Below are 69,813 nucleotides of genomic sequence, written 5' to 3'. Positions count from 1 at the left end.
TGGATTGGAAAGTGGAAACTAGGTTTTGCAAAGCAGGTCCAAGCTGTTTGGGTTGTTAAATCGTAGACCAACATCACAGCGAATAACTTTCTACTTTCTGGAATGTCACTCGTCATTGGCTATGGTTTGCCCTTAACTTAGGAATGGCTATGTTACCTATTTTATTTTTTTAAAAAAAAAACCCTCATATGAACAAAAAAAAAAAAGTCTAAACACATGGGTTCAAAGATAACCCAACCCCAAGTGATTAATAATACTATGGTTTGTGTTTTTCTAAAAAAGAAAATTAGATGATTTTTTAAATAAAATATTGAGCATGTGAGTTAATTTTTTTTATGTTATGAAATTATGTTAATCTTATAAAAAATAATAAAATAATCAAATGTTAGTGTGAAACATATTATGAACACCAATTTAAAATAATTCAAATGTTAAAATAACAATTTAAAATAAATCAAATTTTAAAAGATAAATTGAAAAAAAAAATTATAAAAAATCTAACAATGATTTTTTTAAAAAAATAAAAAATTATATATATATATATATATATAATTGTTAATTTGGTTTTACACATATAATAATATATATTATGTTGTTTATTTTGTTATTACTATTTTTTTTAGAAAAACTAAAAATATATTTTAATTAGAAATGAAAAAAAATTCTTTTAGACCTCTTCGTCCTTCAACATTCTCAATTTTTTTTATATGCCATTTTTTTTTTATCTTGATGAAAATGCCACTTGAATTATCACAAGAAAAATTAAATTTTAAGAAAATAGAAAATAAAAAATTTAACAAACTTGAAAAACCTATAAAAAAAATAAAAAAAAATCAAAGTATAAAAAAAAAAGAAAAAGAAAAGAAAAGGGAATAAACGTGAAGAAAAACAATTAGCCAAATGTTAAAACTTAAAATTGAAACTGCGCATGGACTCCAAAAACTGCCACTTGACCACCCGACTACTAATATTTATTGATCATTTATGCTCAAACTTTTATTTTAATCAAAACCTTTTTTTTTAAAAAAAAAACAATACATCACCTACTAATCTGACCACCATTATGTTGACCGAAAAATCAAAAAAGAAAATTTTTGAACTCAAACCTTTTTACTTGAAAACCATAAAAAAAAAACACATGGAAAGTTGAATAAACCTCTTTGTGATCGAAAAGCATTCATAATCGATGTTCAAAAAAAAAACTTAACCTGATTTTTAAAAACATTTTGAAGCAAGATTTATTCTTTTAGGCATGATAATGACCGAATAATATCTCAATGAAACTCTCTTTCGTATTAAAATGAAGCATTTGATATCAAGATTAATCTTTTTCTATGGTTGAAATAAATTTTAATCAACAAATTTTTCTTTCTAACACCTTTTTTAAAGAGTCTCTCTCATCTGGGATAAGAAAAAAAAAACTTTTGGACCAAATGAACTTTTCTTCCAAATTCAGATTGGATATTATTTTTTTTTATTTTTTTTATTTTTGTCCTTATTCTTTGAGTTTTTCTCCTCCTTAAAAAAATTGACAAATTGATCATTAATTAGGGCATAACATAAGAATGCAATTGAAAAAAAAATTGAGGATAAAAAAACAAGGTGCTTCAGTGATTGTCCTAAAAGTTTCAATATAGTTTATAATGTTTTGAAATGTTAAAGCAGCACATTAAGGATGATTTCAAGCTTTGCATTATTCTCGCCCGTTATAAATTATAATTATATTATAATTATAAACTAACTAAGACTTTTTCCAGGTGTTTCGTTGTTTGTATAAATAGTGAAGTATATGGTTTTGTTTTTCATTTTTAAACTTTTTTTCTTGTTTTTTCACAGCCTAATTAAATGAAATTAAATTTAAAATTATAATAAACATACCAAATTAAAAATAGCGGATTGACAAGAAGAATACGAAGAAAAGGCATGATAAATCCTAAATTTGTGATAATTTGTATTTTAATACAGCTTATTTTGTAGATTATTTTGTTTATTTTTTTATTCGTAAGTTTGATAGAGGCAAGAGAAACTCGTTGCAAAATAAAAAAATAAAAAAAGTTGATGGTTGTCATAATTTTAACAATCGAATTGGCTATGCCTGTGTCAAAAGATTTCATTCAATAAAAAAAGTTTAATAATAGTGATTTTTTACCTTTATCTTACCTAAAAAGGTAAATTAGGCTCCAGAGAGATATTTTTTTTTCCAATTTGATTGTGTTTTTAACTAATTTATAGGTGATTTGAGTTGAGAGATTTATTTATTGAGATTTCTACAGTGTTTTATGTCAAAATAAGTTAAAAATGAGATTTTAACCCTTAAAACACCTCAACCTGGTTTTCCAGTTATTTTTAAATGATCAGAATATGAGTTGGGAGACGCCATGTTGTCTGCTTTAATTTTCTTTAAAAAAAACAAACTACATGTTGTTCGATCCTTATTTAATAAAAATACAAGCCTGGGCACGTGGGCCTTAATTTACAGGCCCACATGCCTAGACTTATCTAATTAGCTAAACATGCGACCCTAACCTACCAGGCCTAGCAACACCTAGCTTTTCTTTTTATTTTTTTTTATTGTTTTTGGCAAAAAAAATAATCAATACCCTCCTTTTTTTATATATACTTTTTAGTTTATATTAAAATTTTTTTATTTCAATTTAAAGTAATACTATCTCTATCTAATTTTTCAAATTGTTTTGTCCCTTTTTTAAAAATAATAGTAATTTTTTATTGATTTTATATTTTTATAATATCTCAAAGAGATTATTATTACTTATATTTTTTTCATCTATATTTGATATAAATAAATTGTATTGATATGGTGTATTTAAAAAAACATCATTTGTTCTTGATGAGAAAAGATAACCTCATTAGTAGGGGTGTTTAAAAAAACAACTCATTTGTATTATCTAACCTGACCCAACTCGTTAAAGTCAGATAATGTGGATTTTACGGATGATAGTGAATAAAAAAACCTAACAAATGGATATCACAGGTCAAGATTTTTAAAACCCGCTCAATCAGACCCAACCCGTATAACCTAATATAACTAACTCGAGTTCTTGGTGTAAATAATATTTTTCCTTCTCTCTCTCTCGCCTTCACACTTACAATCATCTCTCACTCTCTTAATCTCTTTCCCTTTTATCTATTCTCTATTTTCACAAAAATTATAGTTGTTTATTTTTTCTTAAGTTTGATTTGATGAAGTAACAATATATTTTATAATTCCAATATTTTTTATTTGGTAACCAAGAGACCATGAAAAAAAGATGAAAACTTTAAGAATTCTTGAACTTTTATTTTCTTAATCAAACCACAAACTCAAAAGAACTTTATAGTCTCTTCCTCATAGTCTGTCTTCGTATCATGTTGCACCCTATTTGTTTGATAAAATATTTGACTGTGATTTTTATTATTTTATTTTACTTGAAAATTATAATAGTTTTTATTTCGTCCCGAATATATACATTTTAAAGGTCTTATATAGTTCCACCAGTTGCAACTTGATATCTTTTTAGGATCATTGAAGAATAAGAAAATTAATATGCCTAACCAGTGAATATCTATAATATCCACAAAAAATTAACCCAACCCAATATATTCAACCCTCTGAGGTCCAAAATAAAATAGGTGGAGTTTATATTTTATCAAATATCATAAGTTAAATTGTATACAATCATGAGTCAAAACCTAGTCCATTATATACACAAATAACCCTACTCTTATTAAAATAATAAAAAAAGGAGACATAAATTCAAAAGAAAATAGGTGTTAAATAATTGCATATTCACCTTAATAGCATTAACAACTCCTTCACAAATTTGTATTTCTCAATAAAAATGCATTCATAATATTGATATAATTTCTTACTATATTAAAAATCAACTTGAGATTATACCCACATCGCAGCACATGTTTTAAAACTAGAAAATAACTTATGGGGTGGCTACTTTTTTATGAAAAATTGACTGCTTGGCCGGGGGTGGGAGGAAGCACACGGTTTGTAAGGAGTTTTTCATTATGAGGACTAAATTGTATGTTATCACCTTAAAACAAGGGTTAAAAACTTCCAAAGAAGGACCTATTTGTAAATAAAATTAAGATATAGAGATTAAAATGATCTACTGAAACCAAACAAAAAAAGCAATGAATCACTCTGCTCCATTATATCATCCGGTGTGTGATTCTAATCTCTCAATCATTTCATTTCAAACAATGTCAGTTTGCTTGCTACTAAGATCAATTTCTTGGAAGAGTACACGATGATCTAATTAAAAAATCTGTGTTTTTATTTGTCCTTTACTTTTTTGCTGGGAATGTCAACTTCCGGGTTTAATTTTTAATTATATATATTGAACAAACTTTATAGAGTGGGGGGCTAGATATCGTTTACAATGAAATTATCCTTTACCTTTCGGTTTAAAACAAAGAAAGCCATGGTGTTTGGAGCATATTAGTCTTTTCAATGACCTATTGGTCTTTAAAAAATTATTAAATAGTATATTCATCTTTTAAAAAAAATTAAACTATAAAATTACTAAGTTGCCTCCATGGTTAAAAAATATTAGGCATGTGATTAAGGATATGTTTGTCTTTTCACTTATTATAATACAATAAAAAAAGATGTATTTACCCTTAAAGGGACAAAAATAAGGCATGTGTCTAAGGGGTATTATTGTCCTTTCACATAGGTTTTTATGTGACTTTCAGAGGCATGAGGGGCGTTTTGGTATTTTTACATTGGATAATTACATTTTAATTGAAAAAGTTGTAGGTCCATGAGTGATGTCCACGCCCTTTGTGTGGTGCATGAGATGTCATCTAGTAGCCAAATCTGTACTTTCACCATGTCTTTGGAAACGCCATCATTTTCTTTTCCTGTTGGTGTGGTGCGGGCGGCGAATGATAGCTAGTTTGTCATTTCTCCCATTTATTTTTTCTATTTTCTAGAGAGAGTACACGTTTGTTTGTTTGTTTTCCTTATATTTCAATTTCAATTCCTAAGTTTTTTTTTCCGCCCTTGGTCTTTTATAAAAAAATTGTATGTTTTCAATTTAGTCCTTAAGTTACAATCTATCATGTATTATTTTTTACAATACAATCTTTATTCTTTTGATTTATGAATTTTTCTCTTGGTATTTTTGTTAAAGTTTTATTGGCTTTCAATTTCATCTTTCTATCAAAGTTTATGTTGTTTTATTTTATATAATTTAGCCCTCTTTCTTTTGATTTCTTTTTTCTTTTGTTAAAGTTTTTTTCTTTTCAATTTAACCGTCAAATTGAATTTTTTTTATGTCCTCTAATTTATTTTTTATTTTGATTTTCATCCTTATTCTTTTGATTACAATTTTTTTTTGTTTCGGATCCTTGTGTAAATAATTTTTTTATTTCGATTTCATCTTTCAATACTTAATTTGTTAAGGATTGGGCTTCACTATTTTTCTATTTATGGTGTTTCTGATCTAATGACATGGATAGCAGGTTTGAAAAGTTAATGCGGTTTAACATTCTTATATTTTTTTGCTCATTTTCTTTTATGATCTTATCATTCTATATTATTTTTAAAAATAAATATGACTTTATGATTATCTTCAATTTTTTTATTAGTTTATCTCAATTTTATGATTTAGATCCAAAATAATTATTTAAAAATAATATTTTGTTTCTTAATAGAGATTTTTAAAAAATTATTTTATTTGTATTTAATTCTTGAAAATTTTGTTTTTATAAAGTTGAACTTTATTTAAAAAAATTATATTTTTTTTTAAAATAATATTTCTAACCTGTTCAACCTTGCATATTTTTTTTATTTCATTTTATTTTTTTAATCAATTTTATATGTGTTTTTATTTTTTATATCTTTTATTGATTTTAATAAACAAATTCAATAGATACAACTAGGTAAACATCTCATTTTACAGAATTAAATATCTTGATCTACATCTATCTTTTAGTTTTTTCAGTTTTTCTTTTAATTATGATTATCTATTTTTAAAAAAATTACATAAATAATTATTAATTTATTTAATTAAATGTTTGCATAAACCTATTTATTTTTTGAATTTTTTATGTAAAAAAATATATCAAAATAGTTTATATATCTAGAATTTTTTTAAAAAAACAAAATTTACAAATCGAATTGAAATACAAGTCAAATAGCTAGTGTATATATATATACAAAGACTGGCAGCCACTTTGGACTGTAAAATTGAAGCATCGACACGTACGAGGAAACTATACTCCACCCAGTGTTTAAAAAAAACACTATATCCGCAAGCAAAAACTCGAAGTTAGCGTCCTAAATATTAGGGGAGCTCCATTCTTCCCTGAGGCCACCCCAATCCAGCGTTGCCCATGTTTCCGACTGCTTTTATCGGTTCAACCAAGCCCTTTGTGGTGTTGCCTAAAGCCTCTCCCTGCACAATTTATAAACAGGAAATGGTAGCTCAAGGAAACCATATAATGGCTCTAAGTTTAACCTTGGCCATCAGATATACGAGGCCAATTTCGTCTGTACAATTCATGATCAAATGAGATGATTTACTGAATTGGAAACTTCTCTATGAAAAGGATATTTACTACTTTTGAAAGGTCGATACAGTCTCATAAATGACTACCGACAATTTAAGTTTCAAGGGGTATTTTTTATTTTTTTTGCTTAGTGAATTAAATTCTTTGTTTCAAAGATAGCCTAAACAAATTGTGGCTAAGTTATCCAATGTTTGTGGGAGATGACATACCTCCTTCCAGCCCATGTTTTCCAGAATTTTCCTGGCATAACTACCAGCTCCAAATGACATGCTCAAGGCTTCAGCAGCAGCTTCCTCTGTAGAAGTAGAAACTGGAGATGAAGAGCCACCCACATCACCAAATAAGGAACTCTTTTGTCCAGGGCCCACACCAAAACCACCATGCAAGTTTCTTCTCTCAGCAGCTCTATCCCTGTATGCGTGGCTTGCTTGCTGAGAATGCAACAGAAGGCATATCACAAGTTAAAGAAGCAAGAAGCATGATAAAGCCACCAAATTGATTATATAAAGAAAAAAAAATGGTTTTACATGATTTAGACAAACTTTAAAGCAATATATTTACTGAAATGTGTCAACTTCCTCTTTTTTTTTTATTTGATAGGGCAGTGTCATTTTCTCACAAACTGATGCACCATCCAGCATGAAAAGCAAGAAAATTATACATTGGCAAGATTTCAACCGTTCTAGGTACAGGTTAACAGACCAAATGACCAAAATCTACCATATGAAGGCTGACAGGGTCGACCAAATGTTGAAGTTTTGGCACTAAAGCACAATACTTCCAGAAACATATTATAGACCAAAATTGCCAAATGCCAGCTGATTCATGGCAGACAAAATTTGGTGATATGTAGTTTAAAAATAATAAAATATTAGACCTGGCTAGGTCTCTATAACCATCTATGCCAGTAGGTTACAAGTATAACTAAGATTCTAGCATTCTAAGTCAACTAACAACGAGAAATATGGCCAATGTGAAAGGAAATTTGATCAATGACCTATGCCCAGGATATGGCCTAAACACGGCAATCAAAAAATACAATATCCTAACAATCATCTAGAAGCACAAGCATATGAAAGGCCTTTATTTGAAAAAACAAAAATGCATGGAACAACTAACATGTTAATCCATCACCAGTCAGGTGTTATGGTTATCTGTAAGCATCTAGTTGCTGTTAGCAGGTCTACAGGTGTCATGGTATTACCCAGAATCTTCTTTTGCTAAATGGCAATAGCTATTAGATGCAATTAAGTCTCTCAAGGACCGCTCTGGGTATTATTGCAGATATTCTTCGTAAATTGGGAATACACAAGACTATACTGGGATTAATCTCTACTTCTTGTAATGGAAAAGGGCCTTCAAAATATTTCCATGTTATTCACTATTATATTTATTTATTTATTTTAAGGTGATTCTCCTTAAATTGAACTGGCTTTATCCACCAGTTATTCTATGTTGTGTCATTTTTTAAAATTGGTTTCAAGTTATTTGATATTGATTTCAAGTTTCTCTGTTGCAGAAGTTACCATTTTGGATGCAGAGAGTTGATTGGATAACACAGTCGTGCACTTGCTATCAGCATCTCTATCAGCTGATCTTGATTCACCTTTTCCACTGGATTTTATTAGGGGGCTATCTTGCATGGTAATAGATAATTCAGGGAAGTCCCAGCCTTTTGTTGGGTTGGAAGAATCATAAGTTGACATGGAAGCCAAATATCTTGTGCTAGGACTATGCAACTTATAAACTTGTCCTGAAGAGAAATTTAAACAGCTTCATAAATTTGCAACCTTTCATAGTAAATGCACCACATCATACAGTGTTTCAATTTCTAGATATTAACATTACTTTCAACTTCCCCTGCAACCAAAATTAGAAAGTGAACTAACATCAAAGTGGCACAGAAAACACAAAAACTGTCATGTTATCTACTAAATGAGGCAAAATCCGAACCTGTTCTAACTCGTACCAGGTCAAGGTGTACTTCACATACTGGAGCAGTTCTAAAGCGACTACAGCTAGAAGGCATAGAAGGATGAGACTTTGCAGATCGCTTCACCAGCTGCCCAGCCAACCTAGCCTCCTGACCTTTTCCAACCTTTCGAGAACCCTTGACCATTTCCCAGTCCCATAAATCGACGGCATGAAAATCTGGCACTGGCTCTTCCCTGGAATGGACTACTTGACCGTACTGAGCTCGCCAGTTTTCTTCATCCCTTGAGGCATCTGTATAAGGGAAGTTCACCATAAGAAAATTGAACTCTGAGGATCAAAGTGGAAAACAGGGTTCGCACTTTCATGTATTGCTTTTGAGGGGGGAAACATGCCGTTCATGATGGTATCCTAATAGTACTTGTTAAATGTATCTATTAACCATTTCTGTAAACTGACCTGGAAGCAGTTTTGAATCCAAGCATAAAAAAGCAATTAAACAGAAACCAAAAGGAGAAAGATCGAAAAAAACAGAACACGAACAACTTTTATGTCTAAGCAGTCAATGACAGGCAATGATTCAGCTATGACACTTTTACCTGGGTCAGCTATGCCATGGTGGCCTTCTGTGATTGGATCAACTTCTTCTGGCTTGCAATTATCATTATTGACTGCAAATCATCCATGTAGGACCATTTAAATTATTGCCAAAGCACAGCAAACTGACGCGCAAAATCTTCCATGTTTTTTTTTTCAAAATACTTTGTGACAGTCAGATGAAGAAGCTGTCTCACCATCCATTTTCAAAGCTATCACAGGATCATCAGAGGCATCAATCGCTCGGTTAGAACCAGACAAATAAATGTTGATAAGTGTTTCTTCCAACCTGGATCATGTAAGTAACATTGTTAGAAGGTGCATAATAACTTGAAAATCAGGTGCATAGCATGAGGTCTTGTATTCCAGAACATACCACTCCGATGGTGCAGGCGGATTTTCAGGTTCTTGAATGCTGCTGCACTCAGTGTATCCTGTAGATAAGAGACCCGGTGAATTGAGAAAAATGAAAAATAATAACTCACTGCACACTGCACTGAAGAAATAGGAATGACAATTAAGTTAAATGGGAAGAAGGTTGAACCAGACTTATCAACCACATCATCGAAGTTTTGCAGAGAGATGTTCAATGTCTCATCAGATAAAACATAAAAATTATTTATACACATATAATGAGGAAAACATGACACGGGCCAAGCAAAGAAAGTTTAACTCCTATTTACAAATTAACACACACTCTCTCCCATTAATCATCTGTCCATCAAACAAAGTTAGCTGCAAGCCAATACATCTATGCAGGATGCAACAAGCATTTTATAATCCTGTCATCTAGCAATACTGGGTAAAAGCTAAGTAGCAATCTTGTCAATAACTCATTACTTCAGTAAAAACAGCACCATCCCGAGTGGCTCACCTAGATTGCTTTCATCGACAACAACTCCACGATGTTGGAAAGATTCAGAATCATTTGCTGGGGGAAATGAATAGAGATTTTCATAAACATTGCCTTCAACATGCGTAAACGACTCATCTTGAAGGGGATTATCAACAAAAGTTTCCCTTTCACATTCATTATTAACCTGAAAGCAAAATGTCATAGCCAAAACACGAGAAATAATAATCGAGAAAACAGAATCCTTGGCATTGAAAACAACCAACTGAACCAAGAAAAATTGCTACCTTGTCACTACATTCTAAAAGCACATAACTTCCATTCTCGAACTTGTAATAAAGCCCCTCTCTACTGCTGTAGAACCAGCCAGCACTTGGGTCATGGTAAAATCCACTACTGCATCAATTTAAGACAAAAGGAAACAAAAGGTTATCATATTTATACCGAAGAAAACGTTGTCAGCAACAAAAACCCAGAACCAAAAGTGGAAGAATTCCCAGATAAAATTATGCATTAATTAGATTACGTGACTGATCAATAATTGATAAAGCAACCTGGCATGGAAATAGAGTTGAGTGGTTTGATCCCAATCAAAAGCGAAATCGTCTCTTTGTGTCTCTTGAGAATCTGGTTCCGTGTCTCCCGCCATTTCTTCGTCGGGAGTTGAGTTGGGCACCGCACCTTCCGCTATTTCTTCGTCGGAGTGTCTCTACCTATCTTAGATTGAAGCCCATCGTAATATAAATTATCATCTGTACAACAAGTTGTCCATTCCGAATCTCAGCCCAGGCACGGTCGTGTTGGGTTTTTACAGTGGAGGATACTTTAAATTAAAAAATGCATATAATGTTTTTTTTATTATTTCTATATTTCAAAATAAATCTAAAAAATATTAATTTAATATTTTTTTAAGATAAAAAATATTTTTTAAATCATTTAAAAACAACATGTTGCGACGAGTGGGTCTTTTTTTTCTATTTATAATTTGTTTTCAAACTCAAGTCTTGATTATAATTATCAAACCCGGCTTGACAGTTGACACAACCAAAAGGCTGAGTTTTATAGGTCAATTCGGGTCAATTTAAAAAAATATTTAAAATTTTAATATTTCATACAAAAAAATTAAAAAAAATCCATGTGAATATAGGTTATATATGTTATAAATAATGAAGTTTAAGAGAATATTTAAAAATATTTTTTGTCCCACATTAAAAAGATACCATGTTATCATTTTAAGTTGAAGCATTTTTTAAAAAAAATTATCCCACATTGAAAAAACATAACTTTTTTCTTGTGAACATAGAGTATATATACTAAAGGGTTTCAAATCCCACATTTAAAAAATACCTTCTTTCTTATGAACATAGAGTTTATATATTAAAGAGTTTCAAATCTCATATTGAAAAGATATTATGTTATTCTTTTAAATTGAAGTATTTAAACCAAAAAGTTTTTTTATCCCACATTGAAAAAACATAACTTTTTTCTTGTAAACATAGAATATATATACGAAAAGGCTTTAAATCCCACATTGAAAAATAATTTTTTTCTTAGGAACATAGAGTATATATACATCTCACATCGCAAAAACATAACTTTTTTCTTGTGAACATAGAGTATATATACGAAAGAACTTCAAATCCCACATCGAAAAAATAATTTTTTTCTTAGGAATATAAAGTATATATATTAAAGGATTTCAAATCCCACATTGAAAGATATTATGTTATCCTTTTAAGTTGAAGTATTTAAACCAAAAGGTTTTTTATCTCACATTGAAGAAACATAATTTTTTTCTTGTAAATATAGAGTATATATACGAAAGGGTTTCAAATCTCATATTGAAAAAACATAACTTTTTTCTTGTTAACATAAAGTATATATACAAAAGGGTTTCAAATTTCACATTGAAAAAATAGTTTTTTTCTTGGAAACATAGAGTATATACTAAAAGATTTCAAATCTCACATTGAAAAAATAAAATATTTTTCTAATATTTATATAATAAACTTTAAAAAGTGTTAATGACTAACTAAAAAAATATGAAAAAACAAGGATATAGGAGAAAAATCACATTTGAAAAAAAAAACAAAAACAATGGGTCTCGTCCGAGTTCGCCCGGGTCATGGATCGACCTGTTGGGTTGACTGGGTCGACCCGTTGGGCTGATCCTGATTTAATAACTGTGGTCTTGAGTTGAAATTTGTCTTTAAAAAAATTATTTCTTTTGAGAATTGGAAAGATTTACTAGAAGAGTGCTTTAAAAAAATGTTGGATTGTTTTTTTTTAATTATAATTTAGTATAATGTTTGCTATGCGTCCAACAAGACTAATAGTAAACACCTTTTTTTTTTTGTCAAAACTGAAAAAAATAGGTATCAGGAAAGTATTTCATACCAATAAAAAAAATATAAAACAACATATCTTATTTTAATAAAAAAATATTTTATTTTCAACAATAAAAAATCCTAATCAAGAAACTTTATTTGGCTTGGGTTTGAAATTAAATCGAGCCTGATCTGACCCATTTAAAATTTGATTTGATATAAAACAAAATAAAAATTTATACTCAAATAACTTGTTTTTTATTTTAGAGTTTTTTTCTATCCAATTATACGACAATAAAAGTTGACATGCATAAGAAAGCCATAAAAAAATTGAAGAAAAAAAAGCTATTGTGAGTGGCTAAAAAAGGTGATAGCTAATATTATAAAAATAATGCTATATTTTTTCTTGACAATAATAAAAAAAATCAAATGGTATTTAATTAAACAACACCCAAAAAAATACAACAAGTGAATAGCTTTATTTTTTAAAAAGAAAAAAAAATCATGAACGGTTATCCAAAATAAGCGCTCGTTAATATAATAAAAAAAGGGATATGATCTCATAAAGATTTGCATAACATTTTTGCAAAAATATTTTTTTAAAAAATCCTTGATTGATCCCAAGAAGGTTCAAATGAATCCAAATCAACAAAAAAGTTATCATTGAGTCATGATACCAATAAAAGTTTTAATCCTACAGTCAAGAAATGTTAGAAAATCCTGTAGCCGGGTAAGTCATTTCTAAACCTTGAGGTAGGTTACCTCTTTAAATGACCAAATTTCAATATTTTTACACTGAATAGATCACCTATAAGAATAAGACCATCTTAAGTAGGTCATTCATAAAAATGAGACTACTTGGGTAGATCACCAATTACAACGAGATCATCTTGGATAGGTCACCCATTATAATGAGACTATCATATGATTTTCAAGAGTGCAAATCCCTTCATTGAACTTAAAGGTGTCAGATCCCTTTTCTAATTTAAGGGTGTCAAGTCTCTTTTCTCCTGACTACGTGATTTTCGAAGGTGTTAGATTCCTTTCATTTCAAAAAAAAATATTTGAGGTATAAGATATCTCTTTTAGAATTTAAGGTGTCAGATTTCTTTCATTTCAAAATGAAATCTTTGAGGGTGTTTGATCTTTTTTTTAGAATTTAAAAGTGTCATGTCTTTTTTTCTTCCAACTACATGATTTTTTTGGGTGTCGTATCCTTTCTTTAAACTTAAAGGTGTAAGATCCCTTATATTTTAAAATGAAATCTTTGAGAGTGTTAGATCCCTTTTATAGAATTTAAGGGTGTTAGATCCCTTTCCTTCCAACAATATGATTGCTTTTCTAGAATTTAAGAGTGTCAAATCCCCTTTCCTTCCAACTATGTGATTGTCGAGGATGTTAAATCCATCTATTGAACTTTAAGGTGTTAGATTTTTTTTGTTTCAAACATCAGTTTTCTCCCAAACAATCTTATTACACAAAGCTTTTTACAGGACTTTGTAACGTAAGCATTTTAAATAACGAGTATCTATCATGACCCAAAAACTAACCCCTCCCATTTTAATATATATTTTGAAAATTAGAAAGATAAAAAAAAATGCCTTTTCAATAATTTTAATTAATTTTATTTTTATTTTATTTTTATGTGTAAAAAAAATCTTTAAAATTATTTTAAAAAATGCAAAAATACAAAAAATTAAAAATAAAAATATAACTAGGGTTATGATTGGACTACTTGTTGTGATCTATTTTTGACCCTATATAAAAATCAAGAAAATAAAAAAATAAAAAATAAAATTCAAAATACAAGAGGATACACATGAAGAAAGCTTAGAAAATTATCCAAGTTGGTGGTAAAGGACCAAAATGACAAGGGGACCAAAAGTGCAAGAAAAAAATACAGGATCCTAGAAAATTCAAATTGCTTGGTCCCCAAGCAATTGAGGGGAAGGAGACAAAAAAAATTACCCATAAATAGATGGTTATACACACACAAAAGGATAGGAGTTTTAGGGAGCCAAAAACAAAAAAAAAACCAAAAATAATTTCCCTTACTTTTCTCTTTAGCACACATACTCCCCCCAAAAGATCTATACAACACAAAAAAACCTTATACCCATTATTCCAAAAGGAGTCGTCAGCCACACAACAAAAAAGGAACACCCATCTTCAACCTCTCATTTATTGGCCAACCTTCTCTAGCCACACGCTATCATTTTCTTCAACCGAGATCGACCTGCCACCTTGAATGACAGCCCTCCTGCACACAAACTAGAGCTCATAGTGACCATTTCCTTTCACCCAATGATGATTCCTCTCTCTCAAGCCCTCCTCCATAACCCATCTTCCAATCGATAGTCTTGTCTTTCTCTCTCTCTCTCAACCTCAAAATCACCAGTGGAGGCGAGTTTCCCCAAGCCAACTGAACCAGTAAAGACCCATTAACGCTTGTTTCATCCCTATGGTTACCAACTACTAACTTTATGATCAATTAAAACCAACGACCGATGACACCCTCATCTCATCTAGCACCTCACAAATCCATCGAAACTAAACCCGCTAGCAGTACAAGAAGAATAAACAAAAACCAACCCAACCATGGAAGAGGGAAGCAAACCTATAGAAAAGAAAAACCAACTGTTGTTGGTGTCATTTTTTTTTCTAAGTAACAAAGATACTTACTGCCAGCGTAAGAAGAAAAAGAAGAATACATTTTTTTCAAATCCACCAGTTTTCCTTTCTCACTGGTGATGGCGCGTGATTCCACACATCGGTAGTGATGATGGCGTGTGAAACCCACATGCCGCTAATGTTTCCCTATTTCTAGCATTAGTTTTGAGTTACAATAACCTCTCTAATCGATTCCCAATGCTCAGAAGGTCGATTTATAACCTCAAATTATTTTTTTGACAAATTGCTAAGCTTGTGAAATTTTGGGACCAAATTTTATTATTTTGTATAATATTAGGACTCTTGGACATTTAATTTGGTTTGATGCGTGTTGTGATTTGAGATAATTTGTGTTGGGTTGTTTGTTTCCTTTTAGGTTGTGATTGTTATTTAAACATTAAATGTTGATGCATGAATTTATGTTTGGATTTAGGTTGAGTCATTTGAATTATCATGAAACTCATATATAAGCTTGTGAGATCAATAAGATTTGTGTGAATGTTTGGCATTGTTTGGTTTTGAGTTTATTGATAATTTGTCCTAATTGATATCGTTGTTGAAAAAGCCTTGATAAAAACATTTTTATTTGTGTTTTGCCAAACATGTTCTTTGTCCTGTTCTTAATAAATTTTTAATTGTTGGAAGATCATTTTGTAATTAATTTTGAATTCCTCACTTTTTCTACCTTCATATATTTAATATTTGGAATTGCGATTTACATGTAATACGCTTATTCGGTATTAAATAAATCGGTTCCCTTCCATAAAAATAACCAAAAAAATAATCTTTCTTTTAGAAATACAATTTTTATTTTAAATTGCATATGGCTAAAAACCCTAAAAATTATTTGAGGATTATTTCAAAATCTAAAATATTTGGCATCTTTTTTTTTTTAAAAAAATATTTCATAGATTTTACAATAAGTTTGTAAAATTCAAAAGGATTTTGGCCAATATTTCAATAACCCTAAAAATTTTAATTACTGAAAACTAATAGTCAATATTCTGGTATATATATTGGACTTACAAGTAGGCTGATATTTAAATATCAGGAGTTGAATAGAAAAATCTCAAAAATATTTTGGATACTCACCAATTTTAATTAGGAGTATTTTTCATCATAATATACGAGTTGTGAAAAACGCTTTCGTCTTTCAATATGGACGAACCCTGTGAGGGAACCTGTATTGATTTTTCCTACAAGAATTTATTTGGGTATACGAGCCCATAATAAATTCAAGATACTAGATCTATTCATAAGCGTAAACCTTTATTTTAAGTCATAGACGGACCATCGATTAGGAACCCATCAATATATTTAAGCCACTTCTAAACCATAAAATACAGCTCATCTTAGGTGAGATGCGCTAGGGATGATAATACCTTCTATAACCACAATCAATCTCTTACCTTAGAATTTCATATAAGACTAGTCCATTTGGGTCACCTAGTGTCCTTGAACTAAACAACTAGGTGGTGAGTCCTCGATTCTTATGTCCCGCCACGCAGCAAACGTACGTGTGACACTAATAATTGAGTATCATGAGCAAAAACAAAGTTTGGGATTTTTTGGGCCACAATTGAAGGTTAAATTGAAGAGGAAATTGAGAAATGAGGTTTAATTTGATTTAATTTGACTAATATTAAAAACAATTCAAAGTTCAAGGACGATTTTGAAATAAAGAGCCGATTTAGAAATCAATAGAGAGCTTAATTAAAGAAGAAGATCAAAATTGAGAGTTAAATTGGTAAAAAAAAATACATAATTTTAGGAACCAATGGTGAATTTGCAACAAATTGTTAAATATGAAGAAATAAATTGATTCAATTAGGATTTGGGACACAATCAAGAACAAAAATGAGATTTAAGAATTTTAGAAAAACCAAAGACTAAATTGGAATTGGAATGATCAATTAATTCAATTTAGGGTTTAAATTGAAAGAAATTTCAAATTTAAACATCTTAATTGAATGAAATTGAAAAATTCAAAATCTAATAACTGTAACGAAAAGGAAAAAAACATTTCAAGGACCAATTATCTACTTATATAACTTTATTTTGGTCCTATTTGTTTCAATCCAGTCCAAATTGTCCCAATTAAGTTCAATTGAATTATATTAATTTAATTTACCCTATTTAATTCATGATTTCGGTCCAATTGTTTTCAATTAACTTAATCTAAATTTGCCTAATATTTTATTTTGATTTCAAGAATTGAGCAAATCATGTTATATTCTCATTAGTCTCAATCTCTTCTGATTCCAGATTTTAGAGACCTAAAATACAGCAAACCAAACCTAAATTTCTCCAATCAAACCCTAAAATCTTGTCTTAAAAAAACCAATCTTATCTTTCCATTTTAAAAAGACAAACCGGAACTATCCAAAAAGGGAGGAGCTAGATAAAAATTCCTAGCACAAACTCTCATCTCCCCAACACAAAAAAAAATGATTAACCTTATCCCACAACAAAACCTAATCTGCCTAGACTAACATACAATGGACCAACCTTTCAATCATCAAGATAGAACTAACATCAGATTCTTCACTCCTAGGAAAAACACAAACTACCTTAAAACACCTTTCACCAAACTACCTTAAAACACCTTCCACCAAACTACCTTTAATCTCCATCAAAACTACCATAAAACCTCTTTCACCAAATCAATTTTCCCTACTAAAAACCAAGCACAACATTGAGGCAGAACCAACAGAGGCACGTGGAGAGAACTATTACAACTAAGAACTAGAGCCTCTCATCAACCCATCATCCAAAAATAAATCAAATAAGATCTTCTACACTAACCTCCTTCTCACCATAACCAATAATTCAACCACCGACTGTTGTAACCCAATTTTGGATCCACCAAGATTTTCTCGAATGTTATTTTATTTCTATTATTATTTATAAAAATCCAAAAAAATTAAGAAAAAGGAAAATTCAAAAATATATTTTTCTCGAGTCAACCGCATCTTTCCATCAAAACGGAGTCCACCGGGTCAATACGGGTCAAACCATGTCGACCAGGGTAAAAAATGAGTTTCGGACCGTTTCGGGTCAAAACCGTCATTTTTGGTCAAAACCAAGTCCACCGGGTCAATACGGGTCAAACCATGTCGACCAGGGTAAAAAATGAGTTTCGGGCCGTTTCGGGTCAAAACCGTCATTTTTGACCAAAACCGAGTCCACCGGGTCAATACGGGTCAAACCATGTCGACCACGGTAAAAAAAAGAGTTTCGGGCCGTTTCGGGTCAAAACCGTCATTTTTGACCAAAACCGAGTTCACCAGGTCAATACGGGTCAAACTATGTCGACCGGGGTAAAAAATGAGTTTCAGGTCATTTTGGGTCAAAACTATTATTTTCGGTCATTAAAATTAATTTTTAGCGGTTGAAACGAGGTTTTTCTAATACTGATTTGAGTTTTTAATTTTATCTATATATATATATATATTATTATATATAATAAAACAAAATTAATAATTCAGAATTGTCATATTAGGCGGGGCAGTTATATTTATTGTAGGCGGAGCAGTTGGATGAATACAATTTTTATTTAAAGGAGATGCTTCTTGTCTCCTGTCATTGGCTATAAATAGCCAGTGATAGTTCGAGAGAAAAGGAAGGAGGAGAAAAAACAAAAAAAAAAAAGAGAAAGAACGAAAGAAAAAAAAAAGAAAGAAGCGAAACAACTGTGAAACTGTGTATTTTTTTTTAGTTTTTCTTCACGAGAGTAGGATATTGTTTAAAAAAAAACAATTTAAAAAATACCAAATATATCCCGACACATCTCAGCCGTTGAAATATTCCAAGATTTGATCCCGTTGCGCCACGTCATCCGGTGCACCGAGATTTCTGTGCATCGCGACACACCAGATCAAAGCTCCGCTCATCCAGACTGTCCGTTCAATCTGCTAATCTAGCCAATCACAACCATCCGATCATTTCATCTGAGATCCAACGGCGTACAGTGTTCAAAGGTACCGGTGTACCATACACGCGTTCACACCGTAGCGTAATCTCGGAGCCTCTCTCTCCTCTCGCCGGCGATGCTCTCTCTCTCTCATCCGATCTCCACTTTCCGGCCGTCTCCAGCCTTCGCACCACCACAGAAAGGTTTCTCCCCTGCTGTAAAGAAAAACCCCGGTGGTTTGCAGCGTTTTCTCCGCCTCATCTGGCCGGAAAAAGGCCGCGATTTTCGTCGGCCACCGAAGCTTCAAGTCGTCGATTCTCCTTCGTCAGCCATCAACGGCCATCGAGACCACCACCATCAGAATCCTCGACATCAGATCTACCAGGATCGACCATCTTTTGGTCAGAAATCTCGCCGGACAATTTCGCCGCCGCCAACAGTAGCCGCGCGTGAGTCACACGCGCCGCCAGTGGCATTTTCGTAATTTTTGGAGAATTTCGAGGGTATTTCAGTCTTTTACCTATACAGTGATACTCAGGTAAATTTTTTGAGATTTCTAACATTTTTTTATTTTGTATATAAATTTTCTTGCATGTAAAAAACAATAAAACAAAAAAAATATAAAAAACAACGTGGTTCCCACACCCATTTTATCATATTATTGTTCGTGGATCCAAAGCCCAATTCTCGAATATGGTTATATCCATTTCTCAATAATATCAAAATAAAATTTGTTTTTATAAACGAATATTATTTGTCGACACGTCTTTTTTTAAAAAAGGACCGATGTCAAAAATATAAACCCAAAATATAATGGATTATATCCATTATTTCTTTTGGTAACCCAGACGTAACTCTCCTTTTTAGGGTTGAAACGTCATATTTTAGACAAGTCTCCTAATTTTTAGGGACTGATGTCATTTTTAACGCGTCTCCTATTTTTAGGGACCGATGTTAATCATTTAAAAAAAAAACAAATTACCAAGAAACCCAAAATATAATGGATTATATCCATTATTTTTTTTGGTAACCCAGACGTAATTCTCCTTTTTAGGGACAAACGTCAATATTTTAGACGAGTCTCCTAATTTTTAGGGACTGATGTCATTTTTAATGTGTCTCCTATTTTTAGGGACCGACTTTAATCATTAAAAATAATTACCAATAAGCCCAAAATATAATAGCATTTGAATCAAGTAAAAAACACACAAGTAAGGGTAACCTTTCTATTGAAAGGATGTTTTAAGGGTGGTGTCTACCTTCCCTTAATCATAACTAACCCCGTACCCGAATCTCTAGGACCAGTGTCCAATTTAGGATTTCTAGTTCTCTCAAATTACTAGATGGCAACTCCAATAAAATCTTTGTTTTCCCCCCATTGAGAAAAAAACCATTTTTGTTAAATAAACAAAAAAAGCGGGAGCCGTCGCCCGACGTCGTGTATCGACAGAATGGCGACTCCACTGGGGACTTAGGGTTGAGCCAACTGCTTGTGTTTGCTTTTCATTTGCTCTTTCTTATTGCTATTTATTTTTGGGCATTTATTGTATTTGCATTATTTATTTTATGCAATATCTACTGTAATTCTTTTTAATTTTCCATATTGCCATATGCATGCATATTTATTTATTTGTGTCTTCACACACTTCACGGTGAACCCAAAAAAAAAAAAAGCTCTGGACCCGAGCTCGTCCTGTTTAAGATTAGAAAAAAAAGATTCAGGTGGCAAGTGTGACTTATGTCCACTGATGCTCATTTGGACTTTTGCTTGGATTGTAACTCACCCTATGCAACTAGTACTGTGGAGTCTTTCTCCCCTACTCATGTTGTATAAGGTTAAGAGGTCGATTACTTCACGAGTAATTCGGGCAATCTAAGAATCAAAAAATATCTTTAAGGATAGATTAAACTGAGCCAAACCTTATGAGCTAGATCCTATCAATTAGGATATACCCTTTAAGACACAAACAAATGTCAATGCATTTACATACATGTTCATATACATTTCATATTCTCATTAAATCTCCACCGATCCTTAGAGGAAGTGTGAGATGGAAAAAAGCAATACTATTGAGGAATTTTTGACCAGATCAGAATTGAGCCAACATGATGAAGGGGATTGTTTGCCATCAGAATTTGAGTCTCAGTTGCCAGAGCATGTTAAATTAGATGACAAACCACTTGGTACAGGACAACTGCTAGACTGCTGGGAAAAGTTATCCTCTCATGATCAAATCACTTTTCAGAAACAATATGGGGATCTATCATATTTACTGAAGATTAGGGTCCAACATGCTTGTTTTCAGGCCATGATAGGGTTTTGGGATCCAAAATATCGGTGCTTCACATTTGATACTGTGGATATGACTCCTACTATCGAGGAGTATAAGTCCCTGCTAAATTGTCCCAAGTCAGAAAAGGTGTACTTTTACACACCTATAGAGCATGCACTTTCTAACTTTGCTTGGATTACCCAGACAGACTGTCAACTAGCAAAATCACATGCAACTAAACGAGGAAATAGCCAAGGTTGGTTTTGGAATGAACTAGAAGCCATATTCAAGAGGAGATTACATGATGAAAGCAATGAAATTCGATTGAGAATTTTGGCCTTAGGTATATATGGTTTGGTTCTTTTCCCATCTGCCGAGGGGATGATCGATTTTGAGGCTGTTAATGTATTCAAAAATGTGGCAGCCCTTAAAATTAACCCTGCTACAACAATATTGGCAGAAACTTTCTCATCCTTGAATTATTGTAGAAAAGCTGGAAGGGGTCGTTTAAGATGTTGTTTGCAGTTGTTATTTGTCTGGACTGTGAGTCATATGATCGAGGGGAAGATTTCAGGTTTGGTTGGTACCCCATGGCATCTTTATTCTAAGCTGGAGAATTTTGCTGAAAAACATTTGCATGAAGTAGGAAGAACCACATGGGAATCAATGTTCCTGAGTCTAAGTAAATCTCAATTTCATTGGAGAAGTCGATACTCTTATTTCAAATCTTATCTGGCATACTGTGGTGAGTACCAATGGGTCCCGTTGATAGGAGCCCGCTGCTGTATTAGTTACTGTCCCAACATGGTCTTACGACAGTTTGGATTTGAGCAGTTTATTCCAAGGACTACCAAACTGGGAACATTTTATGAAGATTTCAAGACCTCGAAGAAATTATTGGAGTCAGTGAAGAAGGCATGGAAACATCCTGGTAGAGTTACTTCTGCTAAGAGAGTAGAAGGAAAAACAACTGAAGGATATCCAATATGGCAAAAGAAGAGAGGGAAAGGGTACAAAGTTCCTCATTTTGAAGGGCCACCCAGGTCTTTGATTCAGTCTGCTGAAGACATACACGAAGAAGTTCGCGCCCAACAAGAATCTTATAACCTAAGTTTGAATGCTAAAGTGGAAGAGTTATAGGCTAAAAAAAGAAAGTTAGAATCTAATCTCGTCGTTCGAGAGAAAACTTTGGCTATCATACAACAAGAAAAGGATGACTTGTCAGCTCAGCTACAACATCAACAACTTCAGTTCCAGTAATTACAAGAAAAATATGTACTTTTGTCAGAAGATAAGAGGAAGCAAGATGTCAACATGAAGAGATGGGTTAAAAGAGCATCAAAAGCTGAGGAAATGGTATTAAAATTGGAAGAGAAAAATGGATCACTTCAAGAGCAACATCAAAATCAAGATTTAGTCATTGCCAATTTAGATAAACATGTCGACCATTTGCTTTCTGTTGAGCAAACCTTATCATCGGAAAAAGAAAATGCAGAAAGAGAAGCAGATCGTTGGGCTTCTGAAGCTATGCTCTATCATGTACAAGCAGATGATGCCAAGAATTATGCTTTAGGATTACGAGGCCTAGCCCAACAAGTAGCAGATGGTGAGCCAATGACTAGAAATGAATTCCATCAGTTTTTTGGTTTGATCAGAGATGGAATTAATGAGATCTCAGCATATGACGGTCCAAGGCTTTGGAAAGATTGACTTGTTGCGATTTTAATTTTGTAAATTAATAAAAGACTAATTTGTCATCTTTTCATCATGAGAAATGTTTATTTTGATTCTGATTTATGGCATCAAATTTCTCCACTAAATCGGTTCAAGTCCCTGTAGGTTTGGAGTCCTCAGTGAGAACTTTCTTAAGAGAATCTGATCTGGTCTGTTCCTTATCATAAGTTAAAAGAAAATTTGAAACAAATAACAAGCATGCATAAGTCATATGACATTTTGCATTCCATTTGTGCATTTCATTTATTTTTCTCGCATTCACTCAGGTTGAAATATAGGTCCCCCAAAAGACCATAAAATTCATTACACTCGACTACGAAGGAAAATAATGGAGAACGAAAAAAGAGCACATCTAGAGGCTCATTACCAAAGGGAGTTGGAGAGCATGAAGAATGATATTACACGACTTACAAGTCTACTCGAGCAGGCCCTAGCATCCAAGTCCGTAGAGAATACCTCTGCTCAGCCAGCAATCGCAACTCTATCTGTATCTATGCCAGCAGCTCCTTTTGTATTCACGTCTCAAAATTTAGGGGCAAATCCCTCTTTATTTGAACAACAGTCCACTACCAATGTTCCACCAGCACAAGTGTCGGTTACTGTAAACTTGACAGCTGATGACTCACATATGATGAAATTCTCTAAACAAGTTGATTATGAGAAGTTGACCGCTCTAGAAGACAGATTGAGGGCAGTCGAAGGGGCAGACTTATATGATCCTGTTCATGCTGCAGAGATGTGTTTAGTTCCAAATGTAGTTGTACCCAAAGAATTTAGGGTATCAGAATTCATCAAGTATACTGGAACTGAATGCCCAGCCACACATCTTAAATCTTATTGCAATAAGATGGCAGAAGTAGTGAATGATGAGAAACTTCTCATCCATTTCTTTCAAGACAGTCTTTCTGGATCGGCACTAAGTTGGTATACAAGGCTAGATAATACCAAGATCAAAAAATGGAAAGATTTGGTAAAAGCTTTTGTGGAGCAGTATAAATTCAACATGGAGGTAGCCCCGGACAGGTCAAGCTTGTTAGTCATGGAGAAGGGCAACAAAGAGACTGTAAGAGAATACGCTTTGAGATGGCGTGAAAAAGCATCTCATGTGCAACCCTCTTTGTTAGAAAAAGAAATGGTCACTCTGTTTTCCAACACTTTTAAATCTCCTTACTTTGAACACCTAGTGGGTAGTTCAGCTCAACATTTCTATGATGCCGTAACTATCGCTGAGAGGATAGAACAAGCAATAAGAATGGGGAGAATGGTAGAGCCTACTGAGAAGAAAGGCTTTATTGGGAAAAAGAAGGATTCTGAGGTAAACAACGTGGAAGGAGTGTATAAGGGTAAGAAGAAAAATTACCATCATTACAACTTCCAAATACCTACCCAACAAGTTGCAAGTGTAAACTTCACTAAGCCTTTCCCTACCAACCAACAAAACCCACCAAATGACCAACAAAGTAACCAAATTGCTAATCCTCCAAGAAGGAACTTTCAAAGAACCCAAGAACGATTGCCACCATTACCACTTCCCTTGGGAGAAATGTATTCAAAGTTGTTGAGTATTGGGCAAGTGGCTCCTGTTCCCTTAACCCCACTGCAACCTCCATACCCAAATTGGTATAAGCCGGATCTGACATGTGAGTATCATGCTGGCATTGCTGGGCATAACATTGAAAGCTGTAATGCATTTAAAAACAAGCTTCTGCAATTGATAAAAGCTGGTTGGATAACTTTTGATGATGCACCGAATGTGAATTCTAACCCTTTACCCAATCATGCTGCAAGTAGTGGAGGGGTAAATGCTGTAGCAGTAGAGGGTAAGAAGGAAAGAGTTTTGAAGGTTTCCATGGAAAGACTGTACGGTATGATGGTACAGTCTGGATATTTACCTGAGGTTGAACCAGTGATGAATGGAAATAATTACTGTAAGTTTCATGGCGAGGTGGGACATCACATTGATGATTGTCAAGAATTTCACCAGGAAGTGAAAAGGATGCTGACTTTCGGCATGATAAGGATAGAGAGTGAAGAAGAAAGCAGTGAAATTGGGATGATAGGCCGTCAGGAGAAAAAAGTGGAGGTTTGTAGACTCCAACCAACTATGGGTGGTCCACCAAAACTAATCCTGACCAAACCTGTGTGCATAAATAGTGGAAGTTATAGCACAATGCCTTACAATTATGGATATTCTTTCAACATTAAGGCTCCTACACCTATCTTCCATACTGAAATCGGTGGTTTAACTCGAAGTGGTCGGTGTTTTACACCAGAAGAATTGGAGAGGCAGAGGAAAGCTAAAGGAAAAGAAATAGTTGATGCTTTTAAAGGTATGGAAGTGAACAAACCTATAAGTGAAGATGAGTCTAATGAATTTTCTGAAGTTGATGAAGCATAGTGAGTATAGTGTGGTAGATCAGTTGAAGAAAAATCCTACTAGAATCTCTTTAATGTCACTTATCTTGAGTTCTGAATTACACCGTAAAGCGTTGCAAAAGGTGTTGAATGAAGCATATGTGCCCCAAGATATTACTCAGGATACAATGGAACATTTGGTGGGAAGAATTCAAGCCTCTAATTACTTATACTTCACTGAAGATGAGCTAGACCCGGAAGGGACTGGGCATAACAAGCCTTTGTACATCACTGTGAAATGTAAGGACTGTCTGATCGGCAAAGTGCTTGTGGATAATGGTTCAGCTCTGAATGTGCTACCAAGGCATATGCTAGATGAGATGCCGATTGATGCTACTTATATGAGGCCAAGCACTATGACAGCTAGAGCATATGATGGTTCCCCTAGACAGATAATAGGGACCATTGACATTGAATTGTTTGTAGGGCCTCAGATGTTTTTGGTAACCCTACAAGTAATGGATATACATCCTTCATATAGCATGTTATTGGGGAGACCATGGATACACGCCTCTGGGGCTCTGACATCATCTCTACACCAATGTCTGAAGTACATTATCAATGGTACTTTAGTGAAAGTTAAGGCAGAAGAAACCTTGTCCATGATAAGAAATGTGTCACTCCCTTATATTGAAGCAAAAGATTGCAAAGATGGAAATCTCCATGCCTTCGAGATTGTGAACACTGAATGGGTACCAGAGAATACGGTGCTGAGAAGACCAATTATTTCTAATACTTCTAGAATGATAGCTAAGTGCTTTTTGAAACATGGGCTACCATTCCAGAATGCTTCACTTACTGGAAGTTTTAAGGGAGTCAACATGATGAAAGTTAAGGCTGCTGATCAGAGGTTTAGGCTTGGCTTTAAGCCTAAGAAAGATGATTACAAGAGAGCTGCTAGGATTAAGCGAGAAAGAAGGTTGGCCAGAATGGAAGGAAGAAAGCCAGAAGAAGAAGACATTGTAATCCCACCCATCCATGTTTCTTTCCCAAAGTCAGCATATGTAATGAAACCTGAAAACATGATAGAAGTCTTGGGACAGAAACTTGCTGTCATGGATATCAACAATGTAGAGGAAGGTGAAGGAAAAGGCTGGAATTATAATGATGAGCCGAAAACAACAGAAGAAGATGAGCTGTTACCTCAGTTAACTGTCCACTCTCTAGAAGAGGCTCCAACCAATACCTTTGTGCGAAAGCTTTTAGTTGATGAAGTATTCCAGAATTGGGAGATTGAAGAAGCCCCAGTTGTTTTCAAGAAGTAATGATTAAGCGTCTATTCGCTTTTATGTGCTTTGTGTGCTTTCCTTTGAAGTTTGCTTTGTGTTTTGTACCTAGTTGGAAATCTTGGCTCAAGATGTCAACATAAGGTCTTTTTATAATTATTGAGCCAACTTCTGAATATTATTGAGATCGTGCATTTTCCTCAACATTTGTTACCTTATTTTGCTTTGTTTGACTACAAGATATGCATTTACACTATAAACACCTTCCGCTTTCAGGAATCCTGAAAGTGAATCCTCCATAAATCCACAAACATTTTGCATTGAAAATGAATGGCCAAACTTTGATAAGGATGTGATTGCAATGGATGAAGAGGAATGGAATGAAGATGATATGAAAGAGTTTACCAAACAGGTAGAACAGTCTGAGCATGCCTGGAAACCTGCAAAAGAAGAATTAGAGGTGATAAATGTAGGCACAAAGCAAGATAAAAGAGAGCTAAAGATTGGAACTCTGATTACCACAGAAGAAAGATGCAGTTTAACAGCACTACTACAAGAGTATACGGATGTGTTTGCCTGGTCTTATGCAGATATGCCTGGTCTAGACATTGATATTGTAGTACACAGAGTGCCTCTGATAGAAGGATGTAAACCTGTTAAGCAGAAATTGAGAAGAACTCGCCCGGATATTCTACTCAAGGTCAAAGCAGAGATAGAGAAGCAGTGGGATGCTGGTTTTCTAGAAGTTATTAAATACCCTCAATGGGTATCTAACATAGTGGTAGTCCCAAAAAAGGATGACAAAATCAGAGTATGTGTAGACTTCAGGGATCTAAACAAAGCTAGTCCCAAGGATGATTTTCCTTTGCCTCACATAGACGTTCTGGTGGACAATGCTGCTAAGAGTTCAACTTATTCCTTCATGGACGGATTCTCCGGGTATAACCAGATTAAAATGGCTGAAGAAGATAAAGAGAAGACCACTTTTGTCACGGCATGGGGAACATTTTGCTACAAAGTGATGCCATTCGGGTTAAAGAATGCTGGAGCCACATATCAAAGAGCAATGGTGACACTTTTCCATGATATGATGCATAGAGATTGAAGTGTATGTGGATGATATGATTGCCAAGTCTAAGAATGGAGAAGATCATGTTCAGGTTCTAAGAAAATTATTTGATAGATTAAGGAAGTATCAGCTGAAGCTGAATCCTGCAAAATGCTCATTTGGGGTAAAGTCTGGAAAGTTGCTGGGATTTGTGATAAGGAATAGAGGTCGATCCTGATAAAGTGAAAGCAATTCAGGCTATGACAATTCCTAAAACTGAGAAAGAAGTAAGAGGTTTCTTAGGACGTTTGAACTACATTGCTCGATTCATATCTCAGTTAACAACAACATGTGAGCCAATCTTTCGATTACTTCGAAAAAAGAATCCTGGTACATGGGATAAAGACTGTCAAGAGGCTTTTGACAAAATAAAGCAATACTTACAGAATCCACCTTTGTTAGTGCCACCTGTGCCTGGAAGACCTTTGATCTTGTATTTGACAGTAACCGAGGTAGTAATGGGCTGTGTGTTAGGACAACATGATGAGTCTGGAAGAAAGGAGCAAGTTATCTATTATCTGAGTAAGAAGTTTACCGATTGTGAATCCAGATATACCATGACTGAGAAGCTATGTTGTGCCCTTGCGTGGAGTACGAAGCGTCTTCGACAATATATGTTGTATTATACCACCTGGTTGATCTCAAAAATGGATCCGCTTAAGTACATCTTTGAGAAACCTTACTTATCAAGCCAAATAGCAAGGTGGCAAGTAATGTTGGCAGAGTATGACATTGTATACAAGACAAGAACATCTGTAAAGGGAAGTGTAATTGCTGATCATTTAGCAGATAATGCTATCAAAGATTATGAGCCTTTGAAATTTGACTTCCCGGATGAGGATGTGTTAATAGTTGAAGAAGACAAAGAGAAGAATGATTGGTGGATCATGTATTTTGATGGGGCAGTGAATGTATCTGGCAATGGAGCAGGGGCTGTGATAATCTCACCTGATAAGAAGCAATATCCCATCTCAATCAAGCTACAATTTGAATGCACTAACAATACTGCTGAATATGAGGCTTGTATCCTTGGCTTAGAAGCTGCTTTAGAGATGAAGATAAAAAAGCTTGATGTCTATGGGGATTCAATGTTAATAATCTGTCAAGTGAAAGGCGAATGGCAGACCAAAGAAGAAAAATTGATACCCTATCAACAATATCTCTCAAAACTGACTGAGGGCTTTGATGAGATAGATTTTACCCATATGGGAAGAGACAAAAACCAGTTTGCTGATGCTTTGGCAACCTTAGCTTCTATGGCCAAAACTGATTACAGCATCAGGGTACAACCAATCTGCATTGAGATTAGAAATTTTCCAGCTCATTGTTGTTCAATTGAAGGAGAAGTAGATGGGAACCCATGGTTTTATGACATCAAGCGGTTTATCCAATATCAAGAGTATCCCTTGGGGGCATCTAAAGCAGATATGAAGACCTTGAGACGGTTAGCCATGGAATTTTACCTGGATGGAGAAATTCTATATAAAAGATCATTCAATGGGACTTTACTAAGATGTCTAGATGAAATCGAAGCTAAGGTAGCATTGCAAGAAATTCATGAAGGAATTTGTGCAACTCATACAAGTGGGCATATGATGGCCAGACAACTGCAACGATCTGGATACTTCTGGATGACCATGGAGAAAGATTGCATTGATTATGTCAGAAAATGCCATAAATGTCAGGTGTATAGTGATAAGATAAATGCACCTCCAGCTCCTCTATTCAATATGACATCACCGTGGCCATTTGCAATGTGGGGAATAGATGTGATTGGCCCAATCAACCCAAAGGCCAGCAATAGGCATCAATTTATCTTAGTAGCCATTGATTATTTCACAAAGTGGGTGGAGGCCAGCTCTTATGCTCATGTAACTCAAAAGGTGGTCAAGTGTTTCATTGAGAAAGATTTGATTTGTCGGTACGGTTCACCCGAGAAGATAGTGACCGACAACGCCCAAAATTTTAATGGGAAAATAATCACAGAATTGTGTGTGAAGTGGAAAATTAAACATTCAAACTCGTCTCCTTACAGACCGAAGATGAATGGTGCTGTCGAAGCTGCAAACAAGAATATCAAGAAGATTATCCAGAAGATGGTAGTCACTTATAAGGATTGGCATGAGATGCTTCCCTTTGCTCTACATGCGTATCGCACAGCAGTAAGGACATCTACTAGAGCTACACCTTACTCATTAGTATTTGGGATGGAGGCGGTGATGCCTTTGGAAGTAGAAATTCCATCATTGAGAGTACTAATGGAATCTGAACTAGAAGAAGCTGAATGGGCTAAAGTAAGATACGAGCAGCTAAACATGATAAGTGAGAAGAGGTTGGCTGCAATTTGTCATTACCAGTTATACCAAAGAAGGATGGCCAAAGCATATGACCGGAAAGTCCGACCAAGGGAATTCAAAGAAGGGGATCTTGTACTAAGAAAAATCTTACCATTACCAAGTGAGGATAGAAGCAAGTGGGCACCAAACTATGAAGGCCCGTATGTAGTGAAGAAAGCATTCTCTGGAGGGGCCCTGTTGTTAACTAGAATGGATGGAGATGATGTATCTAGGCCTGTGAACTCTGATTCTGTGAAAAAGTATTATGTATGATGCATTTCATCCAATCATAATCAATTAAATAAAGTTTGGTCAGGAAATTCTCTTTGCATATACCTCACCAAAAACCTATGCATGATCTCAATGGCTCAACAATTTGATCTTTCAAACTTTTTTACAAGAGAACCCATTCTTCTTAAATGAGATTTTAAAAGAACTGATTTTGTTTGTGATTTCCATGAAATAAATCAATGATTTGTTTAGGATGATGTTCAGAGCAATTCCCTTTAAAGAGATGACCAAACAAGTCTAAAACATACAATTAGAAGAACTATCATTCAAATTATGTCTTGGATTTACATTTTATCAGCATGAATAATGATTGGTAATATATTAGTTGTCATGGACTCGCAACACATGGTATCTTATAAATCCAAAGCATTACACTGGATGTGGACAACGTTTATTGGTTTTAACTGATTTTACTCGAAATGAGGAAAGGTCATATTTGATATTCCTTTCACTTTCTTTAAAATTATCCTTTGGAGTCCCAATTTGAGCTGAGTCTATTTAAAACTTTTTCTTTCATAAGAACCTGAATTAAGATCACACCTTACACTAGGGGGCAAAAAGAGAGAAATGATCATGGAAATCATCTTGAAAGCATGTGAGCTTATAAAGTCTGACAACAAAGACTTCAATAAAATTCAAAACAATTGAGAGAATTCCCAACAAATATGGGAATAACAAAAAAAAAACAAAAGTTCTTAATTTGGAATATTTAGTATCATTTTTGTTGTCAAGATAGCAAAAGAAAAGGCTAAGATAAGATAATAGTGATCTATAGTTTTTTTGTAAACCCTTAAACACTCTTTTGAGCTTATAAAATACTCTTTCTTTTATAGCTTTGAGCCATAAAATACATTGCGTGTCTTGAAAGTCCTTTCTAATCGAGTAAGCAACCTGGATCAATAAATTGTGTTCTCAAAATATAAGAGACTTTTCCATAAAGAGTTATGGCGTGGCAAATAATTACTCGTTATTATTCATGCTGTCAAAATAAAAGGCAAATTGTTTCTTTTCTCTCAAAATGCATTCAAGCAATCGCTTGAACACCTTGAAAACCCAAGCAGAAGGTCATCTCATCACTTACCTTCATCTGAGATTACTTTTACTAAGACCTTTACTAAGAGATTTGACATAAAGCCCCAAAATTGCCTGAACATTGTTATAAACAGACATTGGAGGTTTCAGTTTTCAAGAACAAAATAGATCTTTTGAAGAATCATTTTTGAAAAAGGTTTCCTTTGTAAGAAAAATGAACATGTGACACACTACAAGGCACTGTTGAGAAATCAGAGATTTTAATGACAACAAGAGCAAAGGAGGAAATGAAATAAGGCAGTTAATTCTCCCAGAGGGGCAGAGAAGCAGCTACCAGATCCCTAATGGCACACAGAGATTTGCTTCCCTAGTGGAAAATACACATGATAAATCTGTAGATCTTGCCGAGCATGAGGACTGAAACAGTATGATTTGCAGTATCTATGAAAGGAGATTGTTGACTCTCACAATATAATCAGTTAGACAACAAGATGACTTCTACATCTTCAGTAAGAGGAATGTATATGAAAATCCCAGGTGAAGCGGAATAATCCTCATATTGTGATCATATGAATTGGTTACAGAATCTTCAATAATGGGAATGTTGCCAATAGAACAATGTTGGGCCAAGGAGAAGTTAATGCTCTCAGTAAAGTAACCAATAGAGAAAGGTGCAGTGATTGTTGGGAAACTCAAATAAAGCTTATCTTAGAAAATGAGCGGCATGGGTCGGCTTTAGTAGATTTGAAGGATGTGTGAATCAAAAGAGCTCACTAAACAATCAAGATCAAGATCCTCAAACAAGATGAACAGGGGACCTATGTTTCAAAAAAAAAAAAACAAGTAAGATGCATTGCATAATTGTTTTGCAGATATTTCATAAAACAATATCCCCACTGGGATCCAACGAGACTCACATGAATTGAAGTTCTTTTAAATCACATCAAAGATGGCAATTCCACAAAAGCAAAATTCATAAATGAAGACAAGAAAGATGGATTTTTATTCATGGGAAAAGGGGTTTACAAGTACAAATGTTAAACAGTGCGAGGACGATCAGGGATATTTTCATCTTGATGGTTAATCATGCCTCGAAATTCCTCAAATTGTTTATGCATACGCTCCATCTCTTCCTCGAACTCAAGGTGTCGTGTGTTAACATAGTCCCGTCAAAAGTCAACACGTGTATTCAGCTCTTGGTTTCTCCTCTCCAAGTTGTTTCTGTGACGTCTCTCATCACGGAGTCTATTCCTTAAATTCTCAATCTGATGATGGAGATCAAGAACCTGAGTATTCAACTCAAGTCTTCTGGCATGAAGACGCTCTGCAACGTTCACCAAAGACGAAGTAGCTCTGATACTGAGAGCAAGTGACTGATTCACCGCTTCAATATCGGTCCTGGCAGCTAGCATTATTTCATCACGAGGAAGGATCATGTCTCTAGCCACGGCTACAACAATATCTTCATTGTCCATTACAATATCCTCTATTGTAACTGGACGACCATTCACTTCAAAGGTAGTACGCCAAACTGCAGGCTCTACTGCAGGAACAGGGTTTGGGTTAGCATTGGAAGAAGAGGAAGACATGAGTAAAGCTTCAAAAGTTAAGAACTTTGAGAGTATTGAAAATGCAAGAAGTTGATGATGTCTTTTGCCAAATACTGCGTGATTTATAAGGAATTTACTCCTACCATCGTTTTGAACGGCAGCTCAAATCTTAACTATACATACAGTACTTCCTTGGAAAGCTTTCCTCATTTTTGGGATCCACAAATTGAATCTCAACCATACATAGATGACTTTCTTGAGAAGCTTTCCTCATTTTTGGGATCCACAAATCGAATCCCAACCGTACATACAAGACTTTCTTGAGAAGCTTTCCTCATCATTGGGATCCAATTACAAATCAAATCCCAACCGTACATACAAGACTTTCTTGAGAAGATTTCATCATCTCTGAGATCGATTTACAAATCAGATTTCAACCATACAGGTATGACTTCTTTTAGAATTTTTCATCAACCCTGAAGCTCATTGCTGAAATCACTTTCATGTATTTCACAAAATTATATTGAAATCACTTTCAAGTATTTTCAATTAGACCACTTGCGAGTTTCCTCGCATTTTATCATCAGGGTAGTCATCTGGAAAATAGGACCAATGTTGAAATCACTTTCATGTATTTCACAAAAAAAAACAATTTTTGAAATCACTTTCATGTATTTCACAAGACTAAGGTTGAAATCACTTTCATGTATTTCACAAAAAAAAAAATTCAATTTTGAAATCACTTTCATGTATTTCACAAAACCATTGCTAAAATCACTTTCATGTATTTCACAACATTAATCTGAAATCACTTTCATGTATTTCACAACATTAATCTGAAATCACTTTCATGTATTTCACAAGATCAATATTGAAAACACTTTCATGTTTTTCACTTGGGTAGGTCGCCCATAAGAATTAGACCAACTGAAAATCTGTGCATTTTTCAACACTACCATCGTTTTTCTTTACAAAACTTACTATGCAAAGTCAAAAGAAAATGAATTTTCCAATGCCTTTGCACCGTAAGCATTGTAAAGAGGGGGCAACTGTTGTAACCCAATTTTGGATCCACCAAGATTTTCTCGAATGTTATTTTATTTCTATTATTATTTATAAAAATCCAAAAAAATTAAGAAAAAGGAAAATTCAAAAATATATTTTTCTCGAGTCAACCGCATCTTTCCATCAAAATCGAGTCCACCGGGTCAATACGGGTCAAACCATGTCGACCAGGGTAAAAAATGAGTTTCGAACCGTTTCGGGTCAAAACCGTCATTTTTGGTCAAAATCGAGTCCACCGGGTCAATACGGGTCAAACCATGTCGACCAGGGTAAAAAATGAGTTTCGGGCCGTTTCGGGTCAAAACCGTCATTTTTGACCAAAACCGAGTCCACCGGGTCAATACGGGTCAAACCATGTCGACCACGGTAAAAAAATGAGTTTCGGGCCGTTTCGGGTCAAAACCGTCATTTTTGACCAAAACCGAGTTCACCGGGTCAATACGGGTCAAACTATGTCGACCGGGGTAAAAAATGAGTTTCAGGTCATTTTGGGTCAAAACTATTATTTTCGGTCATTAAAATTAATTTTTAGCGGTTGAAACGAGGTTTTTCTAATACTGATTTGAGTTTTTAATTTTATCTATATAAATATATATATTATTATATATAATAAAACAAAATTAATAATTCAGAATTGTCATATTAGGCGGGGCAGTTATATTTATTATAGGCGGAGCAGTTGGATGAATACAATTTTTATTTAAAGGAGATGCTTCTTGTCTCCTGTCATTGGCTATAAATAGCCAGTGATAGTTCGAGAGAAAAGGGAGGAGGAGAAAAAACGAAAATAAAAAGAGAAAGAACGAAAGAAAAAAAAAAAAGAAAGAAGCGAAACAACTGTGAAACTGTGTATTTTTTTTAGTTTTTCTTCACGAGAGTAGGATATTGTTTAAAAAAAAACAATTTAAAAAATACCAAATATATCCCGACACATCTCAGCCGTTGAAATATTCCAAGATTTGATCCCGTTGCGCCACGTCATCCGGTGCACCGAGATTTCTGTGCACCGCGACACACCAGATCAAAGCTCCGCTCATCCAGACTTTCCGTTCAATCTGCTAATCTAGCCAATCACAGCCATCCGATCATTTCATCCGAGATCCAACGGCGTACAGTGTTCAGAGGTAACCCAGACGTAATTCTCCTTTTTAGGGACAAACATCAATATTTTAGACGAGTCTCCTAATTTTTAGGGACTGATGTCATTTTTAATGTGTCTCCTATTTTTAGGGACCGACTTTAATCATTAAAAATCATTACCAATAAGCCCAAAATATAATAGCATTTAAATCAAGTAAAAAACACACAAGTAAGGGTAACCTTTCTATTGAAAGGATGTTTTAAGGGTGGTGTCTACCTTCCCTTAATCATAACTAACCCCGTACCCGAATCTCTGGGACCAGTGTCTAATTTAGGATTTCTAGTTCCCTCAAATTACTAGATGGCGACTCCAATAAAATCTTTGTTTTCCCCCAATTGAGAAAAAAACCATTTTTGTTAAATAAACAAAAAAAACGGGAGCCGTCGCCCGACGTCGTGTATCGACACCGACCATAGTTAACTTTTATCCTAAACCAACAACCTCTCCCTCTCTCGTCAACTTTGCCAAAGATAACCACATCACTATCAAAATTAAACAGCCCACCAACATATCTACCTCCCTCCCCCAATCGACTCGAGCTAGACATAATTAACCCATCTTTTATTAACCCAAATCTTTTGATCAAAATGCCATCCTACTATCATCATAAGAACTACATCACCTTTCAACCATATGTTAGTCACCAATCACCAATCTATTCCTTATAGCCATCACAATAGATAAACAATAGAAAAGGAAAAATAGTCGTGGTAGAGAGAGAAATAAAAAGGACAAAAGATTTTTTTGTTGGATTTTGTGTTTCAAGTTGTTGGTGATTTCACTGTTGGTATCGAAGTGACGAGTAGAGACGCATGAACATACACACCAATAATGGTGGTGGTGTATGGCTTAAACATGCCGCCACTTTTCTTACACAATATCAATTCCAACAGTCTTCTTATTTGATTTTAGCACTTCTAATATATTCCCAATGTTTTTAAATGTCCGTTTTAAGTTTTTTTTTTATTGATTTTTAATGTGTTATGATTATAGTTGAATTTTGATAACTGTGTAAATGTGTGACTGTAAGGTGTGTGAGTGAATTTAATAAAGGAGATTAGTGTGGGTGTGTGTGTTGTATTTTTTTAGCATGTGTTAGATAAAATGATTAAACAAAAAAGATAACAAAAATTATACATTTATTTTGATTTACATCATAGCTAAGCTTTAAAAAAAAGGCATAAAAAATATTTCTCTTTTACATAACTTAGTATTTTTTTTAATATCATGTTTAGTAAAAAAAAACCATTTTGAATGAATTAGTATTGTAAGAAATTATATTATATTTGCATTTATTTTTGGGCTTGATAACAAGTTTATTAAATCCATTAAAAGCATGTCCCACATAAATTGTTATATTGGGCCTAGATATATATAAAAAATAAACAATGATAAGAATTCTCAACATACAAGATATTCTAAACAGAAAGTCAAAGTCTATTTTTGCCACTCTTGTAGATCCAAAGCCATTTCTTATCATCCATATGGATCCAACGCCCATCCTTTTCACAACCTTGATGAAATCTCTTTTTTAAGGATAAACATCATTTTTATACATATACTTTTTTAAAAAGGTTAGATTTCCATATTTTAAATCAAATATGGGTTATGCCAATTTTTAACGATTTTGATGAAATTTGTTTTAAGACTTAAAATCAACATCTTTGATAAGTCTTTTATTTTTAGGTACTGATGTCATTTTCTAATGTATCTAAAGACCGACGTTAAAATTTTCACAAAATTAGAAATGAAAAATGACGAAAAAACTAAAAACAATTAGGATAATTGATGGCAATTGAAAAAGACAAATTTAAGAGAAAACATATAATAAAAGTAACATTTTCGTAAAAAAAGATGTTTTAAGCATAACTAACCATTTACCCGAGTCTCAAGAACCAATGCTTATCTTTAGGATCCCTGGTTTTCTCTAATTACTAGGTGGTGACTTTATTTTTTCATGATACATTTAGTCCCCGTCGTGATATCCATTGAGGTATGACAAATGAGATAGACTATATAATGGGTAACGAGGGTGATCAAAGCTAACACTTACCATCTTTAAGACCTTAAGGTGGAAAGCCTCCACATGCATGGCATTCAGATCATCTAAATATGTATCATTAGTGGATTGGACATTTTCGGTACTTATATATACCTATGAATAAAAAATGTTAAAATTTTCTCTATAAATGGTCACCATTAAAATTGTTTTTATTTGTTGCTATCTAAGAATAATCTTCTTGAAATGATCTTCATACAATATTTACCATGTCATTTCCTATACATGATTCTCTAACCATGAGCAAAAGTATGTACCTAAGTATAATGTGATATTTATCCAAGTACGGAGACAACTTAGCCAACATAAAAGTTGTTCTCCATCCAGGCAAAGGCAACATCCAACCTAAGTTCAATGATGTCTTCAAACAATCATAAAAGGTCATATTGGCCAAACAAAATGAAAAACACATTTGGCATTTAAAAAAAAAATTGTAAGTATTATATAATCACAAAACCCCCAAACATAACTTTATTTGGGTATTGTAAATATCATGTTCCCTTTCGAATTTACATGCTATACACTTAAAAATTTCTAGGTATGAATTTTTTTCATCCTTTGACATTCATGTTTTTTAAGTGTGGGGACTTTGAGTCCCTCAATAGATGGCATATAGGCTTTGGATCCCGAATAGAAAGATATAAAATACAAACATTACAAGATTTAGAAAAAAATCATTCAATAAAATAAAATCCAAAAATAAGTTTAAATAAATTCATAAAATAAAACATATATTGGAAAAATATTCATCACACATGTAAAAAAAAAAAACTTATTGGTTCAAGGCTAAAGTTAGAAGATATGTATACTCTTTATTGTAGGAAGCCTCTTTAGTTGGCTTCCTCGCCACCTTTAAAGTTAGGGAATATGAAGGAGTCTTTTTTTTTTCCCTTTCGTGCTTCTTAGTTATAAGCCTTGTAATTCTCAAAGAGAACCATAGTAGCCCATCCATTTGAGTGTAACTGACTTGTATAAATATTATAATGAAAATATAAACTTTGTACAAATCAGGAACTTTACCTATATTTGAACATATAAAATGACATAATTATCTTCACCCCCCTGCTCGAGCCTTGTTAAGTTATCTACTAATCCTCTCTGCCTAGAAAGGAATCATAGCCATATATCCCCTCCATAACCAAACATTAATATCTATTACATGTTATATTATGGCTATGCTGGGGTAAATATTTTCTAACTGGTTATTGGATTGTCTAATAACCCTAGAGAGAGCCTTAGTTTATATAGGAGGTTCCCTAGCCTCAAATTCAACATTTTCTATGGCCTTACCACATTGGGTAGTCCTAACCTAGACCCATGAACTTCCCTAAAAAAGTATGTGATACATAAGTTTTTTTTAAAATTACAAGAAAAATAGCTAACCTAAAAATGAGTTTATTCACTATAATTAAAATCCCCTAAATGCTGGTTTTAGAACTTGAAATTACACCTAAAATCCATACCAAGTGAAAAGGGAATGAGACTAGTTTTCATGGTGATTTTCGGAATGGTTTTGTACGATTTGGTATATGTGTTTGTAACTTCTTAATAATGGTTTCTTTTACCTAAAATCGTTTAGTCTAAAAAAACATGAGAGAGCAAAATTATAGCAATTTTGATTTTCCAAAAGGTGACAAAGTAAAAGCAATAACATACCTTATATACACCTTTATACAATAAATGATCGTTTATTATCTTTAGTCATGTGTCTCACTTACTTGACATGTAATGCTAGCCTATTTATCACTTACAAATTTTTAAATTCAAAAGTTATAAACTCTTCGCCTCTTTATTACACATTCTTATGTTGGCTTTTAAGATTCTCTCGTATAATTTTATCATAATGATTCATAGGAAAATAAAGCAACATGGAAAATGTTTGTGCTTAGAATTGGTCCTAATATAAGTATTTGTGTTCGATAACAAAAAGACCCAAAGAAGTTGCTGGTACATATAGGATTTATGCCTATAGCATAGGCAAAAAATGCACGATACAAAACATAGCATAAGCCCAAAAGCATCGGACATGAGGTGTATGTCAAGTCAAGCCTAAAAAATGATGGGTTAGAACATATACATAGGGTCTCCAAGCCTGAACATGATGCATCTCCAAGTTAGGCTTGATCACACCATGTGGCCTAACAGAACATTGAACTCATGATGATGACATGAGTCCCACGGGTGTATATGACCCCTAATTGACTCTATTAGCCCAAAAAGCCCTGGTAACTATATAATAGGCTTAGGGTTCCCTCTTAGCCTTGAGACTACTCATATGAACATACATACCCTAACCTCAAGCACATCAATTTGTTTTTAGTATGTTAATATCATTCTATCACAACCATACTCATTTAAGTGATATTAATCATGTTGGACTTGTTTTAAACTTAGTTGATGACCTACGTGACAAGATATAAGAGATTAAGATATATATGAGATAGTGAAACTATTTGATTTTGCTCAGTGTTTTTGAGATAGATGTTTTATGAAGAAAAAAGAGGAAAAGGTCACAATCTTTTTGTGCTTTGCCAAGCTATTAAAACCAGCCCAATCCATGACACCAACTCAATCAAAGATTTGGGTCACAGTTGATTAAGATGGTTAGCTTGAGTTTATATTGTTTTAATAATTAATGATGTGCAATTTATTTATGGGTGCCACTATTGGCACACTATAAATGCCAATGACATCCTTACCAAGTTGCAAAATAACAATAATGCCATTCCTTTTATCTTAGGTCCGTTTGTTTTGTATAAAATATTTTACATGTCAAATATTTTTTTAATAGTGGTGGTGGAGGAAGAGGTTGTGATGAGATGATGACGGTGGTGATGAGGGGATCATAATAGTGTTGAAAGAGGAGGTGGTGGTGGAGGATGATATAATGATTGAAATAGTTTGATAATATTATAAGTGGATTGTTGTTCATAAAATATTTTATGAAATTTTATGAGTTGAGAATAGTTTATAACAAATAAATTAAATTTGAAGATTGACCATAAAATATTTTTTGTCTACCAATTTTGTATAAATATTTTATAAAAAATAACCATGAAATATTTTTTTAAAAATATCTTCCAAAACAAACACAAAAGAATTCAAAAAATAGTTTCCTATAAATTATCCTACTCAAAACAAACAAACAGACCTTGAAATGTAAATACTACTTCCTACAAAGATATAAAAGCACTTTAGCGTTGGATCACAAACCATTTGTTAATCTTAATGTTTTATTTATTTAATCCAATATCCACATTTTATAGCAAACATCTTAGCTTATATTTGATGAAATATACATTTTTTTAGAATGAAGTTTATATTATTTATTTAAATTTAAATACATAAAAATATTATACTATAAACAAATAATTTATTTTATTACAATTCAATGTTTACAAAATAATATTGTAGGTTATATATTACAAATAAAATATCAAGTTACAAGACTGTTTAGTATTCTATTATAGTAACTTCTAGTTTTTATTATATTATAAAAAATTATTTGATTGGTTAAATAATTTATGTTTTTTTGCATCAAACTCCATATATAATTATATTTTAAATTTTAATTTTGTAAAAGCTAGAATAATTTTTTTTTAATGTATATCTATTTTTTTTATTCTGTATATAAAAAATCAACTCACAGTAATTTTAATTAAATATCTATTTTTTAAAACTCTTTTTTTTTATTTAGCAGGAAGGAGATGACTTTAATTAAAATTAAGCCAAAAATAAAGAAATAAAATAAAACGATCAGAGTAGAGACGAACGACGGCGAACTCAGCTTCTACGAGGTTCCAATCTCGGTCAGGGCGTCGAAACCACTCGCGCACACGTGTCCTATCACATGGAGGCACCCACAATTTTTCTTTCTCCCGCCAGCCGCCAGGGCACAAAAATGAAACCTATAATTCCCTCCCTCAATAATATCTCTCCTTCTTCCTCCACCAGCCTTGCCTACAATTCATACAGTAGAGAAGCCTCTCTTCATCTCCATTTTATCCTCTTCTCCTTTTCTTTTGACTCGAGAGTCACTTCTCAGTCTTATAACATACTCTTCCCTTCTCTCTTCTTATATAATAAATTCTTCAATTTGTTTTTTAAAATTTCGATTCAATGCTGGAAACAGATTCTCATTCCAAAACGTTTCTCGGCGTCCGTTTCGTTCTCTTTGGTTTCGATCCCCTCAGCGAAACCGAGGTTCTTCCACTCCCTCCCTGTCTTAAATCATTGTTATTGATTGAAAGGAAGAAGATGTAATAGACTGATTTTTATTTTTTGAACTGCGGTGCAGGTTAAATCAAAGCTTGTCAATGGCGGCGGCGTTGATGCTGTTCAGTATAGTGAGAACTGCACTCACGTCATTGTCGATAAGATTGTTTACGTGAGTAATTAATTGTTATTCACATTTTAATGATCAATTAAAAAAATTGTAATTTAGCCATCTCTTTATTTTTAAATATGTATTTTTAGGATGATCCTGTATGTTTTGGTGCAAGAAATGATGGAAAGACGGTTGTGAGAGGATTATGGGTTAATCATAGTTTTGATATTGGGATGCCTGTTGATGCCACTTCTGTGAGTTTTATTTTTTATTTTTTAATTTCTATATTTTTATTTTTAATGCTGTTACTTTTTTCATTTGTTCTTTCACATAAAAAATTGCTCGATGTTTATGATTTAGTTTTTGTATAATAGATAATGTATCGACCGCTTAGAGATTTGAATGGAATTCCGCGTGCCAAGAATATAACAATGTGCTTGACTGGGTACCAACGCCAAGATCGAGATGACATTATGGTAAATGTTGCTCGTTTTGTTAGCTTTCATGAGCATCTGGGAATGAAATCTTTATGGGTTTTCTATTTTCTTTCACAGACCATGGTTGGCTTGATGGGGGCACATTTTTCTAAGCCATTGGTGGCTAACAGAGTTACTCATCTCATCTGCTACAAATTTGAAGGTGTGGTTTTGATTTTCACATACTGAACACCATTCTTAATGAATGCATATACGCAGTTCCTCTTTTCCTTGTATTAATATGATTTTGCTTGATATCAAAAGCATACTAGGCTTTCTGCAGTCGCTGCATAATATATAGCGTGTTTTAGTTGCTGTTAGTTGGGTAATATGTTTCAAAGGCACGATAGTTTTGGAATGAGGCTTAGTTGACTGGAATATGCAGTCATCCATGGATTGCTCAGCTATGCATGTTATCATCTTCCCATAGCATATGGAAGATATTAACTCTAGAAAGGTACATTAGATGGAAAAAACATTGAACCAAACAAGAAGAGATATTTTTGCTTATGAATATTTGGTTAAACCTATCTTTATAGGGTTTTTCTCTTTAATACATTATGGATATTGTGCTCCTTTGATGATTTTGAAATCCTACTCATACGTTAGGGTTATCATTGATTATTGTTCTGCTTTAAGTTCATATACTTCTTGTTTTTTTTTATGGTGAGACTTAATCTACAGAAGAAGTTTTTTGCAAAGAGAGTTACTTTCATTTTTCTTAAACAGTTGACAGTAGCCTTCTTCTTCTTCTTCTTCTAATGCTTTTATTTGCACGAACATCATAATTGCACTGTTACTTGCTGCTATTTTATCATTTGATCCTATGGAACTTTTCTTACTTCACTCTGGTACAATGCGAGTGCTCAGCTTGACTAGATGTTAATTAGAGATTTTCACTTTGTCTAGGTGAGAAGTATGAGCTTGCCAATAAAATGAAGAAGATAAAGCTTGTTAATCATCGATGGTTGGAAGATTGGTGAGTCATCTTCTTCTTTTTTTTTCCTGATTGGTAGACCACTGAGTTGGTACCTTTTGCTCTGTTACACATTGAAATACATGAGCATTCTCACATTTTGAATGTATCCTTCTGCTGCAGCTTAAGAAATTGGGAGCTTCTTCCAGAAGATAATTATAGCAAGAGGTGAGGCATTTTAACTTCTGGGTTTAGTAGCATTCAACATGATAAATTGGACACCACTTCTTGACAACAACCTGTGCATAACGAGAGAAGAAACTTAGTATTATTTTAGCCCACCTTATGAGTTTGAACTCCAGTAAGGAATGACCTGAATGATAAATTGAGATTGTTTTAGGTGTTTTTGTTTCTTTCATTTGGATATTTCTTCACTTCAGAATAATGAGTAGAAAGAGAGGGCATGATTCTTTGTTTCCTTTCATAGACCACTCGAGCTTTGTGTGCATCCTCCATCCCAAGATGTTGAGTTTGGAGTGGGTTATCACATACAAGTACATGTCCCTTGTTTACTATATTGTTACTGAATGGATGGTCATTCTTCGGCTGAGATCTGTGACTCATTATCTGTTTGCACAAAATAAGCATCTCAATGAGTTGCATTGGTAAACAAGTATATGTTATCTTTTCTTATCCAAATAAAAGACACACACACACATATTAGGCAGCTGAGGTTTTCTAACCTTTGATTGTTTGCTTAACTATTTTTTCATATACAGACACTTGGATCTAGTGAAGATGCTAAAATATGTGCTTAACTTTGACTATTTTTTCATACACGGACACTTGAATCTAGTGAAGATGCTAAAATATGTGCTTAACTTTGCTCTATTTGAACAGTGGCTATGAGTTGGAGATGCTGGAAGCTGAAGCAAAAGACTCTGAGGATGAAGCTGAGGGTACCAGTGTGAAGCAACCAAGTTGTGAAAATGTGAATAAGAGTCCTCAGAATTTAAAAGCTGGAACATCCAAGTCTTGTGAAATGCCCAAAACTGGGGAAGTGCTGAAAGTATCACATAATTTGAGTGAGCCTGAAGGTATATCAAGGGTGCCTGGCCATTTGGACGCTTGTGGCTTCAAGGGTGCCTCTTCCAATGATCCACCTGATCCAAAAGAGAGGACTCCTATTTCTACAAGGACAAGCAATGACTTGGAATTTATTTCTAGAATTGTTGAAAGGCCTTCTCATTCTGATGCTAAGTATAATTCTACAATAAGTTACACAAGGAGAACTCCACGAAGGTCCCCATCATCAATTTCCCCTGGAAACTCAGGCAACACTAGAGGCTCTCCTAAAGTTCTCTTAGGTGAATCCGTCAACAAGTCTTCTGCCAAAGTTCTGAATCCATCAGTTACAAACGCAGAACAAGGTTCTGAACCAACACATTTGGTGGATGGTCCATCTAGGATTAATAACCATTCTCCTCTTGGCAATACTGGTCACTCTGTGCATGATATGAGTAGTATGAATGCTGTGCTAAACTCACATGCCAATTCTTCAACAGCCAAGTCATCAAAATTTAGTAGAAACACGTTCACAGAAGATAACGCTTTCCTTGCAAATATGGTCTTGGAAACTGGTGAAAATGAGAGTGCAAATAAGAAGACACCACAACCATCCTCCAGGGACTTGAGAGAGAACAACTTGGTCCTCAGGTCTGACAGTGGAGGTTTTGTTGTTGAAAGATATGAACAGATGGTTGCAGAAGCAGGGGAGCCACAAAATCAGCAGCAAGATGGAGGCGGTCCATTTTCACTTAAGGAATTAGAGATAGATAAATCTGACATGCTTTCTGATTTGCATGTGCTTCGGGCAGGAAAAGATGACTTCATTACAAAGCCAGTTAGGAAGAAGATGATTGCCAAAAAGACTTTAGGTTCTAGATCAAAATTGAAAAGCAATGAGAGCCAGAAAGGTTCCATATACTTAAATGCAACTGCTGCTCAAAATGATCCTACAGTTACTATGACTGAGGTGAAAGAGAGAGAAGAGGATGCGAATTTCTCTGATGCCACTGAGCTTGAGACATCCCTGGCAATTGTCAATGTTGCAGTAACAGAGAAGATGGAGACGGAAAGTGCTACAAAGCTGGGGAATAATATTGAGGTTAAGATTGGTTTCATGGATGATGAGACTGAGGCTCCAGATGAGAAAAATGAATGTGAAAACTTTCTCGAAGAAGAGCAGGCTGACATGATTGATTTGCCACATAAAGCAGATAATAAGATAGAAATGAAATTAGAAGCAGATAATTCTGCAGCTTACATGCTCAATGGTCCGGTAGAAGGGAAAAATCCAGTTGAAATACAAAAGAGGAATGAATCAATCTTGACAGAAGATTTTGTAGAAGGAAAAGGAAGGAAGCAGCCTTCAGGTAAGACCAATACCAAGACTGTTACTTCGATTGTTAGAAAAGAAGAGTCTAAGAAAGTTCTGAATATGGAAGAGAATCTTAATGGCAAGAACATTGAGGAGAATGCTGCAGAAAAGGAAAGCACTGAGCCAAATCGTGCAGGTCAAGGTAAAAGCAGAATTATATCTAGGAAAAAGTCCAAGAACTCTGTGGAAGCCGAGAAGGAGAATAAGCCTGCTGTTGATGGAGATCAAAATGCAAGTCTGGATGACAAGCGTGTTGGTGAAACAGCTGCTAAATCCAATAAAGCACCGGTGAAGTTTAATCAAAAGGTTAGTAAAAGTAATCTTGGTTCCACAACAGGAAGAGAGGTTACAAAGCAAGTGAAAGCCGAACCCCTATGGTTTATATTGAGTGGGCATAGACTGCAAAGGAAGGAGTACCAGAAAGTTATTAAGAGTCTGAAAGGAAAACTCTGCAGAGATTCTCATCAATGGTCATACCAGGCAACACACTACATAGCTCCAGGCCCAATTCGCAGGACAGAAAAGTTTTTTGCTGCTGCAGCATCTGGAAGGTACAGTACATTGTGCATTAACCTCTGAAGTTTGAATACATATATTTAAAAAACCTGTTTTAAAATTCTTGTCTGTGACAGCTCAATGTGGTCCATTATTCAGTTTACTGTTGTAAATCATGTATTCCTCTTTTCTCTGCTGAGAAACTTTTTATTTTGTTCCTTTTTTGTGGTCAAGATTGGAAAATTGTTGGAATGAGTTACAGTATAGACCATCTATAATTATACGAGTCACCTGTTCAAACTGATAGATATCTGTTTATTGCAGGTGGATTCTTAAGACGGATTATCTAACTGCTTGTAGTCAGGCAGGGAGGTTCTTGGCAGAGGAATCTTATGAATGGCACAAGAATGGCCTTAGCGAAGATGGAACAATTAACTTAGAGGCTCCAAGGAAGTGGCGGCTGTTGAGGGAGAGAACAGGTCATGGAGCCTTCTATGGGATGCGTATTATCATTTATGGAGAATGCATGACACCACCTTTGGTATGTTTTCTTCTCAGATATGTTTACCTGCGACTTTTTCCTTGGTTGAGTTATAACGTGTTGCATAAGCTTTCTCAGGGTTTCAGTTTTCCTGAAAATGATGGTGTATAGATTTTAGCTGATCAATTATCTTATGTGCACGATCTGATACACTGTCCGCATCTTACTGTTCAACAAACAGGATACTCTGAAACGTGTAGTGAAGGCAGGGGACGGTACCATCTTAGCAACTTCTCCTCCTTACACCCGTTTTCTTACATCTGGAGTTGACTTTGCTATCATCAGTCCTGGCATAACACGAGCAGATGTGTGGGTCCAAGAGTTCTTAAAACATAAGATACCCTGCATCGTTGCTGATTACTTGGTGGAGTATGTCTGCAAGCCTGGGAGTTCTCTTGAGAGACATGTACTGTACAATACCAATGATTTGGCAGAGAAGTCATTTTCCAACCTTTTGAGCAAGGCAAAAGTGATTCCTGAGGACTTGACAATGTCAAAGGATTGTGATAGTGGTGATGATATAGCCTGTGAAGTTTGTTGTTCTTGCGATAGAGGGGAAGATATGCTGATATGCGGTGATGAATGTGGCTCTGTTGGCTGTGGGGCTGGGATACATATAGACTGCTGCGATCCTCCTCTTGAAAGCATTCCAGAAGAGGATTGGTTTTGTCCAAAGTGTAGCGGAAGCAGGAGCACCAGCCCTAAGAAGAAAAGGATTAAAAAGGCACTTCATTAAAGGCTAATTGGTTTCTTATTTCTCTTGAAACCCCTTTAGCTTTCAATCAAAGATGTCCGTATTTAACACATTTTGCTGCGACCAAACATGTAGAATTTACTATACTTGATCTCATGTGTATGCCATAGATTTGTATAATAACCTTCCTAGTTAGCCCACTGTGATTATAGGATGCATTCAGCTTGTGTTCAGGACATAATGTATTTATTTTCAGAAATTGATTCTTTGCATCTCGTAAGACATCTTCAATTTTATGTTTGTGAACTTATCTAATCCTGTCTCTGATGTTTAGACATTATTCTTGATGCAAACAAATTTCATGAGCAATCCTGATGGTGGTTAGGATATATATACAGGACTGATCCTGTGATTGGTATTGGAGAGGGGCAGAAATAGTGCAAACTGCAGAAATGTGCTTCATTTGCAATGAATGGACGCATTACTATGGTCTTGTATTTCCTCTTTCAAGGTATGCATTCTGATTTCTCAGTTTTTCCTAGTCTTGTTAAAGAACTGCCAGATAAACGTCTTCATGTTTGTGCATGAGAGTCGTGCCTTTTTTTTTCCCTCTCGATTATCTATTTACTGTTCTTCTAATTTTTTTTCCATGTCGATCTTTGAACCTCACGAATCTCAAGTCCTTTGCTTTGATGGAGACTACCTCCTATGGTATGGTGGAAACAAATTCTGGCAGGGGTATATTCTGATTTGCTTATAGTTTGTAATAATAAATGTCTTCATAAATTTTAAAAGATAAAAAATTATTTTACTATATTTTTTTAAAAAAAAAACTTTAAAAAATAATTTTTACCCTATTTAGAGAGTATTTGGCAGTGTTGTTGCGGTTGCTTTTCAAATAATTTTTTGTTTCGAAATGCATGTCAATGATTTTTTTTATTTTAAAAAAATTATTTTTGATATTAGCACGTCAAAACGATCTAAAACATATAAAACATATTAAATTTTAGTAAAAGAAAAAATTAATTTTTTTAAGAACGCGGTTTGCACCATGTTCCCAAACGTATTCTTAATCCAGATTTCTCCCTCTAGGTGATGAACTCAAGGGTTACCTTGATATAAAATATGATAAAAGAAAAAAAAAATGAATAGTTGACATTTTGTAGGTAGCATCCATGATGTTGGGAGCAGTCCTCTCTATTTATAACCTAAATCCATCCTAAAATTTGAAAATGAAACTTCAAAGCTTGATGTCCCAGATTTAGCCATCAACTTATTCCCAAGAGGTGACTTTGGTTATGCGCCCGCCCCCCCCAAAAGCTCTGGAATTCTTCTTCCTTTTCTTTTTTTCAAGGAATCGGATGCCATGCAGGTTGTTCTCGGATGCACAAAATCGGGGACATGGCCCTTTGAAAATGGTAAGAAAATAAAGTACCAAACAAAAGTTTTCTACTTAGCTTCGAGCACACTCTTCTATCTATCTATGATCTGTAATAAAGGTGTTTTTATTGGCTTCATTACGTGTTAAGCTGTGGGTCTTTGAGACATCAACCTCAAATCATGATTAGACTAGAGTTTTCTTACCACTAATCAAGCTCTTAATGTCACAAAAGTCATACTAAAAAAAGAAAGAAAGAGTCACTACAACAAATGTAATCAATCAAAATATTTATCGTTTTCCCATCTATTTGCCTGCAAGCCATAAAAATTAGTGCATGGATTGCTTCAACATCAAACAATCTACGCCATGTCCCGTTGCTCCATGTAGTTAAAAAGGTTTGATGAGATATTTTACCCTCTTAATTATTGGGTTGTATCAAAATAAGATCTAGACTGTCGACTAATTGATTTAAACTATTATTTAATGAATAAATTAAGATATGCTGTCAAATTTAACCGGTAGTTAAGCTTTGATCATTAATCTAAATGCTATAAACGAAGCAGTTTTGAAGTAATTTAATTTCTTAAGAGATTAAAAAAATTAAAAAAATATATGAAACTATGCATCCTTTAATATTGTCATTTCAATGAATGATTTATGTGGAGAGAGACAACATCAATTCCAAAATTTTCTTCTTCAAATTGTGTTTTTTTATATAGGATTTTAAACTAACAGCTGAAGTTTGACAATTAATCTCAACTATCAAATTTGATAATATAACTTAATTTACTTAATAAATAATAATTTAAAAATACAATAGACCAAATTAATAATTCAAAATTTATTTCTTCATAACCTAAGATATGTCATTTAACCTAATAAAAAAGTTATTTATGGGCTCATGTTCATAAAATATGGATGTGTTACTTCTTTTATCAAGCCCATTGTTGTTTATTGAACTTGGGGGTTCGAATACCACAATTATACCTAGTTAGTACTGGTTTGGATAACCTGATATATGTGTGTGTTAAGTTTTATGATTTATTTCTCTAAGTTTTTATTTGAAAGTATGATAGCTATTGAGTTTTCTCTCAATCATAAAATAAGAGTGTTTAGTTACACAACAAAACTTGTGGTTTAAAAAGTGAACCCCATTAATAATTGAGATATAAACTCAGTCATCTTGAAGCATCTTGAAAATGCTTTCTTTTAGGTTTGATCTCAATTGTCCTTTTCACTTTGCCAACACAAAAGAGAGATTTTGACCATTGTAATTCATCATATCAAAATACCATCTAATCTATTTGCTTTGTTCAAAGTTAATCCTACCTCTTTTTTCAAAACTCCAGTGATAATCTAAAGAAAAACGTATCCTTTCGAGTTGAAATTAATTTATAGATTTTGATAAGTACAATAATTCAGGATATTTTGACCATTGTAATTCTTCGAACTAAAATACCCTCTACTCTGTTTGCTTTGCTAAAAGTTAATCCTGTCTCTTTCTTTAAAACTCAAGTGATAATCTGAAGACAAACGTATCCTTTCGAGTTGAAATTAATTTATAGATTTTGGTAAGTGTAATAGATTAGGATATTTGGAACATGAATTTTGTTTATTTATGATGTTTTATTCTTGTTTTGATAATTGAAAACATCATCTTCTCCTCCTATCTCTTCAAACTCAATGAAAAGATATGTTACATATTTTGGTTTTTCTAACATTTCTAGTTATGAGGTATTGTGTTTTATCTTGAAATTGCAGAGTGTGTTTGTGGCAGGAAAAAAAGTATCTCCAATTCATTCTTTATAGTAAAGGAAGAACAATAACCTGAAAATCCAATTCCTCAAATAGCAAATGTGTTGATTAACTGGTACTTTATTTTTTATTTTTTTAAAAATCCTCAACTCATAGTAAAAATTTATGGATTGTTTTCTTGGATCCAAGTAAGGCATCATAGACCTTCAGTGTTGAACTATTTTTTTGGATCTGAGTGACCCTAGTAGAATAGTTTTTTAAACTCAAACTATTGGTCGACCCGGACCAAAGCCTGGGTTACAAGTTTTGACTGGGTTACCAGATCATCCCATGTCGACCTTAATTTTTTTTATAAAGCAAAACAATGTTATTTTTGTTAAAAAAATAAATAGTCAACGGGTTACAACCAGGTTAACCTAGCTTTTTTACCGAGTCATCTAAGTTTTTGCCTTCCTCTATTTTCTTTTAGGGCTGGGCTGAGTTTTATAACCATGCCACGTAGTAAGACTTATTGATTGATACTGGTGTTTGGAATATCAATTTCGTTAAAAGTATATTAGTTCCTATCAATTATTTAGAGGTCCAAGGATTTGATTAGTTCAATTTTAACTTGAGAAAAAGTATCTTAACATATTAAATTGCTTTTGGTGTATGTAATTTTTTATAGGAAAGAATCACTAACTTCAATTTCCATCTTATAAGCCATTTACATTGATTTTATTTCTTTTTTATCGTAGCTAGCTAACTAGTATGCAATACTTAGACTCCAATTATCAACTCCAACACATTTATATTAATAAGAATAGATGTTGTGTTATGGTATACACTAGGTTGGTCATTCCCACAATATATATTATTGTCGGTATACACTCTAATTATTAACTCCAACACTTTTTTATATGTTTTCCTTACATCTTAACATATGCAAATTTGGAAAAAAGAGTTATATCATTGGATGTTCTGTGATAATTTTGGTTAAGTGAAAAACAAATTTTGTTTAAATGTCCTAGTTGAATATAATACTAATGCTTGTGCTTGTGCATGTTGAACAAGGCTAGCAAACCAAGCAATGGAAGGTCATCGAAGTAAAGATAAAACATCCTGGATAAAAGAAATGTTGCATACTTTTTGTGGCACATGTATCATAAATAATTGATAATGGTATGAGACCAAACATATATTTTAATAAAATTGGAAGAAAACATATGATGAATATTCAAAGAAAAGACTGGTCATTCTTTCATCAAGTTTTAATTTAAGAACAAATGGGATGGTATAAAAAAAATTAGAGGATTTGGAAAAAAATTAGTTGCTGAAACTAGTGTTTGATGGAATAGTAAAATTGGAATTATTGATGCATGTAATGAGTGGTGAAAATTAAAAATTCAGGTTAGTTTTAGAAACTTTATGTTCTTAACTTAAGTTGTTACTTTTAGTAGCTAAGAAATTGATTATATGTTATCTATTATATTGATTTTCTCTAACGTAGGAAATTATAGAAGCCAAAAAGTTTAGGCATGTTGGTATTAAACCATTTATTTATAGTAAATTTGATAGAATATTCAACAATATTGTAGCTACTAGACAGAGTTTTATTTGATGATGGTTGTGGAGATGATGATGAAGGAAATGTTACAAGTGATGATGATGTGAATTTAGAGGAAGAAAATGGTAATTCAGAAAAGGATGCCATAGCTAATTTTGTTGATTATGTAGTAACATGGTAAATAGAGTGAATGTGACAAACAATAACACCCATAATAGTGAAAAAAAAAACAAAGCATATTCCACAAAGAAAGGTGGGAGAAAAAGAAAAAAAAGGTTTTGGAGTCTGAGCTTAGTTAGTTTATTGTTTTGGTTTACTATTCGATAGTGTCTCCACCAAGAGTGAATTATGCATTTCTACTAATAAGGATAAGAAAGAGTGTAGTATTACAGATGTGATAGCTGAGCTTCATTCTATTGATAACATTGTCTAATATGGTGACTTTTATTGTTATGCTTTGGATTTTTTACTTTCAAGAAGCAAGAGATATATGTTATTAACAATAAGAGACGTTACTATAAAGCTTGAATGACTACAAAATATATGTTAGTAAAGTTTAAGGTCTTAATAACGAGAGTTGTGCCTTACATCCATCACTCTTATTGATTTTGTTCTTTTACTTGATATATATACCATAATAGAATTGGAAATTATTGATGTATCCACGTTATTATAATGTAAAGGTCCTTTGGTTATATGTAATATACTAAAATTGTTATTTTTAGAATATTTGTGTAATATTTGGTATTTGAATTGCTTAGATTGATATTTATATCAAGATTATAATGAATTATAAAAATGTTGTAATGTATTTCCATTAAAAAATCTCAGTCTTTTTCTTTGTTATCTGGAATGCTAGAGTCCTCAAGTCAAGTTTTTTAGCCAATCCATATATTGACTTTTTTATTGTTATTCTTCTCCTTGATGATTCTATAGGACATGAATATCCTTTCTAAAGCTCTTTATGACACAAGTAACATTCTTATGTAGCAACTTCTCAATGGATGTTAACCAATCATGATAGGTTACTAGCAATGAATGTACTGAGCAAGATTGACTATTTGGTCAATAACTATCATGAACATGTTTACCATTTCTAGTATAAAACAAGAAACATGAAAATGATTGAAAGCTATTTCTATTCATCTTTTTCAGTGTCGAACAAAGAAACTAAGTAATGCTACGCTTAACAAAAAACTTGAGTCTATACAATTATAAAATCTCATAAAAAGGTGTATTAACCATACTAATAAACAAGGTTTTCCTTGCACCATTTGGAACCAAGCATGTCGAAGCACTTCCCTCGAGGTATAGCAAGAGATAATCCTCTCACTGCCTTTTTTTTTATTATTTCCATCCCTTCTTGAATACACCTTTTTCAGGTTATCACGGACAATTGAATGAGTTGTTGTTGGTTCGAGCAATAACTACCCAACCTTTCTCCCTTTACATTTAAAAAAAATATGCATAAAATTACATTTATACTAACTAAAGATTATTGACATAGAAGTATTTAAAGATCAAATGAAAAAGTTGAGTGGTTGATAAACACATGAATAGAAGTCCATAAAAAAACATGAAATACTAATAATAGCTCTGGAATGATTAGAGGCATGGTTGGTCCACAACTCATAAGTCAATCCATCTTAGAATTTATTGTTTAGTAAGGAACATTGGACAACTTTTCATATGTTGGACAGTTGAAATCTTTCACTTTAAGAACTATTCGATTTTGGATTTTATGGGATTCCAATATTATTTTCTAAATCCTCATTAGGCTTCATAAGTGGAAGTTTTAAATGTTATTACACAACTAATTTGAAACATCGTTTTCTTATGTTATTCTAAAAAAAGATCTACTTACCCATATAGTAGTGCCATGACAAAGCCATCAAATCACTATAATGTCACCTTATAAGAATATGCATAAGGACATTTGCAGTCTTGCATTGGACAAACAAGTTTCACTCAATAGAAGAGTGTAAAGCATAGAACAATGAAAATCTTTGTCTTGGATTTTTTTTTTTTGTCAGTAACTACCAAACTGTCAATACCTTAAGTATATAAGTCCTATTCATTTATTTTGGAGTGAGATAATAGAAAAGTTTGTCAACCAACTTTCAAGTCTCTAAAATGATGCAAATTTTAGCAATAGAGATGAGAAAATAGCTAGCTTCCAACTAATATCCAATTAAATTTGGTAACCAACAATTAGTTTCCAAGTTATAATTTTGAATAATATTATTAGTGTCCCTTTTTAAACATCATATACTACAAAGGTAAGCTCGGTGCCAAGTTTTGCAGAAGCAGTTCCATTCTCATCAATCCAACCTTTGAATACATACCTAAACCCACCCTCCTCGAGAAGACGCTCATGCTTAAAATTTATGGTTACTAATTTAAGGTCATTAAATGTCAAATTTTAGAGCTAAGAAAAAAATTTCAATTCCTTACTAAATGTTGGAAGTGAGGATACACTCTTTGCATTGCTAGTCGTTTTCGTAGAATACATTGATGAAACAATAAGTTGGTCTTTGTTCTTATCTCTTATAAATTTACTTGGCACTGAAATTTAAAGTAATGGACAATTATTTGCTATTGTTCATTTCTATTAAAAGTATTTATATATAACAACTCATTAACAATGTTTATCAAAAGAACTAATTGGAAACAATTAAAATTACTGAATTTTAATAAAGTTCATTGAAGAACTAGTTATTGTCATGTTATTTTATGTATGGATAATATAGTAACTGATCATGATAGACATGTTTATCAATGAATATGATGTTTTAATTTTTAAACTTTTCTATTTTATTTTACAGGGCTTAAAATTATTTATTCTCTACTTAACATCCCTTAGTTTGTTTTTGGTTCACATAATATTAATTTCTTAACCAAACTAAAAAAAAATTAATCTTTTCCTTTTCATTTGTGATTGTAAATATGAAAGTCAAATGATTTAATGCTTTATTCAAAGAAAATTTTGAGGAAGATTATGATAATGTAATGAATTGTGTAGTTGATTATATTAATTATAGTGGTGATGGAGGTAATGATGGCGATGACGATGTTGGTGATGGTGGGGATACAGATGGTGACGACGACGACAACAATGATGGTGATGAGGATGTTAATTCATTTTAGAAGCAAGATTTTGGTTATCATAAACTAGCAATATATGCAGGTGGAGCTCTAATAATATATTATGTTAATTATATGTTTAAAAAACCTTGTATGGTTTTGTACAACACGGGTATGAGATGGTTGAATGAAATTTTACAAGGACATTAGAAACTATGCTTCGACATGTTTAGGATCGATGCAACAACATTACAAAGCCTATGTTATGATTTAGAAGCAAAGTACGGGTTATAAGCTTAAAGAAGAACGAGTATTATTGAAAATGTGGCAATGTTTCTTTATATACTAGCATTAGGTGCTTTAAATAGAGAAGTTCAAGAAAGATTTCAATATTTAGACAAGACTGTTAACATATATTTTAAAAAAGTGCTTAAATTTGTTTATGTGCTCGCAACAGATGTTGTAAAACCAGAAGACTTTGAATTCACTTCACTAGAAATCAAGATAGATCCAAGATATATGCCTCATTTCAGTATAACACTAATATATTATTGTATTATTAATGCTATAAATCTGTTTATATTTGGATAAATTTTTTCAATCATTGACATCTTGATGCTTCTTCTATTTGATGTAGAATTGCATAAGAGCACACATGTGTGTGCAATAATTTCTCAAGAAAATCAAATCTTATTTATTGGTAGAAAATATGTACTGACTCAAAACGTAATAAATACATATAGCTTTGATATGCAATTATTTTTTGTTTGGACAGGATGAGAAGATAATGCATATGACACACATATTTTTCTGCATGTAATTGACAATTCTAATATAAAATTTTCAAAACCACCTCAGGGTAATTACATGAGAAAAAAATTCATGTTATTGTAATTATTTTTCTATATAATCTTTCTTTTGTGATATAAGTTACAAATTCATCACTTTTTATTATAGAAAAATATTATTTGGTAGATGTTGGATATCCAAATGAGTATAGATTTTTAGGTTCATATAAAAGTGAAAGATATTACTTGCCAGATTTGCAGCGACATAAACAACCTAAAAGTCGGAAAGAGGTTTTCAATCGTGCACACTTTTTAATACGCAGTGTGATATAACATACTTTTAGATTGTGGAAAAAAAAGATGGAAAATTTTGCAAAGCATGCTTGCACATGCTTACAAAACACAAGTTAAAACTGTAGTGGTATCAATGACACTACATAATTACATTATAAGAAAGTTTAGGAAGATCATGCATTTGTAAAATATGATCGCCATCCAAACTTTGTTCTTGATGATATTTTAACCGATGTTGTGCCACGTTCAGAAAGCCCTAGATATCATAGGTCATCTTGAATAGACCATCTTCGTGGTAGGACTTCAGCTAGTTTAATGGAATAATATAATTAGGACCCCAATATTGCTTAGTGTTGCTTTGTTACATTTCTTATTTATTAATAATCACTTGTTTTTTATTTAATTTGAAGCTATAAATTATTAAGTGTTTTTTTTAGTCATTTCAGTTTCAATAACTTCAACAACAATTTTAATCAAACATCTTTTAATTATTTTTCATTCAACATGACTCTCAATAATAGTTTCAATCAAACACACATAGAACTATATTAGAAGCAACTATAAGTGTTTTTTATTATATAAAAAAATTCAAATCACAACTATAAAAGTTATCTTAATACCAACTAGTCGCTAAAATGACTTACAAGAAAAAAAATTATTTACAAGAATTTCTAAAAAGAGAGTTTTTGAGATTTCAAGTCACCAAAAGAATGTTAAAGATTAGCAAACATTTCAACCACCCTGGAAGTTAAGTTAAAAGATGAAAAGGTGTGAAATGGACGAGAAATTGGTGCTAACAACTCATCAACGAACACATCTATTTGTAAAATTCCCCAAAACCTGGTTTTGACAAAGAGCTAGAAACAAGCCTTGAGTACCCACTCCTCCTTATCAGAAGGAAAAAGGAAGAAAAGGGAGATCATTGCACATGATAGCATCACATGGGGCTCCTGACATCATCATATCTGGCCACGACTTCTCCTCTTTCCATTGTTCCCAGCCTTCAAACACCGAGTCCCCTGTTCCTCCTAGTTCCCTTCTTACCCTCCAAATGCACCCAGCACGCGAGGGTGTTGTAGTCATTATACATGATACCATGAATATAATTTGTTTTACTTTGTGGGGATTATGCCTTAAATAATATCTCATGCTTTTAGAGATGCTCCATGATATCTGATCTGACGACTTTATTTATAAAAATGGCAGCCTCGTGAGAATTCGTGCAGAGCCCCCTTTCTTTCGCCATAAGAAAATAAATATAATGTTCTAAAAGAGTTGAAATTTAATATTGCAAGAAGCGTCCAAGAATTACAATGGCATGAAACTGGCTCTCATTCATACCAGAGTGCGTTTCCAGCATTTGAAAATTGCTGGAAATATCGACACAAAAAAAATACTTGAAAAAACTAGGCAGAGGAGCTACATTAATAACAACAATAATATAAGAAATAATAACACGTCCGTTGAAAGAGCACAGCAAGAACAAGTGTCATAAAATTCTACAGGAGATATCATACTGCAGATTGAGAGCAAGTTTTCTGGTGGAAGATCAACATGCTAGCTGTCCTAAAGCACGAGGATAAAAAGCTTGAGCATCCAAAACTATAGCACGTACTCTTACTGGTAGGGTAAGACAAGCATCAAAATCATCACTCGTATTAACATCGAGTGAATCCAAGTTCAGACCAGCTGAGATCTCATCAAGGCTTAATTAATGGGAGAGAGAAAAGATAGGCAGACGTTCAAATCATAATTAATCTCAAGCTCTCTGTTGATCAGAAGTTAATTATCAACATAATGATCATTTTGCATGAGGGTGGGGACTGGATACAACTAAAGTTGTTGAGTAGCGTGGAAGGACAAAAGGACACAGCGAAATTTATGAGGATAAAAAAGTTCTCAAATCACTTGTAAGGAAAGACAGAGAGAGCATTTTTAACAAGTAAAGATGGCATATTATTTGAGTACACTGCTAGGCTTGGGAGCTCCTTTTTGTTGCCTTAAAGTGAACAGAGGGAAGTATCACCTAAACAATGCATGCACCCACTTCCTCCATTGACAAGAGAGACATCAAGCTTTGGTCTCTTTTACCCTGTCATCATTTACATGGAAAACTATATGCAGCTGCGCTATCTTTCTGCTATCATTGATTCCTATATTTTGTCATTATTAATTTAAATTCAGACTAGATTATAAATTTTATTAACACACAAGATTATATCTTTTTATTTCAATCATAGTTTCAATCGGTGTAGATAAACATGAACTTAATCTTAAACATGAAATGAAAAGGATTCTATTTTGAATTGCTTAACAATATTGTTCAAGATGGGCTCTCTGCGGTAATTGCCAAATTACAAGGATTAATTACTTGGCAGTTCAAGCAATGATCATGCTTGAATAATTGTTTTTCTTTGGCAAAAATTGATGACCACACGGAAAGGCAATCTTAATTATTTCCCACAGTAAAAGCAACTCATAGTAATAGTAGGTGTTTGATTGGCAAAGACAGTTTTGAGAAAAGCTTTAGCCCCACTGTATTTCTTTGGAGGTGAGTGGTTGTAGAACTGTTTGGAATTACGGTGAAATTGTTTTTTAAAATATTTTTTATTTGAAAATATATTAAATATTTTTTTATATTTTAAAATTTATTTTTAATATTTACATATACAAAAATTCAAAAATATTAAAAAATATTTAATTTAAATCTAAATTTTTTTTAAAAAAAATTTCAAAAGCTTAATTAGATTTGAATGCCAAACATGGGTAGGATGCAACTTTTTTCATGGAATAGTAACCAGGTTTCTTTTTTATTATTATTATTATTATTTGGTTTAGATAGGAGATACATGTTTTAAAATAGTGTTCGGTTATTTTCTTGAAATGAAAAATACAGATATTAAAGATAGATGATAAAACTAAGATAAAATTATGTTTGGTAATAATATACAAGATAAAATAATTGTTTTTATATCTTGTTTGATTATGGTGAATAAACTATAATAAAATATAAAAAAGTTTATTTTTCTCAGTTGATTTAAGTTAATGTAAGGATAAAACTTGTTATTATTGTAGTTTTAAAACTCACTCGGGGATTAACCGGAACAAGACTGAGATTACAGATTAGAAGGGTCAACACAGATTGACCCGAGTCAAAGTATGTATAAAAATAATTATTTTTATAGTTTTAAAATCTGACTTGAGAGACAATCCAATACAAGATTCAGATCATGGATCGAAAGAGTCAACTCGGGTTGATTTTCATAACACGTGACCGAAACCATACCCTAAGTTGACTCTCAATTAAAAAAATTTTACTATAATATTTTTTTAAAAATATCATCTTTAAAGATATGTCTTTCCATGACTTATTTTTTAAAAAAATATAGTACTTGACTCTAAATTTATCCCAAAAACAAAATTATTCTCGTATCAATTTCATTTTTTTATATATTTTTTTCCATTCTCTCTATCTTCTCTGTATTATCTTTTCTGTACTAGAAAAGTAATGAAATGCTATCTAAATGTTCCAACAGATACAACGAGGTCTGAGGGGGTTTACGAGGTCTAAGGAGGTTGGGAAACCTTATTGATACCTAACAACCCTCTTAAAAGTCGAAGCCTCCCCAGAGTCACAAGACAGCAGAATGCGAATCGCCATTATTGCTCCCTATCTTGCCTCAACCAGTCATTATTTTGTACACTTTAGGTGTATATACACAGATGTGTGGAGAGCAGATGTGTAGAAAAAAAAGCTCGAAGCTCGAATGATGCAAAGCCTTGAATTGACATGACACCTCCTTTTCAAAACCATCTTGTTTTTTCTTGTATTGAGTGCTTGATTAAGACCCCTTCTTCTGTTGCCTTAGCCCGGCGTGAAAAAAACCTGACAACCTCTTTTCCGCTGGGAGATAGATACTTGACATGGTCCATTCTGCAGTTTCCACCATTGGAACACGGCCATGTCTTAATTACAAGATGCACTCAAAGCCATAACACCCACACAGCGTGGCTTCAAACCCAATAGGATTATAGCATTCACTGTTTAGTTACAGAGATTTTTCTCACCAAGCCAAGTGGATAGAGATAAACCTTAGGTGGCATTAGCAAATTAATGAGATCTAGTGGAATGTCAGATGTGTCAGCTTATAGATAGACTGATAAAAATTAAATGCAACGGATGAGACACCAGAGAGAACCCGAAGCCAGCTTGCTTCTCAGCAATCCCCTGGCTACACATGTGGATACCAAGTCAAAAGCACCTATCTTTTCCAAAACCCAAATTAGTTAAATCGAAGAGTGAGAATAGGATGAGAAGGTACTAATAAAATTCCAAATTTAAACTAAGCAATAAAGCATAGACCCATAAATAGGAAATTCGGTACTGGAAATTCTGTACAAGTAGAGTAGATGGCGAGATTAAGAAAGAAATGGAAAAGGTAACAAAATTTCCCGGCAGCCTAAATTTATGTATGTGTTTGTACAAAATGAACCAGAGATTCCACTGCCGGTGACATCTCAAGAAACTTGTTTATCATTTAGCAGCTTAATGCTTCGAATTTCACTGCAAGAGGACGGTTAAACCCAGCTTGTGATAGCAAATTCCCAACCGCAGCAAGGTCGCGGCAAAACACCCCTTGAAAGACAGATGCAGTGTTGCTCCCTGAAGATGCAGATGCCACTTTATTTTCATTGGAATTGATCCTATTGGGACCAGAAATCTCCACTGCAGATGGGTTCGATTCCATTTTGGCATTTTGAGTTGTCTGTTGGGTTTGAATGGCTGCTGCTTTCTTTCTTTGCTTCTCTGCAGCCTCTTCATCCATGATTGTTGACATGACGTTGGAATAACCCTTTTGAAGCAATCTATAGAGCAACAAAGCAGACATTTTTGCTCGGTCTTTTACCGATTCAAGATCCATATCATTTGCAAAGTCACACCTCTCAACGAAATTTATAGACTTATCAGGCTTGTGCCTCAAACTCAATAACAGATGAGCTCTCTCTAATTCGGATCTCGAACACCCACGCCTTAATCCAATCAAAGCATAATAATCAACATTTCTAGTCTCCCCAGAAGCAACTCTCTTCTTCAGTTCTTGAATCTTGGTAGTCAATGCACAAAGTTTCCCAGGAATCTCTCTGTACCTAACCTTGTGCCGCTTCCAAGCAGGACCTGGTAGCTTCCTATCCCTCAAGATTGAATTATACAGTAGTTTCAAGTGCTCCAGATCATGTAAACAATCGGGCAAGCACCGGATTGTTTCCAGAAGAGAAGCTCTTGTATCAAGCGCCTGAATGCAGGCGGGTTCTAAAGCTAAAGTCTTGTTGCAATCAGCAATGGACTCTGCAATTCTTCCTGATGCTTTGTATGCATAAGCTCTATGCATATAGCATTCAGCAAGGAATCCCTGTGGGGCCCCTCGTCGGCCCTCCAAGATCTTAGTGAAGTGGCGGATGGCCTCGGAATAGAGGCCAGCATCCAGGGCCGCCAGCGCGGCTGTTCGGCGGCGAAGCAGTAGCTTAATGTGGGCAAGGAGTTGCGTAACGCTTTCAGATTCGGTTAAATTTCTCGGTGGGGTAGGTGGGGCTGTCGATGTGGATATATCGCTGGAGATTGGGAAGTTTGAGAGAGAGAAGCTGTCCTCGGACCAGGAAATGCTTTGACGGCGGAATGCAGCAGTTGTCAGGCGTTTTCCGGTCTGGAGAAGCACCATGGCATCCTCCATTAGACCTAGATGGCAGCAAGCTTGGCCTAAAACCAGGTACCTGTAAGAATACACGTTAATGATCGAGTTAGTTGAATAGAATCATTCAGTTTCAAGTGTTTAACCAGTAAATTTGGAGTCTTCGGCACCAAGATCTCAAGTTACAACTCAACTTTGTTTTTATTTTTTTTAATTAGTCAATTTCAAAAGAAAATAATTAATTAGAAGCTAAAACAGTAGAATAAAATAAAATACTGATTTGGGCAAACGCGCAGATAGCCATCATGGGATTTTCTACTTTAACCTCAAAAGATGATCAAATCATGTTAAAGCAGGGCAAAGCCCGTGTGCTATTAGCCTTTATGAGAAGCAATAGCATTTTCACTGGAGAGAATTACCACGTAGTTCCCCAGAAAAAAAAAAGAGATATGATAGTTGAAAGTTTTAAAAATTCAATTATCGCTACCACCTTCATGTCCAAAAAGAAAAAGAAAAGGTAAGAACACATGGCTGGCTGGCTGTGTTTTACTCAAACCAATGCAAAAACATATCCACTGATCTAGACAATAAATATGGTTATTAAAAGTTGAACCGCATACCACAGCTTTAAAAGAGAAACAGAAACCGAGGAACTTACCTCCATTGCCCTTCTTTATCGCAATTTTTACAGAGTCCGGCCATCACTTTCTTCTTCAAGTCGGAGACAGAGAAACACTTGAAACTTGGATCAGAGTTATCTGAAGGCAGCAGCTTAACTCGCTCTCTTGAAAGCTGCTGAGAAGAACTATCAGAAGAAGAAATAGATCCCGAATCGTCGTTAGCCATTTTAAGGCTAGGAATGTAGTCTTGAAGCATATCAGCCACCTCCTTGAATCGCCTAAGATAGAGCAAAGATCTTGCTTTGAGTTCAAGAGCTACTTCTAGGCGAGGAGAGAGTGCAAGTGCCGCGTCTAGAAGCTTAAGAGCCGACGCAATCTCGCTCTGTTCTTCGCTTGCAATCAGGTTTCTTGCATCTTTAATGTACTTGTCCACAATCTGTATTATCACACGAAAGTTCATGCAGTAGCTCATTAACTCTCACAGGCATATATATGTACGAAAACGAAAAGCTCAAACCCATTCGAGAAAGAGATGAAATAAACCATAAGAAATGAAATGTAAAGGCAAAGCAGAGATCCTCTTCATCAAAGGAAGAAAGTTGTATATTTTACCTTCCGGTTGCTTAGCCACCAGTGCTTCTTTTCATTCATACTTAGACAAGGAGAAGTAGAAGCAGCCATGGTTGTTGTTTTTTCTTGTTGAGGAAGAAGAATCAACCATTAACCACTCCCTCTCTCCCTCTCTCTTTTCTAAGTCAGGCTCTCTCTATCTCTATCTCTATCTCTATCTCCCCCAAAGCACATACATTTTTTCGGTTGTGAGATAAAAAGGAGAAGAAATATATATAGCAAGGGAATGAAATGGAGAGAGGGAAAACGGGAACAAAGTGGAGAGAGAGGGAGGGTTGATCTTTGGATTTAAAATCTTGTTTATGTTTCAAGTGTGTTGTAAATATGGGAGAGAAACTAAAGCAGAGAGAGAGAGAGAGAGGCCTGGCCTTCAAAGAAAAGCAATAAATAAATAACTAAATAAATAAATTGCCAGCTTTGACCTCAGAGAAAGCTTTGATCCTTCAACTTCATAGCTGGCACCACTTCCTTTTATTCTCTCTCTCGTCACTGTGGCTACGTGGCCTATAGCACTCTATACAATACCCTATAATTATTTTTATTGTTTTTGTTTTTTTAGGAAAACAGATTTATTACAAGCTTTAAATCTAAAATTTTGTCAACCGTCAACGAGTTTTTTTAGAAAAATAATGCTTTTTAAGTTTTTTTTATCATAATGCTTTTTAAGTCCTTTTCTATTTGAAGAAAATTTCTTTAGTATTATTAGTGTATTGTAATAGTTTTTTTAGATTAAATATTTTATGAATCTAAATTCTTACAGTGTTTTTGTTCCTTAAAAATTTTGACATGTAATAAATTCATTTATCTTATATTTAAGTCTGAGTTAGTTGATATCAAAACTCAATGATCCAAGAAAAAAGATCAATGATTTTTAGTAATTATTTTATTTTGCTATATGCTATAAAACAACAATGATTGAAAGAGAACTCAATTATCCATTGTAGTTTATTTTACTTTGCTATGTGATGTGGAACAACTATGACGAGAAGAAGTTGCAAAATATGACATGTTTATGTATGGAAGGATAATGAAGATCTTTTTAAGAACTAGTGTGTTGTTTTTATTTGTATAAGTTGTTGTCCTGATGGTGGTACTTGTAATGAGACATCTACAAAAGTATTATGTTAGAGATTTATAATGAGATGTTTTGCACAAAGATATTATACATCTTATTATAAATCCACGATGGGATGACTCCCGTTTAAAAGAATGTTCTTGATGGAGAACAATTTTTAATTGAAGATTGAATTCGAGGACATGTTTTTTTCAACTTAAGAAGACTAATGTATGAGTTTTTTTAAAAAAAGATAGATTTTTTATTTTTTATTATGATATTTTTTTATTTAAAGGGAATTTTTTATAATTTTTTTATATAAAATTTTATGAATATGCCAATACATATAATATAATTGTTTTTTGGTTTCTGACGGTTTTGATATATAATAAATCGCTCTTCTCTATGTTATGGATACATCGGTTAGGGTTCATGATTGTTACCGGGCATAGACGGTCACCCATCACGGGTCCTCGGGTTCAACTACCGGGGACGAAAATGAAAAGATAAGACGCCATCAAATTGCCCGAAAAGAAAGTGAAGATCGTGTAAGAAACTCCCCGGTTATTTCTCTTTGGTCGCTTTCAATTTACCCATTTGCCCTCCTGCTTCAAAGTGAGCTCAGGGAATAAGTGCACTTTTTTTCCTCTTTTCTTTTTTGTTCAAAGAATGTATTTTTACCTCCCAAAATGGAACAGATAGCTGTAGGTCTTAGCAGTATCTTCAGGGAGGGGTGGCCATAATTGCAACCTAATCAACGTATTCTTTTAATTTTTTTTAGTATTACAAAGAAACGACTCGAACAGAAGATCTCCCGACGAAAGAGAGTCTCTGCCGCTAATTCATTCAACCAAGATGAAGCTTCCTGGTTCTTCCGATTTTCATTTAACCTCGTGCTCTATGATAACACACCACTTTGGTTCTGGCTTCCTTCATGTTTTGGTAATGGAACACACCAAGCAGAGGGGGGCTAGAAGGATGACAGGGGTGTGGTGGTAATTATCTAAGAAGAGGGAGGAGGAATTAGTAATAATGCTGCGGGGGCATATTTTATAGGGGTGGAGAAAGTGACCCTTCCCTCACAAGGCACAGGAATCATGCTTTTCTTTATGGGGTTTGCTTTGCTTTTTATCTCACTCAAATTGATTAATGTATGCACATGAATATGGATAGTAGCCAGATGGGTTTGTCTTAAAGGCTCCCCCTTTTTCCCTGGACCCCACCTCAAAAGGGCCAACAATCCCCCTTTCTAGAGGACAGTCCCTGCAATCTCGTGCCACGTCAGCTCCATTACATGGCCTGCATCCACGCGGCATGCCTCGATGGCAGGTCCCACGCAACATGTGGACACCCTCGCTGCCCAGATCAGCTAGGTGCTGGACGCTGTCTTGTACTCTTCTTGCTTTCGAGGCCTGTATTATTGAAACTCAATCCGGTGGACAGCATAACATTATGGAATCAATGATGCAAAGTGTTTCGGATAATTTGTTTTTCAAATGTGTTCTTGCCAATCCTTTTTCGAGCAAAGTTTCGATTGCTTTACAAACTACTCGATTCGACGTATCAGAGATTAAGCATTTCAGATACAGATAAAATCATAACAAAAAAAAAAAAAAACAAGAATATAGTGTTTGTTTTTTTTTTAATTAAGTTTATTCCGAGGAAAAAACTCCCTATAATCAAATTAATCAATATCATTAAAAAACACACCTACCAACAGGTACAAAAATATCATCCTTTATAGAACCACTCTTTGAAAAAAAAAAAAAACACAACGCAAGTAGGGTTGATGAGGCATTATCAACAGAAAATATAAAGGGCGTTTCTTTTTCACTTTTGAGCTTGCTTTGGATGTAAAGTTATTTCACCATGTGAATTGTTACAGTGTAATAATAATTTTATTTAAAAACAAAAATTCATTATTAAGGGATTATTTGACATATTAAAAAACAAACAAGAAATTCGTTACTTATATATTGCTAATCCATTAGCTCTCAAAATAATTGAGACTCATGCTTTTGAGTTGGGATACGAGGGTATTTTTAAACAAGTATAAAATAACAAAGAATAAATTCTTTAATCACATTTATACCTTGGAATGATTGTTAAAAAAATTATTCCACTATAAAAAAAAATCTTTTTATTTTGTTATGCATTACAAAATTTTAAACTGATTTATTAAATAATAAATTTCTTTTACGTATTGATTACAAATTTGCTAAAAAGGTTTTGCAGAAAGATGTTCAAAATATTGTTTCAAAACAGATTTTTACTCGATGACAAGCTATATTAAGTATTTTTTTTATTTTGATATAGAATATATAAAAAGAGATATAAATTTCATTCTTAATTTTCTAATCAGAAAATTTCTCCAACATAGATCTTGATGTCTCCCAAATCCAAATCCAAATCCAGAAATAAAGGCAAAGCCCTATAAACAAAGTCTGAATCTTAAAATCCTAAAAATCACAAAACATTACAAAAATCCTTGCCTCAACAATTTCTTCTACAAAACCAATTAAATCCTAATATGAAGCAATAGTTGAAGATGAGAAAGCATAACGCTTTTTAAAAGTAAAAAAAATAGGTAGAATCTCTATTCAATTCACCAGAATTACTTATGGCCATACAAACTATTAGCCAAAAGTCCTTACAAGAAGAAAAGTCTTCTTGGACAGGTAAGCTTCTTAAACCAATTTTCAAAATAGAAGCTGGTTATTCCTTATTAAAACTCATGCTTCCTTTTTAATTCAATTTCTCCATTTGAACTGTTACAAAAGCTTTCAAAAAAAAAAATCTAATCAAATTAAAAAACAAAAATTTTAAAATATTTTAACTATTGAAAATGGATTTTTCCATTTTGACCCTACCGCTACAAAAGTCTTTCCTTTAAATTTGTACTTCAAGCCTTGAGATTTATCTAAACCTCAATTTTACTATACGAAAATACTTGAAATAACAGGTTCTGCTAGATTCAAACATTTTAAACTACAATAAAATCATTCTTAATACGTCTACTCTACATGTATCATTCAAAACATTTTTCATCCTTCTAATTGGAAACAACCCCTTCACCAAACAATTTAATTTTCAATTAGTTGCCATGTCAAACTTTGTAATTTCATTGCCTATATTCTTAGGGTTATCAACAAGCATGGTTCAACACTTTTTTCCTTTCAAATTTCAAAGGTAGCCCACTCATGGCTATTCTACTTTAATAATTCCATCAAGACTTTAAATTACCTAACTGGTTTCTTCAATGGTGAGATTCATTTGGTTGTATTTTTAAAGTAATAAAACCTCACTATTTAGTTGAAAACAATTACATTTACTTCAAACAAAATTTTAAACCCTCAGCAACTAAGAAGAAATTCTCACTAATTCTCTCTTTTTTTTTTCCAAATTCTTTATCCCTTGGGTTTGTTCTTGGTATTTTGACTACAATACTAAGCATGGGTATCCTATCCTCATCAAGAGATACAAAGTAAAATGGTAGGACTTCTTTACATTAGAACCAAAAGTTTCAAACCTGTTGTCATTGAATGGTTACAGCAACACCAAAATGCTAAAATTATAGACTCAAACTGTCAATCCAAATTCCTAGCACATCAATCTCATGCTTATGCTTTTCTTGCCTCAACACAATATGAAGACGAGTATTTTCAAATCATGAAACAACTCTTATAAAGCATCAAAGACAATGATTCTTCTCCATCCTCATCATCCTTAGGTTCTATAATTGGCTTAGCAGATGACAATAAAGATAATTGTTATGGTATCCTCCCTCCTATAGCAACTTATGTACAAAAATCTTAAACAACTATTGTCTCTATTAAAAAAAAAGCATTTTAAGAGGCACACAAATATTTTGACCCATTTTATTTCTTAGTCTAGATTCTCCAAACCATCAAGCCCAAACCATCAGGCTCATTTTCTCCCGTCGACACAAGTGGTTAAAACAGCTAGCTGTCACTCTAACTTTTCAAAAAATTAACCCCCAACTTGCATAAATGACAAATAACTTTCGGTGATAATTGACAAACAACTTTTTCAACTTTTCAAAAAACAAATCATTTACTTTACAAAATTTTAAAAAATGATAACCTTGTTCTGCTCTATATAAGAAGACTCCTCTCAGTTTTTGAAGACAGAACTACATAGAATAATTTCTCAGCAAAAGACATTAAATATTTATTTTCTTGTCATATACTCAAATTTTCCTGTAAGCTTTTGTATTATTATTTATCCTGGAAAGAGATCCATACCTCTTAGATCCAAAATTATACAACCCCACACACACACACACACAATGAAAAACAATGCATGAAGGGTATCTACAGTTGTGAAAATCTATACTTAGTCAGGAATGTATTACACCCATGTTTTAGTGCTATTATGGTGTTATAATTTAAAATTAAGTACTATTTATGGGTAATCAAATAATTTGACATGCTTTTATACATAGTTTTGAACTATTTTTGTTCTTCTTTTAAAATAGTGTCATCCAATTTTATATATAAATTGTTTCACTCAAACTAACATTTTGGCGCTGGCCAGCAAATTTCACCCTACCCGCGACTAATTTCACCCTCCTCTTTTAATTTGTAATTAACATTTCTCTTGATACCGTGGAAAATTTCATCCTCCCCGCGACAAAGCGCGGGCGACAAAGTAATCGATCTAATCTAAACCGGCAGCCAGGAATGAGATGCTATTCTCCTCTCGTAGCGTTCAGGTCCTACCTACGTTACTTGGGTTGTTGCTACTGTTCCCACAGGTCTGGGACCACTGGACCTCACGTAATGTTGGGGTCTACAAGGGTTGTTTTCTTCCATTAACGCAGGAGCAGCTCTTAGGGAGCAGCTCTTATCCAGCTAAGGACTCCAGGTTGTAGAACTTGGGGCCCCTTATTCTGACGAAGACGAGCCATAATATTCTAGGTAAAGATAATCAATAGATAAAAACAGAAGAAAATAAAGCACATCGCTCAACTTGCAGGGTCCAGTTAACTTTTTTATTTGAGAAACCTTTGTGAACAAAACGTTGAATGATCATTAATTCTCACTTATTCACTTGCATGTCTTAGGTTTGCGTGTCTCCCTTAATTAACCTTTCTTAATGAATGCTCTCCTCTTCACGAATATGTATGTATATATATATATATATATCATCGACATCCAACACGACCTGTTCCATTTTAATGAGTGCTCATCTTCTTCCAGTTGATTTTCTTCTTCGATCTTCATTATTGTTTTTTTATCCTATAGCTAGCTAGGGCAGGTCTCTTCTGAAGAACGGAGCCTACACTTGTTCTTATTTTGAATGAAAATGGGCCAAGAATAACTAAAATGGACGGGACTGGTTTGTCCACCTACAAATTTCAATTTGAAGGACACATGCAGTGTCTCCACCATTATTAAAAATGGAATTGACCATATATATTTACATTATATAAGGACGTACATAGGGCATTAAACCTCCTTATATGATCCCTTATAGCATGAGAAAACAGGTTTATTCGACCACGATAAGTATGGTAGGTGCTGTTTTCTTCAATACATTCATTCGAAGCCACCACGCCCACAAACACATATGTGGTCGTCACTGGTAAGTGACAGTTATTTATTTGCATATAATATTAATATTTTAATGACAGATGGAAGAAACAGTACTTATCAACAACAAAGAAATCAATTGTTTTATATTTATATTCACTTTTAATTCGTCTTAATTATACCTGGGAGGTTTGATTTGAAAGCAATTTCGCGGTGCATGCCCCTTGATCACTTGGTTTATATACATGCTTTTATTTTCCTGTCCTCACCCCTAGCCAAGGAGAATTCTACAAAATTCTTCAAGCATTGATTGGAGATGCCCATCATGCATGATTATGTTTTGGTTTGGACCACACGTATAATTAAGCTAATCATAAATATCAGAACCAGATTTTGGCGAAGTTTATGAGATTAATTAGTCAATAAATCTACAGATTAGTTGTTGATATCAAGGTTTTAAATTTTGTTTCGTACCTA

At 33.6% G+C, this 69,813-nt stretch overlaps 3 protein-coding genes and 1 pseudogene across 3 annotated transcripts; 2 read left to right on the top strand and 2 right to left on the bottom strand.

The window, feature by feature from the left end:
- Window positions 1-6,081: 6,081 nt before the first annotated feature.
- On the bottom strand, window positions 6,082-10,726 carry LOC133691300 (uncharacterized). Its single transcript, XM_062111746.1, has 10 exons — window positions 10,468-10,726; window positions 10,201-10,309; window positions 9,935-10,100; window positions 9,437-9,494; window positions 9,258-9,349; window positions 9,063-9,134; window positions 8,485-8,757; window positions 8,058-8,284; window positions 6,741-6,962; window positions 6,082-6,416 (listed from the first exon to the last, which is right to left on the bottom strand). Exons 1-10 carry the CDS (start codon window positions 10,560-10,562, stop codon window positions 6,306-6,308), a joined length of 1,425 nt encoding a protein of 474 aa, XP_061967730.1. The 5' UTR covers window positions 10,563-10,726; the 3' UTR covers window positions 6,082-6,305.
- A 13,647-nt stretch (window positions 10,727-24,373) lies between these two features.
- Window positions 24,374-30,188, top strand: LOC133691725 (uncharacterized; annotated as a pseudogene).
- Window positions 30,189-40,786: 10,598 nt separating this feature from the next.
- Window positions 40,787-47,257, top strand: LOC133690922 (BRCT domain-containing protein At4g02110-like). Its single transcript, XM_062111202.1, has 10 exons — window positions 40,787-41,256; window positions 41,351-41,440; window positions 41,530-41,634; window positions 41,755-41,856; window positions 41,935-42,019; window positions 42,766-42,835; window positions 42,956-43,000; window positions 43,673-45,763; window positions 46,032-46,248; window positions 46,430-47,257. Exons 1-10 carry the CDS (start codon window positions 41,173-41,175, stop codon window positions 46,982-46,984), a joined length of 3,444 nt encoding a protein of 1,147 aa, XP_061967186.1. The 5' UTR covers window positions 40,787-41,172; the 3' UTR covers window positions 46,985-47,257.
- Window positions 47,258-60,112: 12,855 nt separating this feature from the next.
- On the bottom strand, window positions 60,113-63,093 carry LOC133692351 (uncharacterized). The gene is made up of 3 exons (XM_062113223.1): window positions 62,710-63,093; window positions 62,136-62,533; window positions 60,113-61,559 (listed from the first exon to the last, which is right to left on the bottom strand). The coding sequence occupies exons 1-3, from the start codon at window positions 62,776-62,778 to the stop codon at window positions 60,329-60,331; spliced, it is 1,698 nt and encodes a 565-aa protein (XP_061969207.1). The 5' UTR covers window positions 62,779-63,093; the 3' UTR covers window positions 60,113-60,328.
- Between the last annotated feature and the right edge of the window lie 6,720 nt (window positions 63,094-69,813).

This window comes from Populus nigra, chromosome 4, assembly GCF_951802175.1.
Source record: "Populus nigra chromosome 4, ddPopNigr1.1, whole genome shotgun sequence".
Classification (NCBI taxonomy): domain Eukaryota; kingdom Viridiplantae; phylum Streptophyta; class Magnoliopsida; order Malpighiales; family Salicaceae; genus Populus; species Populus nigra.
This window is presented reverse-complemented; position numbering and strand designations above follow the sequence as displayed.

Coding starts and splice junctions, on each gene's coding strand:
- LOC133691300 (XM_062111746.1), bottom strand. CDS start 10,562: ATGGCGGGAGACACGGAACCAGATTCTCAAGAGACACAAAGAGACGAT. Junction 9,495..9,934: donor TGTCGATGAAAGCAATCTAG/GTGAGCCACTCG, acceptor TCTTATCTACAG/GATACACTGAGTGCAGCAGC. Junction 9,350..9,436: donor CCGCCTGCACCATCGGAGTG/GTATGTTCTGGA, acceptor TACATGATCCAG/GTTGGAAGAAACACTTATCA.
- LOC133690922 (XM_062111202.1), top strand. CDS start 41,173: ATGCTGGAAACAGATTCTCATTCCAAAACGTTTCTCGGCGTCCGTTTC. Junction 42,020..42,765: donor CATCTGCTACAAATTTGAAG/GTGTGGTTTTGA, acceptor CACTTTGTCTAG/GTGAGAAGTATGAGCTTGCC. Junction 46,249..46,429: donor AATGCATGACACCACCTTTG/GTATGTTTTCTT, acceptor TTCAACAAACAG/GATACTCTGAAACGTGTAGT.
- LOC133692351 (XM_062113223.1), bottom strand. CDS start 62,778: ATGGCTGCTTCTACTTCTCCTTGTCTAAGTATGAATGAAAAGAAGCAC. Junction 62,534..62,709: donor GGTGGCTAAGCAACCGGAAG/GTAAAATATACA, acceptor GTGATAATACAG/ATTGTGGACAAGTACATTAA. Junction 61,560..62,135: donor GATAAAGAAGGGCAATGGAG/GTAAGTTCCTCG, acceptor GTATTCTTACAG/GTACCTGGTTTTAGGCCAAG.